The 71,398-nt window shown below is 40.0% G+C and overlaps 4 protein-coding genes across 4 annotated transcripts; all 4 read left to right on the top strand.

Moving 5' to 3' along the window:
• Positions 1 to 22,240: 22,240 nt before the first annotated feature.
• LOC148116269 (vomeronasal type-2 receptor 26-like) lies at positions 22,241 to 25,287 on the top strand. Its single transcript, XM_087883563.1, has 3 exons — positions 22,241 to 22,543; positions 22,782 to 23,642; positions 25,234 to 25,287. The coding sequence occupies exons 1-3, from the start codon at positions 22,241 to 22,243 to the stop codon at positions 25,285 to 25,287; spliced, it is 1,218 nt and encodes a 405-aa protein (XP_087739689.1).
• Positions 25,288 to 29,652: 4,365 nt separating this feature from the next.
• On the top strand, positions 29,653 to 40,261 carry LOC132712098 (extracellular calcium-sensing receptor-like). The gene is made up of 5 exons (XM_087883562.1): positions 29,653 to 29,679; positions 32,468 to 32,707; positions 38,464 to 39,324; positions 39,705 to 39,923; positions 40,100 to 40,261. The coding sequence occupies exons 1-5, from the start codon at positions 29,653 to 29,655 to the stop codon at positions 40,259 to 40,261; spliced, it is 1,509 nt and encodes a 502-aa protein (XP_087739688.1).
• A 567-nt stretch (positions 40,262 to 40,828) lies between these two features.
• Positions 40,829 to 41,740, top strand: LOC148116268 (vomeronasal type-2 receptor 26-like). Its single transcript, XM_087883561.1, has one exon. It carries the CDS (start codon positions 40,829 to 40,831, stop codon positions 41,738 to 41,740), a length of 912 nt encoding a protein of 303 aa, XP_087739687.1.
• Positions 41,741 to 46,114: 4,374 nt separating this feature from the next.
• LOC148116267 (vomeronasal type-2 receptor 116-like) lies at positions 46,115 to 51,287 on the top strand. The gene is made up of 4 exons (XM_087883559.1): positions 46,115 to 46,231; positions 48,809 to 49,027; positions 49,509 to 49,638; positions 50,383 to 51,287. The coding sequence occupies exons 1-4, from the start codon at positions 46,115 to 46,117 to the stop codon at positions 51,285 to 51,287; spliced, it is 1,371 nt and encodes a 456-aa protein (XP_087739685.1).
• The last annotated feature ends 20,111 nt before the right edge of the window (positions 51,288 to 71,398 follow it).

The following is a 71,398-nucleotide window of genomic DNA, read 5'->3' as shown; positions in this document are numbered from 1 at the left end:
AGGTTTTCATCCTGTCAAAATGACAAAAGTGTGATGGGGATAATGTGGACATGGGATTAATCAAACACAAGTAATTCTAATTTCATCTCAGTGGATTTCCACAGATTAATCCACCCTAAACCTAAAGATATTATGGTGAAAACATGTTTATCTCCAAGCTCCGAATACTATAGCTGGGTCCTTTTACAGTTGGAGTTTAGATGAATGTTTACGTGAAGACTGAAAACTCCACTTGAACCTTCTGAAGTCACCAGAGCATCACAGTTCCTACAAGACCCTCCTTTGACTTCCTGTAGGAAAAAAAGTCTCTTTTTGTGGCCAATGATTTCACTCTTAGCATTGCTATGGCTCTTTCCTGCAACTGTCCAGATGGACCTGAGGCCGAATTGCTTCTGGAGGAGACCTTTCCCAGAACAAAAAGACTATTACAAACCTGGAGATCTTACCATCGGTGGAAACCTGCCTCTCTCCCTTAATGTAGTTATACCACTCCCAGATGAGTCACCCGGTGATTGGGATATCCTTTCTGTGTAAGTGTTTCCTTGATTGTCTTTTTTCTTGGGGCAATGTGGAAAGGTCAGACTTAAAGATGGGGCACATTTAAATCCCACCCAGCCTCTGTTGGTGTGGAGCCTTCCGATTTAGGACAAATTTATTCCTTTTGATCAATCAATCTCCCTCTAATCCTTTCTCAAGCCGAAGAGTGGTGAAGATTAGTTTCTCACACTGGATAGGGAGTCAACTTTTTCTCCCTGTTCCTGTAGATAAGGTGCACATTGTGTAGAAGACAATTTGGGCTGAACTTGGGGAAAAATAATGCTAGGGTCCTCTATCTTACTGCTGCATTGAATTCATCTTCCCATCCCATTACTCTGATGATTTGTAACACCATCCTTCATGCTTAAACGTCTGTAGAGATTCTCAGTCATCCAGGTCAGAGTGCTCTCAAAGGTGCTTTTTTTCAGGAAACAACTGGACTTTCTTTGTTTTTGGTTTTGAAGACATTTCGCTTCTCATCCAAGAAGCTTCTTCAGCTCTGACAGGATGGTGGGGAATGGAAGGATTTATACCCCTTGCAGACAGCTGGTCATCTGCATCCTTTCATAGTGTCGTTGAAGTACTTGGAGGGTTTATCTGTGTCCTCAGGGTCACCTCAGCAATGCTCCTGGTTCCTGGAGTCTACAATTTTTTCCAAGTGCTTCAATGACCCTCTAAATAACCAGCTGTCTTCAAGGAGTGTAAATCCTTCCATTCCCCACTTCCTGTCAGAGCCGAAGAGGCTTCTTGGATGAGAAGTGAAACGTTTTCAAAAGAAAAAAGAAGAAAGTCCAGTTGCCTCCTGAAAAAAGCACCTTTGGGATCCTTCATGCTTACATTACATTCCACATAGTGAGGGTCTGTCTTTTGTCCCACCAATCTCTTGTTAAATCTAGCACTTCTAGGTCAGAGGAGTGAGTTTCTTTGGAGAACCCCCAACAGAAAGAGTTCCACCTTCAGAGACACTAAAACTGTTTTTTTCTAACTTGAGCCATTCAGATATACTGGCATCATCATTTCTAGCTAGAAAAGTCAACCTGATCAGACATTCAATTTAATTCAATTTAATATAATTTATTGGATTTAGAAAGCCACCTAATTCAAAAGGACTCAGAGAACATGATAGGGTGCCAGATTGGGGGAAAATGCTTGGGAATATAGGACAGAAGATGTCAGCTTTTAATATTTCTGTGACTGGATATAATAAAATGTGTAGTTTTATCAAGAGGATCAACCCCATTTCTTTAACTGGACTGAAAAGTTCATTTTGGAAAAGTCAATACTGACTTGAATTAAACTCATGCTCTAAATTATAACTCACTTAAATGTACCGCAGAGAGAGGAGAAGGGGATGTGGCATACACTGTTGACAATAAGAACAGGATCAACTGATTGACAGCAGCCCTGTTTTCTGACACGAGTAACATAAATCAACTCATTTGTGTTGATCTGTTCTAGAATCCTGATAATGCTTTGTTAACAAAATAAACACCTCCTTCCTGCTCCTGTCTAATTCTTGTCCTCTAACACTTGCGACAAAGACCTGTTCCCAAGAACTACCAACACATTCTGGCTTTGGCATTTGCCATTCAGGAGATCAACAGAGACTCACAGCTTCTCCCCAACATCACTCTGGGCTTCCGCATCTACGAAGAGAACCATCATACAAGCATGACTCCAGATGTCAGCCTATCTCTGCTCTCCAGCCGGGGAAAAGTGTTCCCTAACTATAAGTGTGACACAGAGGACAACCTTGTCTCTGTCCTTGGTGGCCTCAGCTCCGAAACTTCATACCAGATGGCAACCGTGTTTGCCAATTTCAAGGTTTCTCAGGTACCTGGACATGCAACATGATGAAAGGGGGAATGCTGTAAATTCTGACTCGTGTGGTTACGGCCAACAACTTGCAGAGCCAATTCTGTGAGCAGAAGAAAAGAACAGAATAACAGAGTTGGAAGGGACCTTGGAGGTCTTCTAGTCCAGGGGCCCCCAAAATTTTGGACCTCAGGGACCACCAAGTTCATAATTTTAAATCCAGCGGACCACTAATATGAATCCAGCACACCGCTTGCTGAAGCACCGGGACTCCCAGTGATAGGATCAGGTCCTTCAGGCACTCTCCCTCCTCTCTCTTTCTCTCTCTCTCCTCCTCTCTCTTTCTCTCTCTCTCTCTCCCCTCTCTCTCCCACTCATTCTCTCTCCCACTCTTTCTCTCTGTCTCCCCTTCTCTCTTTCTCTCTCTCTCCTCCACTCTCTCTCTCTCTCATTCTGATTCTCCCTCTCTCTCTGATTCTCTCTTTCATTCTCTGTCTCTTTCTCTTTCTCTCAAAATGGAGATTTTGCAGTATCCTTCCCCTGCCATGCCTACCAAGCCACACCACACCCATGCCCACAGAACCGGTAGTAAAAAAAATTTGGATTTCACCACTCCTTGTCACTCTTCGTCCTTCTTTTCATAAGACTAGACATATCCAATTCCAGCAACTATTCTTTAATATGTTTTTGCATCCAGTCCCCTAATCATCTTTGTTGCTCTATTCTGCACTCTTTCTAGGGACTCCACATCTTTTTTACATCATGGCAACCAAAACTGGATGCCGTATTCCATGAGTGGCCCTACCAAGGAATTATGAAGTGGTATTAACACTTCACGTGATCTTGATTCTATCCCTCTGTTTATGCAGCCTAGAACTGTGTTGGCTTTTTTGGCAGCTGCAGCACATGGCTGGCTCATATTTAAGTGATGGTCCACTAGGACTCCATGATCCCTCTCACAGTCACCGCTATTGAGCAAGGTACCACATATACTATACCTGAGCATTTTGTTTTTCTTGCCTAAATGTAGAGCAATTTCTTGCCTTACTTTTTTCACCATTGAATTTCATTTTGTTAGATAGTGTCCAATGTTCAAGTCTGTCAAAATCCTTCTGTATCTTAAGCCTATCTTCCGGAGTTTTGGCTATTCCTGCTAGCTTGGTGTTATCTGCAAATATGATGAGTTCCCCATTTATGCCCTCATCCAAGTCATTGATGAAGATGTTGAAGAGTACTGGGCCTAAAATAGAGCCTTGGGGTACTCCACTGCATACTTCCCTCTGTGTAAATGCAGTTCCATTGAGGACTACACGTTGCGTGTGGTTGGTCAGCCAGTTACAAATCCATCTGGTGGTGATGCTGTCTAATCCATTTTTTCTATTTTATCAAGTAGTAGGTTATGGTCTACTTTATCAAATGCTTTACTGAAGTCCAAGCAAATTATATCGAAAGTATTCCTCTGGTCCACTAATTTTGTCACTTTGTCAAAGAATGCAATAAAATTATTCGGGCATGATCTCCTTTTAACAAAGCCATGTTGGTTTTTGGTTATCACTTTGTTTGCTTCTAGGTGTTTGCTGATTCGTTGCTTGATTATCTTTTCCAGAATCTTACCTGCTATTGAGGTCAGGCTGATGGGTCTGTTGGTACCTGATTCTATTTTTTTCCCCTATTTTGAATGTGGGAACTACAGCAGCTCTTTTCCAGTCCTTTAGCAGCTGCCTGTTCCTCCAGGATCTTTGAATGATATAGTTCAGTGGGTCTGAGATCTCATCTGCCAGTTCCTTCAGAACCTTGGGGTGTAATCCATCCACTCCTGGTGTTTTGGACTTGTCTAAGGTAGACAGGTGTTCACTTACCATTTTCTTTCATATTTTAACTTGTGTTCCTAATCTGTTTTTTATGGTGCTGTTTTTGATAGGCTGGATTGATTTTTTCCTTTGTGTAAAGACAGATGCAAAAAATGAGTTAAGTAGTTGGGCTTTCTCCCTGTTGCTTGTCACCTTCCTGCCACTTTCTCCCAGCAATGGACCAATTGTTTCCTTGACTTTTTTCTTGTTTTTAACATATTGGAAGAAGCTTTTTTTGGTTATTTTTTACTTTTGTCACAGGCCTTTGTTTGTTGTGAGCCTTAGCTTTCCTCACTTCATCTTTGCAGGCTCGGGCTATTTGCTCATATTCTGCCTTAGTTATGTGCCCCTCTTTCCACTTTTTATACTTGCCCTTTTTGTCTTTCAATTTGTCAGAGAGTTCTTTATGCAACCATGCTGGTTACTTTTGAGATCTGTTATTTTTCTTCTTCATTGGTATTGTGCTAGACTGGGCTTTTATAATCTCACTTTTCAAAATTTCTCAAGTTTCTTCAGTTGTTTTCCCCTTGAGGATTCTCATCCATGGAATCCTTCCCAAGCTCTCTCTAAGTTTATTGAAATTAGCTTTCTTAGGTTTCTGTAGCTTCAACACCTTCTATCATTTTATCTCTGTTAGTGATAATTAAATCCAATATGCTGATCCCTTTGTTCCTTTCTCTACCTTTTGGGAAACAAAGTTGTCTGCTAGGTTTGTCAGGAACCTGCTTGATCTTCTGCTTGGTGCAGTTTGTCTCCCAGTTGATGTCAGGGAATTAAAATCCCCTATTACTATTGTGGTGTGCTTCTTACATACCTTAGTTATCTGACTAACAAAAAGTTCATCACCTGTTCCTCTTCCAGGTTTCTGGTAACATCCGCGCACGATGATCAGCTGGCGTTTTTGCATATGGCAGTGCTGGAAACTGGAATAGCTGGTCTTCCATTTTCCTGCATGAGCATGGGTGCTGGCCAGCTGATCGTCATGAGCACATCCATGCCAGAAACCCGGAAGACTAGCTGGCTAGTGTGCATGCACGTGCCAAAAACCAGAAGTTCATTTTCGGGCACATGCATGTGCCCTGGGAAAGTCCTCTCTGGATTGTGGCCCAGATGTGTGTGCGCCCTTTTCGGCACTCAGTGCTGAAAAGTTTCACCATCCCTGACCTATGGCAATGTCATCCCCCCCCTTTTTTTATATATTTACCCATATGCATTCCAGGCAGTTTGTTTATTTATTTATTTATTTATTTATTTATTTATTTATTTATTTATTTATTTATTTATTCAATTTATATGCCACCCTTCTCCATAGACTCAGGGTGGCTTACAATGCATTATAGCAATAGCTGTCATACTTTTGTATATACCAGCTTATTAGGGCTTTTGGCCCCCTCTAAGTGGTGTTGTTTTTACACAAAGTCAGCTTATTGCCCCCACAATCCGGGTCCTCAATTTACCTACCTTGAAGGATGGAAGGCTGAGTCAACCTTGAGCCTGGTGAGATTTGAACTCACGCTAATTGCAGGCAGCCGGCAGCTAAGTGCTAACATAACAGCACTTTAGACCGCTACACCAGCAAGGCTCTTGGTGGTTTTCATCATTCTTGTGCCTTATGTGGTTACTGCCAACAACTCACAGAGCCAATTCTATGACCAGAAGAAAACATCTTTTTTTTTTATTGAAAAAGTTTTTCAAATACAAATTTTCCCCCCTTTCCCCCCCTCCTCCCTAACCCCCCCTCCCCCTCCCCCTGTGGCTTCTTCAAAGTAAAACCCAAATTCATAACAGATTATATAATACTTCACCATCCCCTTACTCCATCCCCCATATGCTGACCCTTTCTTTCTAATAATATTATTATATCCCCCTTATACTATACATTTCAAAATAACATTCTACTATGACATTATATAATAACTCCTAATTTAGCATAATAATATTATTATATCCCCCAGTTTAGCAATTTCTACTCATAATCTACTCTTTTTCTCCTCCCCCATACATATATCTCTTAAATCAAATCTTTTTTATATATTAATATGACATTTCAAAGCAACCTTCCACTATAAAACTATATAATAAATCCTAATTTAACTTTTATTCAACTCATAGTCTGCCCATTTCCTCCACCCCATAGATATATCTCTTAACTCAAATCTTTTATATATATTCATATCTAAACATAATATCCCTTTTCTTCAACGAAACAATCAATAAGCTAACCTATCTCCACCCACTTTCCTACAGGACTACCATACATAATAATTCTTAATATCTTTATTCTTCTGCCCACACCACTAAAAAGTATTCCCTTATGTAAATAAAATCCTCAAATGATTTTAAGCTTGTAATCCATATAATATCTTCTGTAGTGTCTTTCAGCTGGATTGTTAACTCCATCACCCATATTAGGGTAGCATCACATCCTAATTCGAACAGTATGTTCGGTATCTTCAATTACCATCTGCCCCCATCAACAATAGATGTCTTGATATATAAAAAACAACCACCCGAGTGACTTTATATTTGTATTCCATATAGTGTCTATAGTAGTTTCTTTCATTTGGATTATTAATTCCAACCACCATAATAGGGTAACAACCAGATCTTCTGCGTGCCCCAATCCCATAACTCTCTTACCTTGTAGCTCAGCATAAACGTAATACATTTACCAAAGAATCCAAAATAGATAATTCCAGTCCATTCAGTTTAAGGCCCTTTTCACATCCCAAAAGTACAGCACTGCAGAGGTTTGACACTCTCCTCAGGATAATATAAATCAATACTTTGCCTCAGCTATCTTTTCATATATTCAATCATCTCTTAGATAACTGGCATTACACTATTGTTTAGTTTAAAAGTTTTTGTTTTTGTAAGACCTGCTTCTTCTTTTCTTGGCTTTTTGTGGGTTAGATCTCCATCCTGATTTCCTTTCTATAAATTGTGTATCAACTATTTGGTTTTCATGCTGATCTGTAACTTGATCTTGTTCGTTTTGCTTTTGTGGCTTAAATCTCCACTCTGGTTTCTTTTCTATAAGTTGTATGTCAACTGATTGATTTCTATGCTGGTCTGTAACTTGATAAATCATCACATTAGCATCCAAAGCCGCCTCTCTTGTATTTGTAAATAGTCCAGCTGAGACCTCTAAAGGAGAATCCAGAAGCGGCTCATCTACAAAGACCTCTGTGACTTGTTGTTTTTCCATTACTTCCGTCTCCTTCTGCTTATCCTGAATTTCTATCTCTTGTTGATTTTGCTTTTCTTTATTCCACTCATGTATTATACATGAAGATGTTGAACCCATTTTAAGAACCTTATAGTAAAATTCTTCTGCTTTTTCAACAGTATTTAGTTGGTATCTTTCTCCTTGATATCTCAATATTATGCCAACTGGGACATCCCACCTGAATGAGATGTTTTGTTTCTTTAGCTCAGTCACCAAAAATCCAAATTTCTTTCTGTCTTTTAATATCTTGGGCGGCAACTCTTTATATATCCAAATCTTTCTTCCATACAATTGTAGAGTAGAATTAAAAGATTTTTGCACAATATCATTTCTTATTTCTTTATCTGTAAAATAAATCACCATATCTCTAGGCAATTGCCTTTGCTTTGCAATCCAAGAATTTACTCTATAGGCCTTATCAATCTTACAAGATACCTCCTTTGGATGAACCTTTAAAATCCCGGCCAGAACTTCAGCAGATATTTTTCTTAAATCATCTCTATTATTTTCCTGTAACCCTCTCATTCTAACCGCAAATTCTGTGAGCCTGTATTGCATCATTGTAACTTCTTTTTCAATCCCTTGCTTTATATTTTCTGCATTGTAAGTCTCGTTATCAGCTTCCTTTTTAGACTTTACTTCAGAGCTATTGTCTTGAATATTTATCAAATCATTTTCCATTCTTTGTATTTTATTGTCCAAATTATAAATCTTATCATCAACTTCCTCCATTTTAGACTCTAATAACTTGATATTTGTATCCATCTTTATAACTATTTCTGAAAAAGCATTAGTCACTGTTACAATCTTCCGTTGTAAATTATCATACTTTAGTTGTATGAATTCTTTAATTTCCTGCCTAAATTTTTCAAAATTCTGGTTCACAATCTCGTCATGTCTTGCCATTTCCTTCAAAACAAATTCTTTTAAATTAAAACCATTCTTCTGAGTCTGTAAACTCGAAACTTGTTCACATAATTGTAAATGGGGGAACTCCCCGCCCCGCTGCTTGTTTGTCTGGCTTTGTTAATTTTAATGCCATCCTGCCACACAGACAAACTCTTTTTAAAGAAAGAGGATTTTTCTTTCTTTCTTTTCTCTATTCTTGCCAGCACTGTTTGTTCTGCTCCTTTGTAGCTTGTTACGGAAGGACTATCACTTTGGGCTTTTTTTCTTCTCAAGCCTCAGCGGTCGCCATTTTAAACTTTTTTTTCCTTCACTTAAAAACGCTTATAAGATCATTAAAAGTACTTGCGATTTAGGGTCCCAAGTCCAGATCTCGTCCTCTTTAACTAAACAATCTGTTGTTTTTCGTTGAAAGGTTTGGTCTCGTCACCTGGCTCTGCAAAAGGCAGAGGTCTCCCGAAGCCCGGAGCAGCGGTGAAGGAAATAGGGAGCCTCATCCTGCTTCGTCCCCAAGAGTAAAAGAAAAATTCTGGGGACTTCGCAGAGGGCTCTACCTGCCCTCGCCTGCTCTATCTCACATTTCCTTTAGGAAATGGAGTTTTTTGAGCCGCCTTTCAGCTGTAAAGGTGGCTCTTTACAGGCGATGGGGCTGGCGGTCCCAAGGGACCGTCTGACAGCGACGGAAGTCAAACCAGAAGCCCAGAAGAAAACATCTTATGAAGGTCCAAAGTTGTGAGGATTTGGGTCTAGAATAGGATACCTGCTAGTCTAGATGATCTGAGATTAGTAACAAAAAATACAGGTATCATTTTCCTTCTTTCACTTCTTTTTCCTCCGTCCCTACCATCTCTTCAGCTAGGTTACCGGTTCTCTGACCCTGTTTTGAGGGATAAGAGCCGGTTCCCCACCTTCTACCAGATCGATCCTCAGTATCATTTACAGAATGCAGCCATCATCCAGCTCTTTCTATATTTCCAGTGGAACTGGATTGGGATTGTTGTTCAGAAGTCAGAGAGCAGTGATGATTTCATCCGGATTTTTGACGCCACCCTTGCCCAGAATGACATCTGCATACACTTTGTAAAACAAATCATGCGCCATATCTCAATATTCAATGAATTGACCAGTGCAAAAATCAATATGCTTTGGACAATTTTGAACAGTGATGCTCAGGTTGTGATTATCTCCGGGGTTTCAACTATTCTGCAAAGCCTTTTAATATCCCTCTCCTATTATGAAGAAGAGAACCACACTTCTTCTGGGAAGGTCTGGATCCTGACCACCCAATGGGAATTTTCAGCTATTGGCTATCACTACGAGTGGGGGAAACTAAAATCCTTCCATGGTGCTTTGTCTTTCACAGTCCATACAAACCCGGTGCCAGGATTCAAAGATTATCTCTGGGCTCTGAATCTACATGAACCCCACGGAGACGTCTTTCTCCCCGAATGGTGGGAAGTTGTATTTGACTGTGAGGTTTTGAAGGCAGGTGTGGCCTCACCTGATGGCCGAAGGGTTTGCACAGGGGAGGAGAACCTGGACACTCTCCCGATCTCCGTCTTTGATGGAAAGATGACCGGTTTCAGCTACAGCGTCTACAATGCTGCCTATTCTGTGGCACATGCATTACATGCTGCATATACTTTGGAATCAAAGTGGGCATTGAAGAGGGGCAGAAAGAAGTCAGACTTTCACCTCTCTATGAAGTCCTGGCAGGTAACTCTCATCTTCAGATCTTCCCTTCTGGTCAAGGAAACAGCTTTACACTGTTTTAAGATTCATAAACATTTCCCTGTGATCTTCTACAAATCTTGAAATTTCTATTTTAGATATCACAATGTAGAAAAGTAATGGTTGTGATGATGATTAAGATAAAGATAAAGGGAGAAATAAAAGAATGAAATGAAATAAGATTAAGATTAGGATCCAATCACCTAGTTTTCCTTGGGAATAATTTGTAGTTTCAGTTCTTGAAACTGAATATTTAGGAGCTCCGGAAAAAGAACTTTGCTTCAATCTACAGCTTAGTTGTAACTTTGATATAAAGTCTCTTCATTTTCATGGACTTTGTTTGTTTGGTTGTTTTGCCATTCCAGATGCACACTTTCTTGAGAAAGGTCCTTTTCAACAACACCGCCGGGGAGGAGGTCTCCTTTTCAGAAACTGGGATGAAATATGCCGGATTTGATATCCTCAACTGGGTCATCTTTGCAAATATGACGACTCTTCGACAGAAGGTCAGATGGGCCAATCCGGAGGCTCCTTCAGCTGAAGGTTTCAGCATCAACCCTGACGCCATTGTGTGGGCCAATCAGGTGGGGAGTAGATGTTGTTTCCAGGGTTCAGGAAAGCTGAGAGGAAGGACCAGGTGTTTGTGATGCAAATTCTATTCAGGGGAAGGAAGAGGAGGGGCTGCTTTTATGCAGACCCCAAAGCAAATCTGACCATTTCTAACCACTCCACGTCAAAGCTAATCTCACTCTCCTTTCAGACAAAGCCTTTCTCCCGATGTGTGAAGAGCTGCCTTCCAGGACAAGCCAGGAAAGTTGCAGAGGGGAAGCGTTCTTGTTGCTACGGATGTATTCCTTGCCCAGAAGGGACCATTTCTAATCAAACAGGCAAGTTTGATCAAACAAGCAGGAATGAGGAGGTCTGGCGTGGCTGCCTGGGGAGGAGTGAGAGACAATATGAGGTGTCAAATCAACTGAGCAAATCAACATGAGATTCATTCAGAACTTTTAACTTGAATAGATCCTTTAAGTTGTTAGCAGCAGTTTTTAGCTTTTATGTACTGTTTATATGTTTTAATATTTTATTAATTGTGGGCCAAATTAATTTAATTGGATTTTAATACTCTTTTTAAATTTTGTATTTCTTGTGTTTTATCTTGGCTGTTCACCACCCCGCATCCTTCAGGAGAAGGGCGGTATATAAATATAAAAAAATAAATAAATAAATAAAATAAATATTGAGCACCGCCTAGAGTCCCTCGATATGGAAGATGGGAATTTCAAAATGTAATAATAAAATAAAACAATTCAATTAATTCATTATATAATTACTCCTGAGAAGTTTTGAGCTGCTGATTCTTCTGGATCCTTCTGTGTTGTGTGCAGCAGAAGTAAAGAGATGGGGAGCATGGGGCATTTCAGGTCTTTCATTGGGAAAACAGTTCCCCTCAAGGATAATCCCTAGTTCTCTGTCTAATGTCAGCTGGTGCCTGTTCTTCCAGATGCAGCTCAGTGCATCCCCTGCCCAGAAGACCAACAGCCAAACAAGAACCACGTTCTGTGCATTCCCAAGACCATGAACTTTCTCTCCTATGAGGATACACTCGGCTTCATTTTAGTTTCCCTAGCTCTTTTCTTCTCTTTGATCACAATCCTCGTGTTGGCAGCCTTCATCAAACACTGCAACACACCCATCGTCAAGGCCAACAACCGCAACCTCACCTACCTTCTCCTGGTCTCCCTCCTGCTCTGCTTCCTCTGCTCCTTCCTCTTCATCGGGCGGCCAAGGAACCTCACCTGTCTCCTCCGACAAACCACTTTCGGCATCGTCTTCTCCACTGCCATTTCATCTGTCTTGGCAAAAACTCTGACTGTAGTTCTGGCCTTCATGGCTACTAAGCCAGGAAACAGGGCAAGAAAACTCTTGGGGAAGCAGCTGATCTTAGTCCTGGCCTGTCCCCTCGTGCAAACAGCTCTTTGTGCCTCCTGGCTGGCAATCTCCCCCCCATTTACTAATTTGGACTTTCATTCTGTGAAGGGAGAAATCGTGCTGGAATGCAATGAAGGTTCAACCGCCATGTTTTATGCTGTTCTGAGCTACATGGGTTTCCTGAGTCTCATCAGCTTCATAGTGGCTTTTCTGGCCAGGAAACTACCAGACAGTTTTAATGAAGCCAAGTTCATTACTTTCAGCATGCTGGTCTTTTGCAGTGTCTGGGTCTCCTTTCTCCCCACCTATCTGAGCACCAAAGGGAGGTCCATGGTGGCCGTGGAGATCTTCTCCATCTTGGCCTCTGCAGCTGGTCTGCTGAGTTGTATCTTTCTCCCCAAATGCTACGTTATAGTGCTGAGGCCAGATCTGAACAATAGAACTCAGCTCATGGGGAAAATTAAGTAGGAAAGCAAGAAAACATATAGTCACATCTTTTTTTTAAAAAAAAGTTTTTTATTTTATGTTTAAACAAACAATACATCATTAATTATTCTGTGTGTCATCTGAGTACAAATTTTTTGTCATCATATTCCTCCTTTACCATCATTTTCTTACTACATTTCTATCTTACTTTTACATTTTAATTTAATTTATTACAACATTTTTCCAAATTTCTTGCATTTATATTAATTTTAATTATATCTCATCTCTATCCATTGATAGAATTGCCCCTATATCCTATAATACTCCGATTCTTCCTTTCCTTTAATTGTCAATGTTAGTCTATTCATTTCTGCAAATTACAATATTTTCTTAATTACTTCTTCTATAGGGATTTTTTCTGCTTTCCAATTTTTTATTTTTATTTATTTTATAATTCATATTTCTATGCCGCCTACTTTCCGAGGACTCTGGGCGGCTTACACCAAAGACAGTATACTAAATACCATATTGCCTCCAACAATCTGGGTCCTCATTTTACCCACCTCGGAAGGATGGAAGGCTGAGTCAACCTTGAGCCGGTGAGATTTGATCCGCTGATCTGCTGAACTAGCAGTTAGCTGAAGTTGCTGTAGTACTGTACCCTAACCACTGCACCACCTCGGCTCATTATTTGTATTTGTGTATTTGTATTTGTGCAAATAAAGTCCTCGCTGCAGTTATTACATGTATAATCAGATATATATTTTCTTTACTATATTTCTCTGGGAAGATATCCAATAGGAACAGTTCAGGTTTTAAATCAATACATTGTTGTATCATTTCCTCTAACCATGTTTGAATTTTTACCCAATAGTTTCTCACTTCTGGACATGTCCACCAGATATGATAATACGATCCCTGTATCTGATGACATTTCCAACATTTAGCTGATTTATCTTTAAATATTTTTGCCAATTTTTCCAGTGCCATGTGCCATCTATAAAATATTTTATACTGATTCTCCTTATATGCTATGGACATTGTTAATTTATAATTTCTTTCCCATAATTGCTGCCATTTGTCTTACTCAATTGTATATCCAAAATTTTTGGCCCAGGCTATCATTATTTCTTTTACCTGTTCCTCTTCTAACTTAATACTAAGTAAATAATTATACAGGTTTTTTTAATCATTCTCTCATCTATTCCTATGAGTATCTCATCCAGTTCTGTCTTCTCCAAATAAAAACCATATAGTTTAGCGTCTTTTTCATATCTTGTTTCTATATGCAATTGCGTATACCAATCCAATCCCTTGTTCTTCTATTTCTTGTTTCGTTTTCAATTCCCCCTTTTCTGATAATATATCTTTATATCTAACAATATTTCCCATATTAATAATATTTGGATGTATTAACGCTTCCATTGTTGATAGCCATGTTGGTATTTTCAAATAATATTTATCTCTCACTTTCTCCCACACTAATAATAAAGTGTTTCTTACATAATGTCTTTGAAAATAGCCGTGCATCTTATTTCTACCATACCATAAAAAGGTGTGTCATCCCAATTGTAAATCATGTCCCTCCAAAGTTAATAATCTTGTATTTCTTAATTCGATCCATTCTCTCATCCATAATAATGCTGCTGCCTGATAATGTAGCTCCCAATTTGGTAGTCCAAATCCTCCTCGAAGACTTGCATCTTGTAGCATTTTTATGTTGATTCTCGCTTTTTCCCCTTGCCATATAAATTTCATTACTATTTTATTAAGATGTTCAAAGTATTTCTTATCCACTTTCATCAGTATTGTTTGAAATAAAAACAACAATCTCGGTAATATATTCATCTTAATTATCGCTATCCTTCCCATTAGTGATAATTGCAAAATTTTCCATTTCTCCAAGTCCATCTCAATTTGTTTTTTCAATTTATAATAATTATCCTCTTTAATCATTACACATCTTGCAGTTAGTTGAATTCCTAAATATTTTACCTTCTTAGTAATCTGAATATCTAATTTTTCCATTAAGTCTCTTTTCTGTTTCTCTGTAATGTTTTTCCCCAATATTTTTGTTTTTTCTTTATTTATTTCAACCCTGCCACCTCTCATATTCTTCTAATTGTTCTAAGTTTAAGTCTTAGTTTAAGTCCTGATAGTTGTGGCTCCTCTAAAATAAACACTAAGTCATCTGAAAATGCTTGCAATTTGTATTCTTCTTTTTAAATTTTTCATTCCTTTTATTTCTTCATTTTGTCTTATATTTCTGTTTAATACCTCTAGTGTCAACACAAACAGTAATGGTGTCAGCGTTCCAGAAAAAACCCCAACTCCAAGTAAAAACTCTGAAATAAGCATGAGAAATGGGGATAGAGGACATCCCTGCCTTATTCCTTTTATTATATTTACCTTTTCTCTCATATCTCCATTTATCATCACCTTTGCTGACCTTTTATCATATTTATAAATCTCTCCCCAAAGTCCATAATCTGTAATTGCTTTATCATAAATTATCAATTTACATTATCAAACACTTTCTGAGAATCCAGAAACATCATTGCCATTTGTTTTTCTGAGTGTACCTCATAATATTCCAAAGTGTTCAGGATTGTCCTCATATTATCTCTAATCTGTCTTTTAGGTAAGAAACCATTTTGATCTGTATGTATAAATTCATTTAACAACCTTTTTAATCTATTCGCCATTATTTATGCATATATCTTGTAATCCGTGGTTCAACAAAAAAATCGGTCTGTAATTTTTAACTTGTTGCAAATATGTATCTTCTTTAGGTATAAGAGTGATATATGCCTCCATCCATGAATTTGGTATCTTTGCTTTCACTAGAAGATCATTAAATACCTCCAGCATTACATTACTTATTACATCTTGTAGTGTTTTATATAACTCTGCTGGTAATCGATCTGAGCCCGGTGTTTTCCCATTCTTTTGTTTTTTAATCCCCTCTGTTAGTTCCATCATCGTTATTCTTTCCTCCAAAGCCTCCTTATATTTTAAAGATATTTTAGGTAATTCAGATTTTTTTAAACTATTCTTTTATCTTCTCTCCAGATATTGTCTCTGGATTACAGAATCTCTCATAGTAATGTTGAATTATTTTTTCTTTTCTTCATTTCTATAACATATAGTTCCTTTCTCATCCATTAATTGATTAATTAATTTTTCCCCTCTCTTTTTTCATTTTATATGCCAACCATCTGCCTGGCTTGTTTTTATTTTCAAAAAAGTTCTGTTTAGAGTCCTTTATTTTGCCTGCCAAGTCCTCTTTTTCAATTAAGTTCATTTCATGTTTTTTTCAGTTCCATTTGTTTTTTAATCCTTTTATTTTGTGTATCTTTTTGTAACTTCTTATACTCCTCTTCCAGCTTTTTTTGCATTTGCCTTTTCTTTTTGTTCTTTTTACCCAGATATGTCATTGCCAGCCCTCTAATATATGCTTTTGCTGTGTCCCATATGTTTTGAAGTGAAGTGTCTTCTTTTTTATTTTCCTTTTTAAAAAAAGACCAACTCCTTCTCCATGAATTGTTGAAATTCTTTTTTGTTTAATATTGTTTGATTCAAAGTCCATCTCCATCTTTTTCTTTGTTCTTTCCATATAATTGTGATCAGATTGTGATCTGCCCATATACTTGCTTCAATATTTACTTCTTGTACATTGATTAATAAGTCTGTTGACATAGATATCGTATTTATTCTAGACCATGACATGTGCCTATCCGAATAAAAAGTGTATTGCTTTTTCTTCGAGTGTCCTCTCCGCCAAGTATCTTGTATGCTTAGTTCCTCTACCATTGTAAAAAAGGTTTTTGGAAGAGTTTTCCTAGGTTTCTTGTTTATCTTTGTTGCTTTGTAATCCAAGTCAGCATCTGTTACCGCATTAAAGTCACCCATTATACAAATATTTTCATTTTCAAGTTCTATTATTTTTCTGTGCAATTTTCCAAAAAAATTCTTCTTGATTATCATTTGGTGCATATATCGCTACCAAAAGTATTTGTTTATAATTCATTGATACTTCCACCATAAGGATCCTCCCTTCTTCATCAACAAATATTTGCTTGGGGTGTAATGTTTTTTTTTAACATATAACGCTACTCCTTTCTTACTTTGATGTGTCAACGAAGTAAATGGTTCTCCCAATTTAGAGTACTCCAATAGTTTTTTGTGTTGTTTTCTAATATGAACTTCTTGTAAACATATAATGTCCATTTTTAGTTTATATAATTAATTGAAAGTTCTATTCCTTTTTATCACCAAATTTAATTCGTTTATGGTTATTGATATTGCTTTTATTTCTTCTTCCATGATTTACTTATTGCTGGTTTTTGTCAATCTTATCGCTCTTATCTCTCTTTGTTCTTTTGCATATTTTGACCTTGCGCCTTCTCTTATTGCTCTTTCTTCTTGTTCTTTTGTCCTCTCTCTTGGTTTTTTTTTTTTTTTCTTTTCCTTTTACGGCTTCTTCTTGGTATCTGGTTTCTCTTGCCTCTCCCAATCTTCCATCATCTTCTGGTCCCCAGAATTGCTCATAGAATAATTTTGCTTTCTCTATAGAATCTAGTCTATGTCTTTGTTCTTTCCAACTCACCAATATTCCTTCTGGTATTAACCACCTGAAACTCACTCCTTTTTTGATTAAACACTTGGTCAAAAATTGATAATTTTTCCTCAGGTCTCTTACTCTTCTGGGTATTTGTTTCAGTACTACTATCTCTTTATCTTTATATTTTATTGGGGTGTTTCTTGTTATCTGTAAAATCTCTATTTTTATTGCTTTCTTTGTGAATTTTACATGCACCTCTCTCAACAATTATTTTCTCATTGTATATCTTGTGTGCACTCTGAATATTTCATCGATTCCATTTAATATCTTCTCTTTGGATTCCTCCATCACTTCTGCCAGCAACTCTGCCATGACTTCTGCCAAGTTTTCCCCGTTCTCTTCTTTGTTTTGAAATCTTAAGTAATAATCAGAACGGTTCATCTCTAAGGCAATAATTGTTCTTTCCTGATTTTTGTCAGTTGTTGTCAATCTATCCTCTAGTCCTCCCACTCTTTTTTCTGTCAACTCTGCCTTTTCTTCTACTTTTTGTATTTTTTCATCATTTTTCCCAATCATCCCCTTGACATCTTTTAGTTCCCCATCTACTTTTTCTATTTTCTCATCTAGTTTAGCTATCCTTTCTTTCAGATCATCATGAAGCATCTGTATCACATTTTTTTAATTCCATAGTCTCTGATGTTTTCTGTCTTTCTGCAGTAAAAGGGCTTGCTGTTGGGTGTAGATGTGCCATTAATTTCTTCATTTCTTTAATACTGCTATCCACCCAATTTGTAATCCAAATGTAATTTCAATTTGTAATCCAATATCTAATCCACCCCGTTGGATAGATTAGGAAAAAAACAAAAGCTAAGATTCAAACAACCACCCCAAAAAGAAAGGGAAAAAAAGAAGAAATTGAAGTAAATAAAGCAAAAAGATGAAAAAAAATCTGAGAAAAATGAAAAAAATAAAAAATAGAAGCCATTTATTGCTTTTCAGGCTCTTCTTGCCTTAATCCAATTTTTCTTTAAAATTTAGCCAAACCAAGAATGCCTCTCTATAAAAAAAACACAAAGATATAACAAAAACTAAGAAACCGAAGCCCAAGGGTCTTATCCAATCACTTATTCCAGCCAGCAAGTGGTAAATAAAAAGGTAAAAGCAAAAATACCAAATAATAGCTACCAAAAGAGAAGATAAATAAAAAAGCAACAATTGCTTCAAAAGTAGCAAAAGTCAAAAAAAAAAAAAAACCCTAACAAACAATTCTATTACTTCACTTTGAAAAGTTTTTTTTTTCTTGTACAGATTTTCAAAAGGCTCACTGTTCAGCTAGCCTTAAACACAAGACCCCATATATGCCTCTCTTTCTTAAACACCTGTTTCTTATCAGTCCAGCCAACATTGTCAAGGTCAGGCTTATTCTTGTTTAAGTGTTTCAGTTCAATATCTTTTCTCTAATACCGCCAGATGGCGCTACAGTTTATTTTCAATCAGCAAAGCCGAAAAAGTTTAAAACTAATTTCCTTCCATCATTTCTATTTAATTCTATTCCAATTCATTTAATGAGTTCATTTAATGATAATAAAAATACTCAATCAGGTTTTCTATCTTCTCTTATTTCCAGTAGTTCTTTTAATTCATTCAATTTTCCCCTCTCCTTGGACCTCCTCGCTTTCTTTGCCGCTATGATATGAGAAGTGGAGAGACACCACAAGCCCGCTATCCCCTCCTCTCTTTGTGCCACTTTTTTCACTTTGTACTGATTCCAGGCTGATATGAAAGGAAACGTATATATAAAATGCCAATTTCTCACCCAGGTGATCCACTCTGTCTTTTGCTTTCCCACTTCAATTATGGCTGCCACAGCTTCATAGCGGCACAATATGGCCGCTTTCTCAGTCATCCGGTATGAAAGGCGTCTTCTGACTAGCCAGGGAATATGCGACTTCTCTGTGTTAGCCAGTCCATACCTCTCTTGTTCACCATCCCTACAGGATGGTTTTGGTCAATAAAGACCCCCAAATGGCTGCAAAATCAACAGTTCCCTGGGAGCTTCCGGGGCACATGTTGTCTCACCGCGACGTTGGCCATGCCCCACATATAGTCACATTTGTGCAGGTTAATATAGACATTTCCACTCCGACTATTGTCATAGTTCTGAGTAATGAACTCCGGGAAGTCAGGACACATTGTTCAGGTTCAAGAAACCCTTTAATGAGTACATCATGTTTGCACTTAGAAAGGTGAAACTAGCTCTAAATTGTTTCTGTGCATAGAGATAATTAAAAGAATAGAATTTCCCCATCCCCTAGGTCTCTCAAGTCATAAGGGCCAACAAGTCCAGTTGTAGGTTCCCGCCCAGCTCTGACAGGTATCCATTGACATGACCATGGTTCACATGCCTGCTGGTAGATGTTACGACTATCCAGCTGAGGCACCACATTCCTAAGGTTCCCCCCTCCCCCACCCTTGAATGGCAACCAAGAAACCAAGCAGAAGGAAGCATGGCTTCAGTTGAAGTTGTTTTGCAGGTTGACAACTATGTCCAGACACAACAAGCACATTCACCTACTTAGAAAGATCTGTAAGGAGCCTTTCAATTTTATTCAAAAATACAAATATTTTAACCAGAAAGAACTTTGTTTAGCCTTATACTTCCCTCCCTTTTATCCTGTAAAGATCAACCTTTAATTATTGTGCTTTGTAATGTTGAAAAACATCTCCATTGTCCAGTGAGGGAAACACCAGTAAGATCAAAGCCATGGTGAGTTATTCCAGGAAGTCCCAGGGAGTTTCTTTATCTGGAAAGAGTTTGGTGGTAGCTGCAGAGGCAGTCAATTCCAAAGAGATCTCAGAGATTTAAAAGAGTTTGCATCATGTGTGTCCTACATTAAGGGGATCGGATAATTTCTCATCCAATTCTAAAGCTCCATCACTGTCCAAACACAGTTGCCCAATTGACAGACTGAGAGGCACAATTGTGGTTTCAAAAATAGATTTTCCTCCTGTCAAAATGACAAAATTACTCCAGTGTGATGGGGATAATGTGGACATTTCCTTCTCCTGGGATTCATCAAACACGAGTAATCTTACTTCATCTCAGTGGATTTCCACAGATTAATCCACCCTAAACCTAAAGAGGTTGCAGTGAAAACATGTTTATCTACAAGCTCTGAATACTATAGCTGCGTCCTTTTAGAGGTGGCATTTAGATGAATACTTATCATGAAGATTGAAAACTCCTCTTGAAGTCACAAGACCATCACAGTTCATGCAAGATCCCCCTTTGACTTGCTGTAGGAAAAAAAACTCTCTTTTTGTGGCCAATGATTTCACTCTTAGCATTGCTATGGCTCTTGCCTGCAGCTGTCCAGATGGACCTGAGGCCAAACTGCTTCTGGAGGAGACCTTTCCAAGTACAAAAAGACTATTACAGACCTGGAGATCTAACCATCGGTGGAAACCTGCCTCTCTCATTTACTATAGTTCTACAGCTCCCAGATGAGCCTCCTGGTGATTGGGATAGCCTTTCTCTGTAAGTGTTTCCTTGATTGTCTTTTTTCTCGGGGCGATGTGGAAAGGGCAGTCTTGAACATGGGGCAGATTTAAATCCCACCCACCCTATGTTGATGTGGAGCCCTCCTATTTAGGAGAAATTGATTCCCTTTGATCAATCAATCTCCCTCTAATCCCTTCTCAAGCCCTCTGACTCCTCAGTGGTGAAGATTAGCTTGTCACACAAGGGAGTCAAGTTTTTCTCCATGTTCCTGTAGGTAAGGTGCACTTTGCATAGAAGACAATTTGGGCTGAACTTGGGGAGAAATAATGCTAGGGTCCTCTATCTTATTGCTGCATTGAATTCATCTTCCCATCTCATTAGTCTGATGATTTGAAACACCATCCTTAATGCTGCAAAGTCTGTAGAGATTTTCTGTCATCCAGGTCAGGGTTGTCCCAAAAATATTTTTTTCAGGAGGTGACTGGACTTCCTTCTTTTTTCTTTTGAAGACGTTTCATTTGTCATCCAAAAAGCTTCTTCAGCTGTGACAGGATAGTGGAGAATGGAAGGGTTTATAGTCCTTGCAGACAGCTGGTCATTTGCATCCTTTTTAGAGGGTCGTTGAAGCACTTGGAGGGTTTATCTGTGTCCTCAGGGTCACCTCAGCAGTGTTCCTGTTTCCTGTAATCTGCAATTTTTTCCAACTGCTTCAACGACCTTTCAAAAGGAAGCAAATGACCAGCTGTCTTCAAGGAGTATAAATCCTTCCATTCCCCACTATCCTGTCAGAGCTGAAGAGGCTTCTTGGATGAGAAGTGAAACATCTTCAAAAGAAAAAGAAGAAAGTCCAGTTGCCTCCTGAAAAAAAGCACCTTTGGGATCCTTCATGCTCACATTACATTTCACGTAGTCAGGGTCTGTCTTTTGTCCCACCAATCTCTTGTTAATCCTTCGCACTTCTAAGTCAATGGAGTGAGCTTCTTTGGAGAACCCTCAACAGAAAGAGTTCCACCTTCAGAGACACTAAAACTGTTTTTTTCTAACTCGAGCTATATCTAGATATAGCAATAGTTTTAGCACTTAGACTTCATAGTGCTTTTACAGCCCTCTCTAAGCAGTTTACAGAATCAGCATATTGCCCCCAACAGTCTGGGTCCACCGCAGAAGGATGGAAGGCTGAGTCAACATTCCAATATATATATCATAATATATTAGTATCATCATTTCTAGCCAGAAAAGTCAACCTGATCAGACATTCAATTTAATTCAATTTAATATGATTTATTTGATTTAGAAAGCCACCTAATTCTAAAGGACTCTTAGAACATGATAGGGTGCCAGGTTGGGGGAAAGTGCTTGGGAACATAGGACAAAAGATGTCAGCTTTTAATATTTTCATGATTGGTTATAATAAAATGTGTAGTTTTATCAAGAGGATCATCCAGATTTCCTTGACCGGACTGAAAAGTTCATTTTGGAAAAGTCAATACTGACTTGAATTGAGCTCAGGCTGTAAATTATAACTCACTTAAATGTCCTGCGGAGAGAGGGAGAAGAGGATTTGCCATACACTGTTAACAATAAGAACAGGATCAACTGATTGACAGCAACCCTGTTTTCTGACCCCAGTAACATAAATCAACTAATTTGTTGTGATCTGTTCTATGATTAACTCCTAGAATCCTGATAATGCTTTCTTAACAAAATAAACACCACCTTCCTGCCCTTGTCTAATTTTTGTCCTCTAACACATGCAACAAAGACCTGTTCCCAAGAACTACCAACACTTTCTGGCTTTGGCATTTGCCATTCAGGAGATCAACAGAGACCGACATCTTCTCCCCAACATCACTCTGGGATTCCGCATCTACGAAGAGAACCATTATGCAAGCATGACTCCAGATGTCAGCCTGTCTCTGCTCTCTAGCCGGGGAAAATTGTTTCCTAACTATAAATGTGACACAGAGGACAACCTTGTCTCTGTCCTTGGAGGTCTCAGCTCCAGAACTTCATACCAGATGGCATCCATGTTTGGCAATTTCAAGGTTTCTCAGGTACTTGGATACGCAACATGATGAATGGATGAATGCTGTAAATTCTGTCTTGATTTCTGCCAAAATCTCGCAGAGCCAATTCAGAAGAAAACATTTTATGAAGATGCAAAATTGTGGGGATTTGGGTCTAGAATAGAATACCTGCTACTCTAGATAGTTTGTGGTTAGTAATAAAAAATAAGATACCATTTTCTTTGCTTAACTTCTTCTTTTTCCTCCATCTCCACCCTCCATTCAGCTAGGTTATTGCTTCTCTGACCCTGTTCTGAGGGATAAGACCCAGTTCCCCACCTTCTACCAGATCGATCCCCAGTATCACCTACAGAATGCAGCCATTGTCCGGCTCTTTCTATATTTCCGATGGAACTGGATTGGGATCGTTGTTCAGAAGTCAGAGAGCAGTGATCATTTCATCCAGATTTTTGAGGCCACCCTCGCCCAGAATGACATCTGCATACAATTTGTAAAACAGATCGTGCCCCAAATCTCAATAGTAAATGAACTGAACAGCAAACAAATAGATGTGCTTTGGACAATTTTGAACAGTGATGCTCAGGTTGTGATTATCTCTGGGGTTCCAAGTGCTCTGCAAAGCCTTTTAATATCCCTCTCCTATTATGAAGAAGAGAACCACACTTCTTCTGGGAAGGTCTGGATCCTGACCACCCAATGGGAATTTTCAGCTATTGGCTATCACTACAATTGGGTGAAACTTAAATCCTTCCATGGTGCTTTGTCTTTGACCGTCCATACGAATCCGGTGCCAGGATTCAAAGATTATCTCTGGGCTCTGAATCCACATGAACCCCACGGAGACGTCTTTCTCCCCAAATGGTGGGAAGTTGTATTTGACTGTCAGGTTTTGAAGGCAGGTGTGGCCTCACCTGATGGCCAAAGGGTTTGCACAGGGGAGGAGGACCTGGACACCCTCCCAGCTTCCGTCTTTGATGGAAAAGTGACCGGTTTTAGTTACAGCATCTACAATGCTGCCTATTCTGTGGCACACGCATTACATGCTGCATATTCGTTGGAATCAAAGTGGGCATTGAAGAGGGGCAGAAAGAAGCCACACCTTCACCTCTCGGTGAAGCCCTGGCAGGTAACTCTCATCTTCAGATCTTCCCTTCTGGTCAAGGAAACAGCTGTACACTGCTTTAAGATTCACAGCTTTTTCCCCGGTGATCTCCACTGTCTTGCCTTTTCCCTAATATTTTCCTCCTTTATTTAAATCCTATATAAAACTTGAAATTTTTAATGCCATTTCTATTTTAGCAATCATAGCTGGAAGAGCAAAGAAAGAGTCTTATATTGTTTTCCCCTAATTATGCCAGTTGATGGGGAACCGACTGAGTTTTCTATTGAATTTCTATTGTTGTACTTGGATAGTTCAATTCACACTGTATAGCCAATTTAGAATAGAATAGAATAACAGAGTTGGAAGGGATCTTGGAGGTCTTCTAGTCCTACTCCCTGGTTAGGCAGGAAACCCTACACTACTTCAGACAAATGGAGGTTATCCAACCTCTTCTTAAAAACTTCCAATGTTGGAGCATTCAAAACGTCTGGTGGCAAGTCGTTCCACTGGTTAATTTTTCTCACTGTCAGGAAGTTTCTCCTTCATTCCAGGTTGTTTCTCTCCTTGATGAGTTTCCATCTGTTGCTTCTTGTCCTAACCTCAGGTGCTTTGGAAAATAGCTTGACTCCCTCTTCTTTGTAGCAGCCCCGAGATATTGCAAAACTGCTATCATGTCTCCCCTAGTCCTTCTTTTCATCAGACTTTATATGTTTTAGCCTCCAGTCCCCTAATCATCTTTGTTGCCCTTTTCTGCAATCTTTCTAGAGTCTCCACATCTTTTTTACATGGTGGTGACCAAAACTGAATGCAGTATTCCAAGTGTGGCCTTACCAAGGCATTATAAAGTGGTATTAACACTTCACATGATCTTGATTCTATCCCTCTGTTTATGCAGCCTACAACTATGTTGGCTTTTTTGGCAGCTGTAGCACACGGCTGGCTCATATTTAAGTGATTGTCCACTAGGACTCCAAGATCCCTCTCACAGTTACTACTATTGAGCAAGGTACCACCTATACTGTACCTGTGCATTTTGCTTTTCTTGCCTAAATGTAGAACCTTACTTTTTTCCACATTGAATTTCATTTTATTAGATAGCGCTCAATGTTCAAGTCTGTCAAGATCCTCCTTTATCTTAAGCCTACATTCTGGAGTGTTAGCTATTCCTACCAGCTAGGTGTCATCAACAAATGATATGTTCTGGAATATAAAATCATAGGGCTGGAAGAGACCTCGGATGTCTTCTAGTCCAACCCCTTTCTCAAAGAAGACTGTCAGGGTTCCAAGTAATAGTCCCATTGCAAGCAAGAACTCTGAGGCAGGTAGATTCCTCAAAGAATCGCTTCATTGGAAATATCAAATTGGAACATATCTGGTGAAAACCAACTCTGAGGGGCCCCTTGGTTTTCACCTAATTAAAAGTAAAAAAAATTCCCTCAACCCCAAACAATCAATCCCTTGGCCCAATCAATGCAACATCTGCTGGTCTGGTGACATCACTCCTCCTTCCTCCAGCCAGGTGTGAGAATGTCCTTGGTTCCCAAGAGAAAGTATTTTATTTTAACTACACATCCCCAGCTATCTCTAATCCCCCTCTTCCTATCCCTCACTCCAGTGTGGCAACACTGAAGCTCCAAGATGGCTTCAGCCAGGCCAGCTTCAAGGTTGACAAAACACCTTATATCATCCCATCTTTTAATTTTCATTTTTAGTTGTTCGGGGCTGCTCTTTTACCATTTACCCTTCTTTATTTTGCCACCTTTTCTTCTTCTCCTCCCCTTCTTTTCCTTCCTCTATCTCTTCCTACTTTCTTCGTTCTTCCTCTCCTTCTCTTTCCCACTTCAAAGACCTTATATCATCTCAGACAAATGGTTGCCCCGTCCACTTTTGAAAACTTCCAATATTTCAGTACTTTCTATTCCACTTAACATTTGCAACTAGAATCATGCAAAGAGAGACCCTGAAGACACTTGGAAGTGAGAGTGAACTTCAGAAGCAGCATTAGTCAAAGACTGTAGCTATCTGATATGAGACTTTCACTGGCTGCAAGGCACTCAAAGATTATAACAAATTAACAGAGTTGGAAGGGACCTTGTCGCCCTTCTCGTCCAATCCCCCACCCAAGCAGGAGACGTTACACCATTTCTGACGAATGCCAGTCCAGTCTCTTCTTGAAAGCTTCCAGTGATGAAACTCCCAGAACTTCTTTTTTTATATATAAAAGGTTTTTTTTACACAAACAAACAAACAATGCATTTTTTCTGAACAGAGTATTGGCCGAGTCACAACTTTGTACAATGGGAATTGAGAAACAGAATTATAAATGAATTGAAGTAAGATTTATGAATATAGATAAGTTTAATATATGAGATTGAAATATTTGGAATATTTTTAATTCTAACAATGGAATTCAGCTAAAGCATTGGAAATTATATTGTATTGTGAAAATTATTTTGGTTTATTGTTTAATAAGAAGAGATTAAGATACCGTTGACACATAATTGAAATTAACTTTTAAGAGGGGGAAATATTAATTATGAAGAGGTATAGGAAATATATATATTTGAAAAGCAATGAACAATGGGAACTGTGAAAAATAAACTAATGATTGCAATGCTATATATTTAAATGAATTGCAGTAAGATATTTGATTGTAATAGTTGGACAAATTGACAAAGAAAAATATTTGTGATTGGAATAATGGGATTTAGGGAAAACATAATTGTGAACAGGGAGCAATGGGGTAATATTTGAATAGGATGACTTAGAGTTAAGGTTAACTATTAGAAAAATGATGGATTTCAAATTAAAGGGTTTTAATTTGGAGAAAGTAAGGGGAAAAATTGATTAAGATTAGAGATTGGGGCGACTGAACATGCAATATCAGTGAATCTCATTCATTACTTCAGTTAACCATTTTTTTTTTAATTTTTTTTTGCAGAGAAGTCATTTGAAACCAGAGTTTGACTCATTTATATTTCCAAGCACCTAGTTTTCCTTGGGAATAATTTGTAGTTTCAGTCCTTGAAGCTGAATATCTAGCAGCTCCAGAAATAGAACTTTGCCTCAATCTACAGTTTAGTTGTTACTTTGATATACTGTAAAGTCTCTTTACTTTCATGGACTTTGTTTGTTTGGTTGTTTTCCAATTCCAGATGCACGTCTTCTTGAGAAAGGCCCTTTTCAACAATACCGCTGGGGAGGAAGTCTCCTTTTCAGAAACTGGGATGAAATATGCAGGATTTTATATCCTCAACTGGGTCGTCTTTGCAAATATGACGATCCTTCGAGAGAAAGTCGGATGGGTTGATCCGGAGGCTCCTTCAGCTGAAGGTTTCAGCATCAACCCTGACGCCATTGTGTGGGCCAATCAGGTGGGGAGTAGATGTTGTTTCCAGGGTTCAGGAAGGCTGAGAGGAAGGACCAGGTTGTTGTGATGCAAATTCTTTTCAGGGGAAGGAAGAGGAGGGGCTGCTTTTATGCAGACCCCAAAGCCAATCTGACCATTTCTAACCTCTCCATCTCAAAGCTAATCTCACTCTCCTTTCAGACAAAGCCTTTCTCCCGATGTGTGAAGAGCTGCCTTCCAGGACAAGCCAGGAAAGTTGCAGAGGGGAAGCGTTCTTGTTGCTACGGATGTATTCCTTGCCCAGAAGGGACCATTTCTAATCAAACAGGCAAGTTGCGTGAGGAGACCCTCAAGCACGAATGAGGAGGTCTGGTGTGGCTGCCTGGGGAGGAGTGAGAGACAATATAAGGTGGCAAATCAACTGAGCAAATCAACATGAAAGTCATTCAAAACTTTTAACTTGAATGGATCCTTTAAGTTGTTAGCAGCAGCTTCAGCTTTTATGTGCTGTTTATATGTTTTAATATTTTATTGAACACTGCCCAGGGTCCCTCGATATGGAAGATGGGAATTTCAAAATGTAATAATAAAATAAAACAATTCAATTCATTCATTATATAATTACTCCTGAGAAGTTTTTAGCTGCTGATTCTTCTGGATCCTTCTGTGTTGTGTGCAGCAGAAGTAAAGAGATGGGGAGCATGGGGCATTTCAGTTCTTTCATTGGGAAAACAGTTCCTCTCAAGGATAATTCCAGGTTCTCTGTCTAATATCAGCTGGCACCTATTCTTCCAGATGCGGCTCAGTGCACCCCCTGCCCAGAAGACCAACAGCCAAACAAGAACCACGTCCTGTGCATTCCCAAGACCATGAACTTCCTCTCCTATGAGGATACACTCGGCTTCATTTTAGTTTGTCTAGTTCTTGTCTTCTCTTTGATCACAATCCTCGTGTTGGCAGCCTTCATCAAACACTGCAACACACCCATCGTCAAGGCCAACAACCGCGACCTCACCTACCTTCTCCTGGTCTCCCTCCTGCTCTGCTTCCTCTGCTCCTTCCTCTTCATCGGGCAGCCAAGGAACCTCACCTGTCTCCTCCGACAAACCACTTTCAGCATCGTCTTCTCCACTGCTATTTCATCCGTGTTGGCAAAAACTCTGACTGTAGTTCTGGCCTTCATGGCTACTAAACCAGGAAACAGGGCAAGAAAACTCTTGGGGAAGCAGCTAATCTTAGTCCTGGCCTGTCCCCTCGTGCAAACAGCTCTTTGTGCCTCCTGGCTGGCAATCTCCCCCCCATTTACTAATTTGGACTTTCATTCTGTGAAGGGAGAAATCGTGTTGGAATGCAATGAAGGTTCAACCGCCATGTTTTATACTGTTCTGAGCTACATGGGTTTCCTGAGTCTCATCAGCTTCATAGTAGCTTTTCTGGCCAGGAAACTACCGGACAGTTTTAATGAAGCCAAGTTCATTACTTTCAGCATGCTGGTCTTTTGCAGTGTCTGGGTCTCCTTTCTCCCCAGCTATCTGAGCACCAAAGGGAAGTCCATGGTGGCCGTGGAGATCTTCTCCATCTTGGCCTCTGCGGCTGGTCTACTGAGTTGTATCTTTCTCCCCAAATGCTACGTTATAGTGCTGAGGCCAGATCTGAACAATAGAAGTCACCTCATGAGGAAAATTAAGTAGGAAAGCAAGAAAACATATAGTCACATCTGTGCAGGTTAATATAGAGGTTTCCACTCCAACTATTGTCATAGTTCCGAGTAATGAACTCCGGGAAGTCAGGACTCTGACACATTGTTCAGGTTAAAAAACCCTTTAATGAGTACATCATATTGACACTTAGAAAGGTGAAACTAGCTCTAAATTATTTCCCCACCCCCTAGGTCTCTCAGGTCACAAGGGCCAACAAGACCAGTCGTAGGTTCCCGCCTGGCTTTGACAGATGTCCATTGACATGACCATGGTTCACATGCCGGCTGGTAGATGTTATGACTCGCCAGCTGAGGCACCACATTCCTAAGTTCCCCCCCCCACGAATGGCAACCAAGAAACCAAGCAGAAGTAAGCATGGCTTCAGTTGAAGTCATTTCGCAGGTTGACAATTATGTCCAGACACAACAAGCACATACTCATTTTGACAGCATATGTGTACTCATGGAGTCTTGGGGCATTGCAGAATTCTCTACTAATTTTTTCATTCAAGTATTTCTCATTGTATATTTTCAATGCAAAACATTAAATTGCATAGAGTGTTCTCTTCATTATGACTAGATAAACATGCTTCGTTAATGAACAAGACTATGTGAAGTGGATATTAAGGGATCTTCTCCTGATATATTTTTATGCTCTCAGATTATCATTGGGATGGATTGATGGGATGTTAATTAATAGAATAGTTAAATATTTGTTTGATCTTGGGCAGAGAGGAAGGAAGACAGTTGTGTGATAGTCTTAGATGTTTCCTGAAAATACAAAAATACTTTGTGTTAGAGAGTGAGAGGTAGAGAGAGCTGACCCCGAAGCATCCAACATAGCAGAACCCCCTGGGCTGACCTCTCACATTCAAACAACACTGACTGAAACTGTCCTTGAGTGGAACCAGAGCACAGCCAGGTCTCCAATCTTGAACCTAGCTAGGTGGTCCAGCTGGATACCCTGCTTAATGGCATCAGACCACATGGATGAGGAGGAGGAGGAGGAGGAGGTACAATGGGGCATCTATCATCTCTCTGGGGCACTGCAAATGCAGGATTTGTCTCATAGGGTGATGGTTTGGTATTATGCTTTTGACTCAAGGAAAGGTAACTCCAGTTCAATCCTGGTTCAAACCACAAAGGATGTGGACTGAAAAATGGAGTAGAGCAGAATGGTGCACCTGAGAGAAGCTCTGGATCGCGTCCTCAGGAAATCCTCCATCAGGTAGAATGATTGGTCTTGAAATACTTGTTTAAAATATTAATGACCCATTTGACTGACAGGGAGATTGGGCAGAATTCATCTAAGTCATAAAGAAAAGAAGAAAGCTGGTGATTATTAAAAACCATCCAGATACTTTATAGCTGAAAAACATCTCCATTGGCCAGTGAGGGAAGCAACAGTAAGATAAAGGCCATGGTGAGTTATTCCAGGAAGTCCCAGGGAGTTTCTTTATCTGGAAAGAGTTTGGTGGAAGCTGCAGAGACAGTCAATCCCAAAGAGATCTCAGAGATTTAAAAGCGTTTGCATAATGTGTGTCCTACATTAAGGGGATGGGATAAATTCTCGTCCAATTCTAAAGCTCCATCACTGTCCAAACACAGTTGCCCAATTGACAGACTGAGAGGCACAACTATAGTTTCAGAAATAGGTTTTCATCCTGTCAAAATGACAAAATTACTCCAGTGTGTTGGGAATAATGTGGACATTTCCCTCTCCTGGGATTCATCAAACACGAGTAATTCTAATTTCGTCTCAGTGGATTTCCACAGATTAATTCACCCTAAACCTAAAGATACTATGGTAAAAACATGTTTATCTCCAAGCTCCGAATACTATAGCTGGGTCCTTTTACAGTTGGAGCTTAGATGAATGTTACGTGAAGATTGAAAACTCCACTTGAACCTTCTGAAGTCACCAGAGCATCACAGTTCCTGCAATATCCTCCTTTGACTTCCTGTAGGAGAAAAAGTCTCTTTTTGTGGCCAATGATTTCACTCTTAGCGTTGCTATGGCTCTTGCCTGCAACTGTCCAGATGGACCTGAGGCCGAATTGCTTCTGGAGGAGACCTTTCCCAGAACAAAAAGACTATTACAAACCTGGAGATCTTACCATCGGTGGAAACCTGCCTCTCTCCCTTAATGTAGTTATACCACTCCCAGATGAGTCACCCGGTGATTGGGATATCCTTTCTGTGTAAGTGTTTCCTTGATTGTCTTTTTTCTTGGGGCAATGTGGAAAGGTCAGACTTAAAGATGGGGCACATTTAAATCCCACCCAGGCTCTGTTGATGTGGAGCCTTCCTGTTTAGGACAAATTGATTCCCTTTGATCAATCAATCTCCCTCTAATCCTTTCTCAAGCCGAAGAGTGGTGAAGATTAGTTTCTCACACTGGATAGGGAGTCAACTTTTTCTCCCTGTTCCTGTAGATAAGGTGCACATTGTGTAGAAGACAATTTGGGCTGAACTTGGGGAAAAATAATGCTAGGGTCCTCTATCTTACTGCTGCATTGAATTCATCTTCCCATCCCATTACTCTGATGATTTGTAACACCATCCTTCATGCTTAAACGTCTGTAGAGATTCTCAGTCATCCAGGTCAGAGTGCTCTCAAAGGTGCTTTTTTCAGGAAACAACTGGACTTTCTTTGTTTTTGGTTTTGAAGACATTTCGCTTCTCATCCAAGAAGCTTCTTCAGCTCTGACAGGATGGTGGGGAATGGAAGGATTTATACCCCTTGCAGACAGCTGGTCATCTGCATCCTTTCATAGTATCGTTGAAGTACTTGGAGGGTTTATCTGTGTCCTCAGGGTCACCTCAGCAATGCTCCTGGTTCCTGGAGTCTACAATTTTTTCCAAGTGCTTCAATGACCCTCTAAATAACCAGCTGTCTTCAAGGAGTGTAAATCCTTCCATTCCCCACTTCCTGTCAGAGCCGAAGAGGCTTCTTGGATGAGAAGCGAAACGTTTTCAAAAGAAAAAAGAAGAAAGTCCAGTTGCCTCCTGAAAAAAGCACCTTTGGGATCCTTCATGCTTACATTACATTCCACATAGTGAGGGTCTGTCTTTTGTCCCACCAATCTCTTGTTAAATCTAGCACTTCTAGGTCAGAGGAGTGAGTTTCTTTGGAGAACCCCCAACAGAAAGAGTTCCACCTTCAGAGACACTAAAACTGTTTTTTTCTAACTTGAGCCATTCAGATATACTGGCATCATCATTTCTAGCTAGAAAAAGTCAACCTGATCAGACATTCAATTTAATTCAATTTAATATAATTTATTGGATTTAGAAAGCCACCTAATTCAAAAGGACTCAGAGAACATGATAGGGTGCCAGATTGGGGGAAAATGCTTGGGAACATAGGACAGAAGATGTCAGCTTTTAATATTTCTGTGACTGGATATAATAAAATGTGTAGTTTTATCAAGAGGATCAACCCCATTTCTTTAACTGGACTGAAAAGTTCATTTTGGAAAAGTCAATACTGACTTGAATTGAGCTCATGCTCTAACTTATAACTCACTTAAATGTACCGCAGAGAGAGGAGAAGGGGATGTGGCATACACTGTTGACAATAAGAACAGGATCAACTGATTGACAGCAGCCCTGTTTTCTGACACGAGTAACATAAATCAACTCATTTGTATTGATCTGTTCTAGAATCCTGATAATGCTTTGTTAACAAAATAAACACCTCCTTCCTGCTCCTGTCTAATTCTTGTCCTCTAACACTTGCAACAAAGACCTGTTCCCAAGAACTACCAACACATTCTGGCTTTGGCATTTGCCATTCAGGAGATCCACAGAGACTCACAGCTTCTCCCCAACATCACTCTGGGCTTCCGCATCTACGAAGAGAACCATCATACAAGCATGACTCCAGATGTCAGCCTATCTCTGCTCTCCAGCCGGGGAAAAGTGTTCCCTAACTATAAGTGTGACACAAAGGACAACCTTGTCTCTGTCCTTGGTGGCCTCAGCTCCGAAACTTCATACCAGATGGCAACCGTGTTTGGCAATTTCAAGGTTTCTCAGGTACCTGGACATGCAACATGATGAAAGGGGGAATGCTGTAAATTCTGACTTGTGTGGTTACGGCCAACAACTTGCAGAGCCAGTTCTGTGACCAGAAGAAAAGAACAGAATAACAGTGTTGGAAGGGACCTTGGAGGTCTTCTAGTCCAGGGGCCCCCAAAATTTTGGACTTCGGGGACCACCAAGTTCATAATTTTAAATTCCGCGGACCACTAATATGAATCCAGGATACCGCTTGCTGAAGCGCTGGGACTCCAAGTGATAGGATTGGGTCCTTCAGGCACTCTCCCTCCTCTCTCTTTCTCTCTCTTTCCCCTTCTCTCTTTCTCTCTCTCATTCTGATTCTCTCTCTCTCTCTGATTCTCTCTTTCATTCTGTCTCTCTCTCTCTTTCATTTTCTGTCTCTTTCTCTTTCTCTCAAAATGGAGATTTTGCAGTATCCTTCCCCTGCCATGCCTACCAATCCACACCACACCCACCAAGCCATGCCCACAGAACCGGTACTAAAAATGCTGTATTCCATGTGTGGCCCTACCAAGGAATTATGAAGTGGTATTAACACTTCACGTGATCTTGATTCTATCCCTCTGTTTATGCAGCCTAGAACTGTGTTGGCTTTTTTGGCAGCTGCAGCACATGGCTGGCTCATATTTAAGTGATGGTCCACTAGGACTCCATGATCCCTCTCACAGTCACCGCTATTGAGCAAGGTACCACATATACTATACCTGAGCATTTTGTTTTTCTTGCCTAAATGTAGAACCTTACTTTTTTCACCATTGAATTTCATTTTGTTAGATAGTGTCCAATGTTCAAGTCTGTCAAAATCCTTCTGTATCTTAAGCCTATCTTCCGGAGTTTTGGCTATTCCTGCTAGCTTGGTGTTATCTGCAAATATGATGAGTTCCCCATTTATGCCCTCATCCAAGTCATTGATGAAGATGTTGAAGAGTACTGGGCCTAAAATAGAGCCTTGGGGTACTCCACTGCATACTTCCCTCTGTGTAAATGCAGTTCCATTGAGGACTACACGTTGCGTGTGGTTGGTCAGCCAGTTACGAATCCATCTGGTGGTGATGCTGTCTAATCCATTTTTTCTATTTTATCAAGTAGTAGGTTATGGTCTACTTTATCAAATGCTTTACTGAAGTCCAAGCAAATTATATCGAAAGTATTCCTCTGGTCCACTAATTTTGTCACTTTGTCAAAGAATGCAATAAAATTATTCGGGCATGATCTCCTTTTAACAAAGCCATGTTGGTTTTTGGTTATCACTTTGTTTGCTTCTAGGTGTTTGCTGATTCGTTGCTTGATTATCTTTTCCAGAATCTTACCTGCTATTGAGGTCAGGCTGATGGGTCTGTTGGTACCTCGTTCTATTTTTTTTCCCCTATTTTGAATGTGGGAACTACAGCAGCTCTTTTCCAGTCCTTTAGCAGCTGCCTGTTCCTCCAGGATCTTTGAATGATATAGTTCAGTGGGTCTGAGATCTCATCTGCCAGTTCCTTCAGAACCTTGGGGTGTAATCCATCCAGTCCTGGTGATTTGAACTTGTCTAGGGTAGACAGGTGTTCACTTACCATTTTCTTTCATATTTTAACTTGTGCTCCTAATCTGTTTTTTATGGTGCTGTTTTTGATAGGTTGGACTGATTTTTTCCTTTCTGTAAAGACAGATGCAAAAAAATGAGTTAAGTAGTTGGGCTTTCTCCCTGTTGCTTGTCACCTTCTTTCCACTTTCTCCCAGCAATGGACCAATTGTTTCCTTGACTTTTTTCTTGTTTTTAACATATTGGAAGAAACTTTTGGGGGGTATTTTTTACTTTTGTCACAAGCCTTTGTTTGTTGTGAGCCTTAGCTTTCCTCACTTCATCTTTGCAGGCTCGGGCTATTTGCTCATATTCTGCCTTAGTTATGTGCCCCTCTTTCCACTTTTTATACTTGCCCTTTTTGTCTTTCAATTTGTCAGAGAGTTCTTTATGCAACCATGCTGGTTACTTTTGAGATCTGTTATTTTTCTTCTTCATTGGTATTGTGCTAGACTGGGCTTTTATAATCTCACTTTTCAAAATTTCTCAAGTTTCTTGAGTTGTTTTCCCCTTGAGGATTCTCATCCATGGAATCCTTCCCAAGCTCTCTCTAAGTTTATTGAAATTAGCTCTCTTAGGTTTCTGTAGCTTCAACACCTTCTATCATTTTATCTCTGTTAGTGATAATTAAATCCAATATGCTGATCCCTTTGTTCCCTTCTCTACCTTTTGGGAAACAAAGTTGTCTGCTAGGTTTGTCAGGAACCTGCTTGATCTTCTGCTTGGTGCAGTTTGTCTCCAAGTTGATGTCAGGGAATTAAAATCCCCTATTACTATTGTGGTGTGCTTCTTACATACCTTAGTTATCTGACTAACAAAAAGTTCATCACCTGTTCCTCTTCCAGGTTTCTGGTAACATCCGCGCACGATGATCAGCTGGCGTTTTTGCATATGGCAGTGCTGGAAACTGGAATAGCTGGTCTTCCATTTTCCTGCATGAGCATGGGTGCGGGCCAGCTGATCGTCATGAGCACATCCATGCCAGAAACCCGGAAGACTAGCTGGCTAGTGTGCATGCACGTGCCAAAAACCAGAAGTTCATTTTCGGGCACATGCATGTGCCCTGGGAAAGTCCTCTCTGGATTGTGGCCCAGATGTGTGTGCGCCCTTTTCAGCACTCAGTGCTGAAAAGGTTCACCATCCCTGACCTATGGCAATATCATCCCCCCCCCTTTTTTTTTACATTTACCCATATGCATTCCAGGCAGTTTATTTATTTATTTATTTATTTATTTATTTATTTATTTATTTATTTATTTATTTGTTCAATTTATATGCCGCCCTACCCCATAGACTCAGGGTGGCTTACAATGCATTATAGCAATAACTGTCATACTTTTGTATATACCAGCTTATTAGGGCTTTCGGCCCCCTCTAAGTGGTGTTGTTTTTACACAAAGTCAGCTTATTGCCCCCACAATCCGGGTCCTCAATTTACCTACCTCGAAGGATGGAAGGCTGAGTCAACCTTGAGCCTGGTGAGATTTGAACTCACACTAATTGCAGGCAGCCGGCAGCTAAGTGCTAACATAACAGCACTTTAGACCGCTACACCAGCAAGGCTCTTGGTGGTTTTCATCATTCTTGTGCCTTATGTGGTTACTGCCAACAACTCACAGAGCCAATTCTATGACCAGAAGAAAACATCTTTTTTTTTATTGAAAAAGTTTTTCAAATACAAATTTTCCCCCCTTTCCCCCCCTCCTCCCTAACGCCCCCTCCCCCTCCCCCTGTGGCTTCTTCAAAGTAAAACCCAAATTCATAACAGATTATATAATACTTCACCATCCCCTTACTCCATCCCCCATATGCTGACCCTTTCTTTCTAATAATATTATTATATCCCCCTTATACTATACATTTCAAAATAACATTCTACTATGACATTATATAATAACTCCTAATTTAGCATAATAATATTATTATATCCCCCAGTTTAGCAATTTCTACTCATAATCTACTCTTTTTCTCCTCCCCCATACATATATCTCTTAAATCAAATCTTTTTTATATATTAATATGACATTTCAAAGCAACCTTCCACTATAAAACTATATAATAAATCCTAATTTAACTTTTATTCAACTCATAGTCTGCCCATTTCCTCCACCCCATAGATATATCTCTTAATTCAAATCTTTTATATATATTCATATCTAAACATAATATCCCTTTTCTTCAACGAAACAATCAATAAGCTAACCTATCTCCACCCACTTTCCTACAGGACTACCATACATAATAATTCTTAATATCTTTATTCTTCTGCCCACACCACTAAAAAGTATTCCCTTATGTAAATAAAATCCTCAAATGATTTTAAGCTTGTAATCCATATAATATCTTCTGTAGTGTCTTTCAGCTGGATTGTTAACTCCATCACCCATATTAGGGTAGCATCACATCCTAATTCGAACAGTATGTTCGGTATCTTCAATTACCATCTGCCCCCATCAACAATAGATGTCTTGATATATAAAAAACAACCACCTGAGTGACTTTATGTTGACTTTTTCAACAGTATTTAGTTGGTATCTTTCTCCTTGATATCTCAATATTATGCCAACTGGGACATCCCACCTGAATGAGATGTTTTGTTTCTTTAGCTCAGTCACCAAAAATCCAAATTCCTTTCTGTCTTTTAATATCTTGGGCGGCAACTCTTTATATATCCAAATCTTTCTTCCATACAATTGTAGAGTAGAATTAAAAGATTTTTGCACAATATCATTTCTTATTTCTTTATCTGTAAAATAAATCACCATATCTCTAGGCAATTGCCTTTGCTTTGCAATCCAAGAATTTACTCTATAGGCCTTATCAATCTTACAAGGTACCTCCTCTGGATGAACCTTTAAAATCCCGGCCAGAACTTCAGCAGATATTTTTCTTAAATCATCTCTATTATTTTCCTGTAACCCTCTCATTCTAACCGCAAATTCTGTGAGCCTGTATTGCATCATTATAACTTCTTTTTCAATCCCTTGCTTTATATTTTCTGCATTGTAAGTCTCGTGATCAGCTTCCTTTTTAGACTTTACTTCAGAGCTATTGTCTTGAATATTTATCAAATCATTTTCCATTCTTTATATTTTATTGTCCAAATTATAAATCTTATCATCAACTTCCTCCATTTTAGACTCTAATAACTTGATATTTGTATCCATCTTTATAACTATTTCTGAAAAAGCATTAGTCACTGTTACAATCTTTCGTTGTAAATTATCATACTTTAGTTGTATGTATTCTTTAATTTCCTGCCTAAATTTTTCAAAATTCTGGTTCACAATCTCGTCATGTCTTGCCATTTCCTTCAAAACAAATTCTTTTAAATTAGAACCATTCTTCTGAGTCTGTAAACTCGAAACTTGTTCACATAATTGTAAATAGGGGAACTCCCCCCCCCCTCCGCTGCTTGTTTGTCTGGCTTTGTTAATTTTAACACCATCCTGCCACACAGACAAACTCTTTTTAAAGAAAGAGGATTTTTCTTTCTTTCTTTTCTCTATTCTTGCCAGCACTGTTTGTTCCGCTACTTTGTAGCTTGTTACGGAAGGACTTTCACTTTTGGCTTTTTTTCTTCTCAAGCCTCAGCGGTCGCCATTTTAAACTTTTTTTTTCCTTCACTTAAAAACGCTTATAAGATCATTAAAAATACTTGCGATTTAGGGTCCCAAGTCCAGATCTCATCCTCTTTAACTAAACAATCTGTTGTTTTTCGTTGAAAGGTTTGGTCTCGTCGCCTGGCTCTGCAGAAGGCAGAGGTCTCCCGAAGCCCGGAGCAGCGGTGAAGGAAATAGGGAGCCTCATCCTGCTTCGTCCCCAAGAGTAAAAGAAAAATTCTGGGGACTTCGCAGAGGGCTCTACCTGCCCTCGCCTGCTCTATCTCACATTTCCTTATGGAAATGGAGTTTTTCGAGCCGCCTTTCAGCTGTAAAGGCGGCTCTTTACGGGCGACGGGGGTGGCGGTCCCAAGGGACCGTCTGACAGCAACGGAAGTCAAACCAGAAGCCCAGAAGAAAACATCTTATGAAGGTCCAAAGTTGTGAGGATTTGGTTCTAGAATAGGATACCTGCTAGTCTAGATGATCTGAGATTAGTAACAAAAAATATAGGTATCATTTTCCTTCTTTCACTTCTTTTTCCTCCGTCCCTACCATCTCTTCAGCTAGGTTACCGCTTCTCTGACCCTGTTTTGAGGGATAAGAGCCGGTTCCCCACCTTCTACCAGATCGATCCTCAGTATCATTTACAGAATGCAGCCATCATCCAGCTCTTTCTATATTTCCAGTGGAACTGGATTGGGATCGTTGTTCAGAAGTCAGAGAGCAGTGATGATTTCATCCGGATTTTTGACGCCACCCTTGCCCAGAATGACATCTGCATACACTTTGTAAAACAAATCATGCGCCATATCTCAATATTCAATGAATTGACCAGTGCAAAAATAGATGTGCTTTGGACAATTTTGAACAGTGATGCTCAGGTTGTGATTATCTCCGGGGTTTCAACTATTCTGCAAAGCCTTTTAATATCCCTCTCCTATTATGAAGAAGAGAACCACACTTCTTGTGGGAAGGTCTGGATCCTGACCACCCAATGGGAATTTTCAGCTATTGGCTATCACTACGAGTGGGGGAAACTAAAATCCTTCCATGGTGCTTTGTCTTTCACAGTCCATACAAACCCGGTGCCAGGATTCAAAGATTATCTCTGGGCTCTGAATCTACATGAACCCCACGGAGACGTCTTTCTCCCCGAATGGTGGGAAGTTGTATTTGACTGTGAGGTTTTGAAGGCAGGTGTGGCCTCACCTGATGGCCGAAGGGTTTGCACAGGGGAGGAGAACCTGGACACTCTCCCGATCTCCGTCTTTGATGGAAAGATGACCGGTTTCAGCTACAGCATCTACAATGCTGCCTATTCTGTGGCACATGCATTACATGCTGCATATACTTTGGAATCAAAGTGGGCATTGAAGAGGGGCAGAAAGAAGTCAGACTTTCACCTCTCTATGAAGTCCTGGCAGGTAACTCTCATCTTCAGATCTTCCCTTCTGGTCAAGGAAACAGCTTTACACTGTTTTAAGATTCATAAACATTTCCCTGTGATCTTCTACAAATCTTGAAATTTCTATTTTAGATATCACAATGTAGAAAAGTAATGGTTGTCATGATGATTAAGATTAAGATAAAGGGAGAAATAAAAGAATGAAATGAAATAAGATTAAGATTAGGATCCAATCACCTAGTTTTCTTTGGAAATAATTTGTAGTTTCAGTTCTTGAAACTGAATATTTAGGAGCTCCGGAAAAAGAACTTTGCTTCAATCTACAGCTTAGTTATAACTTTGATATAAAGTCTCTTCATTTTCATACACTTTGTTTTTTTGGTTGTTGTGCCATTCCAGATGCACGCTTTCCTGAGAAAGGTCCTTTTCAACAACACCGCTGGGGAGGAAGTCTCCTTTTCAGAAACTGGGATGAAATATGCAGGATTTGATATCCTCAACTGGGTCATCTTTGCAAATATGACGACTCTTCGACAGAAAGTCGGATGGGCCAATCCGGAGGCTCCTTCAGCTGAAGGTTTCAGCATCAACCCTGACGCCATTGTGTGGGCCAATCAGGTGCGGAGTAGAAGTTGTTTCCAGGGTTCAGGAAGGCTGAGAGGAAGGACCAGGTTGTTGTGACACAAATTCTATTCAGGGGAAGGAAGAAGAGGGGCTGCTTTTATGTAGACCCCAAAGCCAATCTGAACATTTCTAAGCTCTCCATCTCAAAGCTAATCTCACTCTCCTTTCAGACAAAGCCTTTCTCCCGATGTGTGAAGAGCTGCCTTCCAGGACAAGCCAGGAAAGTTGCAGAGGGGAAACGTTCTTGTTGCTACGGATGTATTCCTTGCCCAGAAGGGACCATTTCTAATCAAACAGGCAAGTTGCATGAGGAGACCCTCAAGCAGGAATGAGGAGGTCTGGTGTGGCTGCCTGGGGAGGAGTGAGAGACAATATGAGGTGGCAAATCAGTTGAACAAATCAACATGAAAGTCATTCAGAACTTTTAACTTGAATGGATCCTTTAAGTTGTTAGCAGCAGTTTTAGCTTTTATGTGCTGTTTATATGTTTAAATCTTTTATTAATTGTGGGCCAAATTAATTTAATTGGATTTTAATACTGTTTTTAAATTTTGTATTTCTTCTGTTTTATCTTGGCTGTTCACCGCCCCGCATCCTTCAGGAGAAGGGCGGTATATAAATATAAATAAATAAATAAATAAATAAAATAAGTATTGAGCACAGCCCAGAGTCCCTCGATATGGAAGATGGGAATTTCAAAATGTAATAATAAAATAAAACAATTCAATTCATTCATTATATAATTACTCCTGAGAAGTTTTTAGCTGCTGATTCCACTGGATCCTTGTGTTGTATGCAGCAGAAGTAAAGAGATGGGGAGCATGGGGCATTTCAGTTCTTTCATTGGGAAAACTTTTCCCCTCAAGGATAATCCCTAGTTCTCTGTCTAATATCAGCTGATGCCTGTTCTTCCAGATGCGGCTCAGTGCATCCCCTGCCCAGAAGACCAACAGCCAAACAAGAACCACGTCCTGTGCATTCCGAAGACCATGAACTTTCTCTCCTATGAGGATACACTCGGTTTCATTTTAGTTTCCCTAGCTCTTTTCTTCTCTTTGATCACAATCCTCATGTTGGCAGCCTTCATCAAACACAGCAACACACCCATCGTCAAGGCCAACAACCGCAACCTCACCTACATCCTCCTGGTCTCCCTCCTGCTCTGCTTCCTCTGCTCCTTCCTCTTCATCGGGCAGCCAAGGAACCTCACCTGTCTCCTCCGACAAACCACTTTCGGCATCGTCTTCTCCACTGCCATTTCATCTGTCTTGGCAAAAACTCTGACTGTAGTTCTGGCCTTCATGGCTACTAAGCCAGGAAAGAGGGCAAGAAAACTCTTGGGGAAGCAGCTGATCTTAGTCCTGGCCTGTCCCCTCGTGCAAACAGCTCTTTGTGCCTCCTGGCTGGCAATCTCCCCCCCATTTCCTAATTTGGACTTTCATTCTGTGAAGGGAGAAATTGTGCTGGAATGCAATGAAGGTTCAACCGCCATATTTTATGCTGTTCTGAGCTACATGGGTTTCCTGAGTCTCATCAGCTTCCTAGTGGCTTTTCTGGCCAGGAAACTACCAGACAGTTTTAATGAAGCGAAGTTCATTACTTTTAGCATGCTGGTCTTTTGCAGTGTCTGGGTCTCCTTTCTCCCCAGCTATCTGAGCACCAAAGGGAAGTCCATGGTGGCCGTGGAGATCTTCTCCATCTTGGCCTCTGCGGCTGGTCTACTGAGTTGTATCTTTCTCCCCAAATGCTACGTTATAGTGCTGAGGCCAGATCTGAACAATAGAAGTCACCTCATGGGGAAAATTAAGTAGGAAAGCAAGAAAACATATAGTCACATCTGTGCAGGTTAATATAGACAGGGGTCTGCAACCTTAAACACTCAAAGAGCCATTTGGATCTATGTCCCACAGAAAAGAAAACACCGGGAGCCACAAAATGTGGGTGGGCATAGCCAACTCAACGTCACTCACTCCCATCTAGTCACATGACCCCCACCCATGGCTACCCATGTTTTTTGATTCCCAGTGTTTTCTTTTCTGTGGGGAATTTTTCTCTCTCCCTCTCCTCCCCCCCCTCTTAAATCTTAAAAAAAAATATCCAAGATACAAAAGTGAAAGTTTCTGGACTTTCTGGTTTTTCTTTGAAGACGTTTCGCTTCTCATCCCAGAAGCTTCCTCAGCTCTGATTAGATGGTTCGGAATGGAGTCAAAGCAGAAGAAGCTTCTCGGGTTGAGAAGTGAAACATGTTCAAAGAAAAGCCTAAAAGTCCAGTTGCCTCTTGGAAAAAGGAACAACCATGACCTGGATGACTGAGAATCTCCATAGACACTTCATGGAGCACTTGTGTAACCTTCCATGTTCTAGGAGCACATAGAATTGCCTGCAACTGCCCCATTTTGCACCAGTTGAAACTTTCAAATGCTGTTCAGGGCAGCCCCGCATAGGGGTCATTACAGTAGTCTATTCATGTGGTGAGAAGGCAATGAATAACTATCAGCAGAGCTTACTTTACTTACTATCTGTAAGTAAAGGGACCCCAGGAGGCAGGTGAACTCATGAGCTTGCTCTGTTACTATTAAGATCCCACCGTCTATTATTCTCTTTTCTGCTTTTAGTTCTGCTCGTATAATATCTAATTCTTTTTAATAACTATTATATAAAGGTTTTAAACAATGCTTGTCTTCCTTAGTTGCAGCTTTTACTGCTTTGTTGTATGCTGCCCAGAATGACTTTGCATGGGGTGGTCATATAAATTTGATCAATCAATCAATCTCCTGTCTTGTGGGTATAACTAAACCGGTTATTCCACATTGGCATGATTGCTCACACTTCCTAGGGTACAGCTGACTGCGACTATGCCCCACCAGCACCCATTCTGCCTGAACATACTATGGCACAGGCCAAACTCCATCTTGTGTGCAGGTGTCCACTTTCAGGTAGCTCAAAAGCTCAACTTCAGTTTAACTGTAAACTCTGTCAGTTCTGTGGATTAGCAACAAGGGACACAAACCTGTTTTTCTCCATCTGATGTTCAAACAACATCTGTTGCTGAGTGGGTAGGAGAATTGCTTTCCCCTGCAATTTTCAGAAGAACTAATTCTTAAGGTATTCCCTGTGGATTTCAACCCACACAAATCTTCCAAGGTTAACCCTGGTTTCAAAAATATTGGTTCTCCCAGTGAAGGTTAGATTAGAAAATTAGTATTCTTTATTGGCCAAGTGTGATTGGACACACAAGGAATTTGTCTTTAGTGATGGGGGACCTTGCCTTGTCCACCAAAGAGCCAACTCCAGGGTTTGGTGAGACTCAGCTGGCCTACATGTCAAAGCACAAAGACAGGTAAGAGAAAGCATGATTGGTTTAATTGTAGTTTATTGATTGGTTAATATTGTGACCTTATCATTAAAATAAAATAGAGCACATAGTCTAGTTTCAGAATAAGGAAGATAGGAGGAAATAAAGCAATACAATACAAATGTTTTAATGCAAAGAGACATCAGATAAATGTGCCCTGAGGACATCCAGCTGGCAAGTTAGTCTCAACTATATAAATCTGGTGAGATTTAAGGGGCTGCCTGCAATTCAGCTTCTGCACAAACCTTGATTTCTGATCTAGCAGGGAAGGTGACAAGAATGTCTGGGCTGCCTCTCCTGCTGCTGCTGCTCTGGCTCCTTCCCCCAATTGCTGCTAAGAAGATTCAAAGCATGTGTGCATGGCAAAAAAGCTTAAGCTTGCAGAATCCATGGGAATTTTACAGACCTGGTGATCTGTTTATTGGTGCAAATTTTCCCCTGGCAGTTCTTGTGAACTCCATTGTCCCAGATTTTCACAATTACCCATTAGTGCTGACTGATAAAATATCGTAAGTTTCACCTAGAGGGGAAATATTTATACGATTGTTTTCTTTATTTTGTATTCAGGGCTTCTTTTTTTAAAAAAAAACCGCTTGCTCTAGTGATGTTCAGATCTTTGTCCTTTTCTCCATATAAAGCACAAGAAATGGGCTGGAATTCTCAATTATTTCCAAAAGTTTTCATCGGGATGATTATGCATATAAAAGTGGGGAGGGGCAGCACCTTAGAGACTCAGCTGCCTAGTGAAGAAGTTGACTTATAACAGGGTAGGACAAGAAGCAATGGGTGGAAATGAATCAAGGAGAGAAGCAACTTAGAACTAAGGAGAAATTTCCTGACAGTTAAAACAATTAATCAGTGGAACAACTTGCCTCCAGAAGTTGTGACTGCTCCAACACTGGGAATTTTTAAGAAGAGATTGGATAACCCTTTGTCTGATGTGGTATCGGGTTTCCTGCCTAAGCAGGGGGTTGGACTACAAGACCTCCAAGGTCCCTTCCATCTCTATTATTCTATTCTAATATTAATTTGGATGTAAAATCATGGTGAAAGAAACCCGAAAACTCAGTTCTTTTCCAATGTGAGGAACTGCCAAAATCCCTCAGTGTTGGAATCAGCATTTCTCATGAGTAATGGAGTTCAGTAAATCTGTGCTGTAACCCACCCACTGGAGTCTTGGGGTCAGCAATAGTTACCAGACCTGAAGAAGCTGCTCCAAGAGAAACTCAATTACAATCACTAAAGTAAAGTGAAGAAGGGAGGGTGATAGAATTGTATAAAATGGTCCATGATACGGAGGGAGAGCTTTTCTCCTTTCTCACCAAAACCATAGAAGCTTAATCAAGGAATGTTTATTTTAAAAACTCAATGAAACTTGGGACTTGCTGTTGCAAACTCAACCCAAAATATGGCAACACAAGTTCTACCAGCAGACTCCAACTTCCTTGTCATGTTCCCCAATGTGCCTCCCTCCCCATCTCAGCAACGTCCTACTCTATGTTTGTGCTTTTCACAATAAAAAGCAAAGCTCATAAAATAGTGTCACTTTGTTCGTGAGATGTGAATCTGGTCAACACGTTTTTTTTTCAATAATTTTTATTAACCAGTTTTTTTAAAAAAAACAAACAAACAGATATTTACATCTTCTTCTTTTCAACATCTTTGCATCAGTAATCCATATTGATACATTTTCTCTTTCTTATCTTAATATATCTTTTATACATATATTTCTAGTATCTCATATATATACCGTTATAATATATTCTCTTAATCTAAATATTTTATTTACATTTAACATAAACAGGTACCTACTTTCCTTTCCACAATTTTTATATCTTCCCATTTCTTTCCATATTCCTCCACCTAATTTAACCACTGTTTAGTTTTCTTTTGTCCCCCCCTTTCTCCTTCAATCACTTATACCATTTCTCCCAGACTAAGTAATATTCTGTTTCATCTTTTTCTTGTATCTTCTTTGTGAGCTTATCCATTTCCACACACTCCATAATTTTTCTAATCACCTTGTCTTCTGATGGTAGGTCATTGTTTTTCCTCTTTTGGTCAATACATTTTTAAAAAAATAGGATACAATTCTCAATCTTTTCAGAAGTCAGGAAGATGATAAATCTAAAAAGTGAAGAGGGACAACAGAACAGAAACTGTGCTGGCTTAGGGAAGAAGTTGACTTATCATATTAATTTGGTCAGAAAGTCATGGTGGAAAACTCAAATAAAGGCTCGATCCTTTTCCAGGGTGGCAGATTAAAAAAGTAATAATAATCAGTTTCGGAATCACCAGTGCTCATGAATAATGGCCTTCAGGAAATCTGCGTTGTGACTCCAGCTGAAGTCCTCTGTTCAGCAACTGTCACCAGACCTGAAGAAGCTGATCCAAGACAGAATCAAATTGATGTGGGTTGTAGAAGAGCAACTGGGGAGAATTTTAGTCACTGGAGCAAAGTGTTGAAGTGGGAGGACAATAAATAATGGGTATAAAAAGGTCTGTATGGACAGACAGATTTTTCTTCTTTCTAGCAAAAACATGCAAGTTTTATCATGGGTTTTCCATTAAAAAAAAATCCCATAAAACATGGGACAGGCAAACTTCACCACAGAAGTTGTTCTGAAATGAGCCTCAATGATTTTCTCACTATAGACCCATCCCCAAGAACTACCAGCAGTTCCTGGCCTTGATGTTTGCAGTTAAAAAAGTCAACAAGGATCTGGTTCTCCTCCCCAACATCACCCTTGGCTTCCACATCTACGAAAATCACCAGACTGAGAGGAATAATACTTTATTCAGCCTCTCCTTGGTATCCACACGAGGCCAAATGGTTGCAGGTTATAAATGTGACAGGCGGGACACTCTGCTTTCTGTCATTGGAGGTCTCAACCCCAAATCCTCAAGGCTGATGGCCTCCATCTTCAGCATCTTCAAGGTCCTACAGGTAAGGAGGTTCCATTAGACACACCATGCAGTAGACAAATAACACAACTATAACGGAGGTCAAAGATGAAAGGAAAGGTGTTTACGGGGGAGGGGGAGAAACAAAGCAGAGGTCTATTTTATTTATTATTTATTTTTATTTTATTTTTGGATTTATATACCACCCTACTCCCGAAGGACTCAGGGCAGTGAACAGCCAAAAAGATAAAACACATAAACTACAAAATTTAAAAGACAATATAAAACCAATTAAACAATTTGGCCCGAACCAGGTTAAAACACCCTAATGTTTTAAAAACAAATTTAAAAATTTACAATTAAAAGGGAAAGTTAGGCCAGACCAGCATGTTGAAATAGCAGGATCTTGAGGGCACGGCGGATGGTGCACAAATCCGGGATCCTCTGTATCTCCGGGGGGAGCTCATTCCAGATGGCAGGTGCCCCCACAGAGAAGGCCCTCCCCCTGGGGGCTGCCAGTCGACACTGTTTGGCCGACGGCACCCTGAGGAGCCCCTCTCTATGAGAGCGTACCGGCCAGTGGGAGGCTACTATGATTTAGATAATCCATGATATAATTCAATTGATTTTTATATTTTACATGTCAAGATGCATTTTTATATAACCACAAAGAGATAGTGATATAACTCATGAATGAAGGCAAATATACATATCCCAGGATAATGTTAAAAGATCTAATCACTGGGATCAGAAGTTTTGTCTTCCAAGCTTTCGGATTCCTGCTGTAGCCCATCTTCAGGGAACTTCTCTCTGCGAGAAAATATTGATATAATACTAAAAGAGGAATTACTTCCTGACTTCTATAAAAGTTTATCATCTTTCTACATCTTTCAGTGCAGTTTATTCTGTGTATTCAGATTGATGGCTTCTTTCTTTAACTTTGATCTATCACAACCAGGCAAAATAGTTCCTTGGGAGTTGGGCGGCATAGAAATATGATAAATTAAATTAAATTAAATTAAATTAAATTAAATTAAATTAAATTAAATTAAATTAATTAAATTAAATTAAATTAAATTAAATTAAATTAAATTAAATTAAATTAAATTAAATTAAATTAAATTAAATTAAATTAAATTAAATTAAATTAAATTAAATTAAATTAAATTAAATTAAATTAAATTAATTAAATTAAATTAAATTAAATTAAATTAATTAAATTAAATTTGTAACTGGTGACTCTTCCTAAGAAGGGAGGAAGATGAAGCTGTCTACTCATAATGAGTAAATCTTTCTAGTGGGGTAAGAAACCACACAATGGGAACCCCCTAAAGGTCATAAACAACTTTACTATCTCTTTTAAAGAAGACTCTCACTTTCTCCAGCTCGGTGTTGGCTTTGAGTTCTCTCAGGGAAACAGAAGAGTTTATCCTTCCTTCTTCCGGATTAATCCCAAGGAATCTCCTCAGTATGTGGGTTTAGTCCAGCTGCTCCTGCATTTCCAGTGGAACTGGGTTGGGCTGGTGGCTCCTGAAAATGACAATGGAGAACGTTTCATCTCATCTCTGATGCCAATGCTGAAGGAGAAGGAGATCTGCTTGGCCTTCACTGAAATAATGAAAATTGATTTTTATAATACTCCAGCGGCGAAATTAAACCATATTTTCAATACTTGGTCAAAAGGTGAAGTAATTATTTTGTTTGGAGACTCCAATACTATTGGAAACGTGCAGGCGGTTATGTATTTGTCAGATGTAAATGCCTTATTCCCTAATGTGTAAATAATGTATATATGGGATATCAGGGGTTAACTTATTCTTTGACTCTTAATGTATTCATAATTCACCACTCCCACTCTTGGCTCCACCCTTTGTATATATAAGGAGCCACCTTCACCATTTTCTTTGCTTCTATCTGTGAATATTCAGTGAATATAGAATGCCTATTATAATTAAAGAGAAATATATTTAAACCTCTAACTCTCATTATTATTATTGAGTCTGATCCTAAAAATATTGCAACAGTATTTTTATGAAGCATGGAGAAAAGCACCGTTTCAAAAAGTTTGGATCTTTACATCCAGCTGGAAACTTATTGCAATAAGGTCTGAATATATATTGCAATTTGTAAAGCCCTTCCACGGGGCTTTCCATTTCAGGGACCACACCAGGGAAGTCTCAGAATTCAGCCATTTTCTCATGTCTTTAGACCCTTTGAACCCACGAGGGGATGTCTTTCTCCCTCCATGGTGGGAACAGGTCTTTCACTGCAAGATCTACAAACCAGGCAAGATGTCTCCAAAGAGGCTCCAAGATGCCTCCAAACCATGTACAGGAAAGGAGAATATACGGAATCTGCCAGCTTACTTCTCTGAAACAAGCATGACAGGTGAAAGCTACAATATCTACAATGCCATTTATGCCGTGGCACATGCATTACATGCAATGAATGGATCTGGAGGGCGACTAGCCATCTTAAGACTTGAAAAGAAGATCTCAAATGTCCAGTCATGGCAGGTAATTTCTATGATGATGTTACCCCAGAATGAATAGAAGCCATGATGTCTCATTTGTGGCTTTCAGCCAGTTAGTCCAATTCTTTGACATCTCTTTTCATTCAGCTTCTTTCCTACTTGAGGAATGTCCACTTCAACAATAGTGCAGGAGATGAAGTCTCTTTCTCAGAAAATGGACTGGGATCTAGTCGTTATGATCTTCTCAACTGGGTTTTCCTCACCAATCGATCTTTTTTTCCTGTGAAAGTTGGACAAATAGATCCAGGGGCTCCTCAAGGCCAGGATTTCACTATTAACTCCAATGCAATTGTCTGGGCAAAAAAGGTGAGCTGGAAGGTAAACTAAATTCAGCAAAAGACTCGTTGCCTTCTAGGGATTCAACACATCCTCCTTACTGGAGAACAACTTACTGAATCAAAACCTCATCAACCATTTGACAAAGAACCTGTTTTGATTAGTGACAGCTCAAAAAGCATTGAGATTAGGAAGAAATTCTGCTTGAAATACAAGATGCGCTTAGAACAGCCAACATTGGTTTCTGTGGACCATTCCTGTTCAGTTGGATCTTCATGATTGTTTGTTTTAGAAAAGGTATAGCTCAATTCACAAGGCTTTTTTTTGCATGCCAAGGCCTTATTCCAAATGCCAGCAACACTGGGTAATGTGGGAGTGGCACTGGCCTTAACCCCACTGTAGTTTTTCCTGGTTTCTGATAGACCCTACTTCACCATTTCTTTTGAAGACATTCTGAAGATACAAACAGAAATAATTGGGCCATCTACAGTGTTTCTCTTTTCCCTTTTAGAAGGTGCCCTTTGCCAGGTGTAGCATGAAGAGGTGCCAGGCAGGAGAGAGGAGAAGAGTTCCAGAGGGCGAGCAAGTTTGCTGCTACCAATGTGCCCCTTGTCCAGAAGGAACCATTTCTAATCAGACAGGTAGAGCCTGTTTTAAATGTATCTCTTCCAGGATCAAGGAAGCCATTCAGGAGAAGCAAATATGAACATTTTTGGTACATTGACATTTCTCAAAATATTCAACCTCTGAGTGGATGGATATAAACTGTCCTGTCCACCAACAACCTTTTCTATTCCTCAACAGGTTAATGCAAGGTAGTTTCAGGGAAGAATTCATGTGTTCCATATTAGACTTTATATTCCAAATCTTATATCTGGCTACATCCAGAAAAACCAGCTACCAAATGTTTCGTGAAGAGTGTGAGCGTCAAGCTTTAATTTTCATTATTTAGGGTATTCTTCTTCTATCGGCACTATCAATTTCCCAGGAGATTGATATTTATTTATTTATTTGTTTGTTTGTTTGTTTGTTTGTTTGTTTCAATTTGTATACCGCCCTTCTCCAGCAGGACTCAGGGCAGTGAACAGCCAGAATAAAACAGAATATACAAAATTTAAAAACAGTTTAAAAATGATTAAATATTTTTGGCCGCAATTTAAAACAACCCAATTAAAATCAATTAATTTAACCAAAAACAGTGGGATCAAGCCAGCCCGGCTAGGTGAAATAAATAAGTTTTCAGGCCCGACGAAAAGTCCGGAGGTCTGGTATTGTACGTATCTCTGGGGCCCTGTTGGAGAAAGCGCCTGTAGGAGATGACCATATTGAAGGTTGATTTACCCTTTTTGATAGACCATGAAATGCAAATTGACTTTTGCTTTCAGATGCTGAAAGCTGTAACCCCTGCCCAGAAGACCAATATCCCAACAAGGAGAAGGACCACTGCATTGCCAAGAAGATCCACTTCCTTTCCTATCAAGACACCCTGGGATACACTTTAGCATCTCTTGCTCTTTTCCTCTCTTTGATCACATTGGCAGTCCTAGCAATTTTCTATAAACATCATGACACACCAATCGTCAAGGCCAACAACCGAGATCTCACCTACCTCCTCCTGGTCTCCCTCCTGCTCTGCTTCCTCTGCTCCTTCCTCTTCATTGGTCAACCGAGGAAGCTCACCTGTCTCTTCCGACAAACTGCCTTTGCCATTCTTTTTTCTCTTGCAGTTTCCTCTGTCTTGGCAAAAACTGTCATGGTGGTTCTGGCTTTCATGGCTACCAAGCCGGGGAACAAGACAAGGAAATTCTTAGGAAAATCACTGACCAATTGCATTGTTGTATCCTGTCCTCTTGTCCAAGCGGTTCTTTGTGCTACTTGGCTGATAACCTCTCCCCCGTCTCCTAACTTGGATTTCCACTCCTTGGTAGGAGAGGCCATCTTGGAATGTAATGAAGGCTCAGCTTCCATGTTTTACACTGTCCTGGCCTACCTGGGTTTCCTGGCCCTTGTGAGTTTCACAGTGGCCTTTCTGGCTAGGAAATTGCCTGACAGTTTTAATGAAGCCAAGTTCATTACTTTCAGCATGCTGGTCTTTTGCAGTGTTTGGATCTCATTCCTCCCCACCTATCTGAGCACCAAAGGGAAGTCCATGGTGGCTGTGGAGATCTTCTCCATCTTGGCCTCTGGGGCTGGTCTTTTGGCTTGTATCTTTTCCCCCAAATGCTATATTATCCTATTCAGGCCTGATCTCAATTGCAGAGAGAATATAATGAGACACAAGAATCTCTGATTTATACAGGGTCTGGGAACTTTTTGGTGCATTTTTGTGAATCTGATTTCTTAAAAATAGTGAAATGGGAGAGGTGCTTTTCCGTTAAATATTTGTAAATCAAGCAATAGGATTAAGGACAAAGTAAGGCAACAGTCACTTCCTCCCCCTTTAATGTTTCATTAATTTCAGTTGTTTCTAGTGAGACCCCATATGACCAACTTGGAAATAAACTTTGATATCAATGATGTGGATAATAATTTCGAGTTTATATTTATTTATTTTAATTAAAAGAGTCATTAAAAATGTATCTGTTTGGTTTCATTCTCAGTATTTTAAGCCCTTTTGTTTCTATAGATCCTGTCAGGGTTTCAAGTAACACCCCCAATGAATGAAAACTCCAAGGCTTGAGTTTCCTCAAAGTTCCATTTTATTAGAGATGTCATATTGACACATCTGGGAAAACCCGAATCTGAAAGTTTCCAGGTTTTCCCCACCCAAAGGAAAGTTCAGGTCCCTGCCCAGCACTCACATGTCCATCACATGGTCCAATCAAAGCACCGTCCCAACTGGAGATGCCTCCCAGTTCCAGCCACCCAGGTGTCCTTGACTCTCTGAGAAAGGAATGCTATTATGACTATATAATTATCCTTGCTCCATACAATTCCCCCTCCCAGTTTCCCACAGTAGTAAATGTGGCAGGCCTGAAGGCCAAATGAAAAGGATGGCTTCCAGGCCTGACAGATCCCTGAGGTGTTACTCTTTTATAAAAGTGTTCAATGTATTAAAAAGCTTCTTACTGTTGCAAACTGACCACAAATTGTAATTAGTAGAGACAATGTGTTATGACTTGCTAAAACCTCCCTTGGAGACAGGAACCTATGCCTTGGGCAAGACCACTTTCAGTAAGAAAGGAACATCCGCTCAAGGTGAAAATTAAAAGTAAACATGATAAGATAGTTGTTGTTAGGCAGGAAATGTCAAGATGACTCTTTAAAATGTAAAAGAAGGTGGAGAACGACTTAGGAGAATTTATTTTATTTATTTATTTTATTAAATTTCTATACCACCCTTCTCCCGAAGGACTCAGGGCGGTGAACAGCCACAACACAAAACACATAAATACAAAAATCTAAAATAAATTAAAAATGAATTAAATAATTTGGCTGAATTTAAAATACCAAATAATTTAAAACAAATTAAAATTTACATTTAAAAAGGGGAGAAGATTTAGGCCAGGCCAGCTTGATGAAATAAAAAAGTCTTAAGCGCGCGACGGAAGGTGCGCAGATCCGGGATCCTCCGTATCTCCGGTGGGAGCTCGTTCCAGATCGTAGGTGCCCCCACAGAGAAGGCTCTCCCCCTGGGGGCCGCCAGTCGACATTGTTTGGCCGACGGCACCCGAAGGAGCCCCTCTCTATGGGAGCGTACTGGCCGGTGGGAGGCTATTGGTGGTAGCAGGCGGTCCCGTAGATAACCAGGTCCTAAGCCTAAGAATAAAGGGGAGTTGGGAGGGATTCTTAGGAGTGGTGTGCATTGTGTAGGAATGTAAAATGTGTAGCTTGAAAACTGGTTCTTGCACTCTTTGAACTCAATCCATTTGGGAGGGGTCTAAGAGGTCACGCTCACAACTGCTGTTTATTTTTCTTCATTTTATCTCCAATAAACCTTTGATTTTGTGAACCAGATTTGTTTATGAATTGTGAGGATTAAAATATTTGGGTCTTATATCTCACAATCTGGACATTTCGCTCTCCTGGGATTCATCCAACAATAATAATTCTTACTTCGTCTCAGTGGATTTCCATAGATTAATTCACCCTAAGCCTAAAGAGGTTATGGTGAAAATATGTTTATCTAAAAGCTCCTAATACTATAGCTGGGTCCCTTTACAGTTGGAGATTAGATGAATGCTTATGTGAAGACTGAAAACTCTACTTGAACCCTCTGAAGTCACCAGAGCATCACAGTTCCTGCAAGACCCTCCTTTGACTTTCTGTAGTCTCTTTCTGTGGCCAATGATTTCACTCATAGCATTGCTTTGGCTCTTGCCTGGAGCTGTCCAGATGGACCTGAGGTCAAATTGCTTCTGGAGGAGACCTTTCCAAGTACAAAAAGACTATTACAGACCTGGAGATCTTACCATCGGTGGAAACCTGCCTCTCTCCTTTAATGTAGTTCTACAGCTCCCACATGAGCCTCCTGGTGATTGGGATAGCCTTTCTCTGTAAGTGTTTCTTGATTGTCTTTTTTCTTGGGGCAATGTGGAAAGGTCAGACTTAAAGATGAGGCAGATTTAAATCCCACCCAGCCTATGTTGATGTGGACCCTTCCTATTTAGGAGAAATTGATTCCCTTTGATCAATCAATCTCCCTCTAATCCCTTCTCAAGCCCTCTGACCAGTGGTGGGATTCAAATAATTTAACAACTGGTTCTCTGCCCTAATGATTTCTTTCAACAACCAGTTTACCAAACTGTTCAGAAAGTTAACAACTGGTTCTCCCAAAGTGGTGCAAACCGGCTGAATCCCACCACTGCCTCTGACTCTTCAGTGGTGAAAAAAAGCTTGCCATACAAGGCAGTCAAGCATTTCTCCATGTTCCTGTAGGTAAGGTGCACTTTGCATAGAAGACAATTTGGGCTGAACTTGGGGAGAAATAATGCTAGGGTCCTCTATCTTACTGCTGCATTGAATTCATCTTACCACCTGATTAGTCTGATGATTTGGAACATCATCCTTCATGCTTAAAAGTCTGTAGAGATTCTCAGTCATCCAGGTCAGAGTGCTCTCAAAGGTGCTTTTTTTCAGGAGACAACTGGACTTTCTTTGTTTTTTGTTTTGAAGACGTTTCGCTTCTCATCCAAGAAGCTTCTTCAGCTCTAACAGGATGGTGGGGAATGGAAGGATTTACACTCCTTGCAGACAGCTGGTCATTTGCATCCTTTTAGAACAGTGGTTCTCAACCTGTGGGTCGCGACCCTTTTGGGGGTCGAACGACCCTTTCACAGGGGTCGCCTAAGACCATCGGAAAACACATATTTTCAATGGTTTTAGGAATAATTTTATGGTTGGGGGTCACCACAACATGAGGAACTGTATTAAAGGGTCACGACATTAGGAAGGTTGAGAACCACTGTTTTAGAAGGTTGTTGAAGCACTTGGAGGGTTAATCTGTGTCCTCAGGGTCACTTGAGCACTGTTCCTGATTCCTGTAGTCTGCATTTTTTTCCCAAGTGCTTCAACGACCGTCTAAAAGGATGCAGATGACCAGCCGCCTGCAAGGAACATAAATCCTTCCGTTCCCCACTATCCTGTCAGAGCTGAAGAAGCTTCTTGGATGAGAAGCAAAACGTCTTCAAAAGAAAAAGAAGAAAGTCCAGTCGCCTCCTGAAAAAAGCACCTTTGGGATCCTTCATGCTTACATTACATTTCACGTAGTGAGGGTCTGTCTTTTGTCCCACCAAGTCTGGCTTCCCACCAATCTCTTGTTAATCCTAGCACATCTAAGTCAGAGGAGCAAGTTTCATTGGAGAACCCCCAACAGAAAGAGTTCCATGTTTAGAGGCACTAAAACTGTTTTTTTCTAACTCGAGTCATCCAGATAAAGCAATAGCTTTAGCACTTAGACTGATATACCGCTTCATAGTGCTTTTACAGCTCTCTCTAAGTGGTTTACAGAATCAACATATTGCCCCCAACAATATGTGGGTCCTCTAGAATCCAGATAATGTTTTATTAACAAAATAAACACCTCCTTCCTGCTCCTGTCTAATTCTTGTCCTCTGACACTTGCGATAAAGACCTGTTCCCAAGAACTACCAACACTTTCTGGCTTTGGCATTTGCCATTCAGGAGATCAACAGAGACCCACAGCTTCTCCCCAACATCACTCTGGGCTTCCGCATCTACGAAGAGAACCATTATGCAAGCATGACTCCAGATGTCAGCCTGTCTCTGCTCTCCAGCCGGGGAAAAGTGTTCCCTAACTATAAGTGTGACACAGAGGACAACCTTCTCTCTGTCCTTGGGGGTCTCAGCTCCAGAACTTCATACCAGATGGCAACCGTGTTTGGCAATTTCAAGGTTTCTCAGGTACTTGGACATGCAACATGATGAATGGGTCCACTAATTTTGTCACTTTGTCAAAGGATGCAATAAGATTAGTTTGGCATGATCTGTTTTTGACAAAGCCATGTTGGCTTTTGGTTATTACTTGGTTTGCTTCTAGTGATTCGTTGCTTGATTATCTTTTCCAGAATCTTCCCTGGTATTGAGGTCAGGCTGATGGGTCTGTAGGTTCCTGGTTCTATTTTTTTTTTTTCCTTTTTTGAAGGTGGGAACTATAGCAGCTCTTTTCCGGTATGCTAGTAGCTGCCCGATGCTCCAGGATCTTTGAAAGATATAGTTCAGTGGTTCTGAGATCTCATCTGCCAGTTCCTTCAGAACCTTGGGGTGTAATCCATCTAGTCCTGGTGATTTGGACTTGTCTAGGGTAGACAGGTGTTCACTTACCATTTTCTTCCCTATTTTAACTTGCGTTCCTAATCTGTTTTTTGTGTGCTATTTTTAATAGGTTGGATGTTTTTTCTTTTGTGTAAAGACAGATGCAAAAAACAAGTTAAGTAGTTCTGCTTTCTCCCTGTTGCTTGTCACCTTCTTGCCACTTTCTCCCAGCAATAGACCATTTTTTTCTTTGACTTTTTTCTTGTTTTTAACATATTGGAAGAAGCTTTTTTTTTTTTTTGTTATATTTTACTTTTGTCACAAGCCTTTGTTTTTTGTGAGCCTTAGCTTTCCTCACTTCATCTTTGCAGGCTCGGGCTATTTGCTGATATTCTGCCTTAGTAATGTGCCCCTCTTTCCACTTTTTATACTTGCCCTTTTTGTCTTTCAATTTGTCAGAGAGTTCTTTATGCAACCATGCTGCTTTCTTTTGAGACCTGTTATTTTTCTTCTTTATTGGTATTGTGCTAGACTAGGCTTTTATAACCTCACTTTTCAAAATTTCCCAAACTTCTTGAGTTATTTTCCTCTTGAGGATTCTTATCTATGGAATCCTTCTCAAGTTTATTGAAATTAGCTCTGTTGAAGTCTAAGACTCTAGTTTAATTTTGTTCTATTGCTTGTGCTTGCATAACGTTGAATTCCAATATTGCATGATCACTCCCCCCAAGGTTCCTGTAGCTTCAACACCTTCTATCATTTCATCTCTGTTAGTGAGTATTAAGACCAATATGGCTGATCTCCTTGTTCCCTTCTCTACTTTTTGGGAAACAAAGTTGTCTGCTAGGTTTGTCAGGAATCTGTTTGATCTTCCACTTGGTGCAGAGTTTGTCTCACAGTTGATGTCAGGGTAATTAAAATCCCCCATTACTATTGTGATCTGCTTCCTACATACCTTAGTTATCTGACTAGCAAAAAGTTCATCTATTTCCTCTGTTTGGTTGGGTGTACACCTATGGCAGTGATGGTGAACCTATGGCACGCGTGCCTGAAGTGGCTCACGGAGCTATGTCACCTGGCACACGCAGCATCGCCTGTCCCTCTTGTCGATTTCTGGCATCATGCGCACACAATGTTCAGCTGGGCTTTTTGCATGTGGCAGTGCAAGAAACTGGAATAGCTGGTCTTTCATTTTCCTGCATGAGCATTGGTGCCGGCCAGCTGATCATCATGAGTGCATCCGTGCCAGAAACCCAGAAGATTAGCTGGCCAGTGTGCATGCAAGTGCCAGAAACTGGAAGTTCAATTTCAGGCACACACATCTGCCCTGGGCAACTCTTCTTCCGGGTTGTGACCCACTGATCTATGGCAATGTCATTTTTCCCCCTTTTACATTGACCCAAATGCATTGCAGGCCGTTTTCATAATTGTTGTGTCTTATGTGGTTATTGCCAACAACTTGCAGAGCCAATTCTGTGACCAGAAGAAAATATCTTATGTAGGTGTAAAGTTGTGAGGATTTGGGTCTAGAATAGGATAACCTATTAGTCTAGATCAGTGTTTCCCAAAGTGTGGTACGCGGACCCCCAGGGGTACAGGAAGGAGTTTGGTGGGGATCACGTGGGAATATCCACTGCACTGTGCTTAGCTGCGCCCACAGAAACAAGGAAAGAAATAGGCGCGTATCGCAGTTTTTACACGGGAACTGGGGCCATCGTACATCGTATCGCAACGCATTATAGCGGGAACCTCTGCGCATCCTTCACGCAGCTCGGGTTCGGCCATTTTTAAACTGCGGGAACATTAACAGTTGACGTTGAGCCACGGAGCTCTTTAAACGCCGGAGAATTACAGTGTTATCTAATTGTTTCCCAAAGTGTGGTACGCGTACCCCCAGGGGTACCATATGTTTTTTATGAGGGGTACTCAGCGTTACGAAAATTATAGAAGGGGTACACATATGTCAAAAGTTTGGGAAACATTGGTCTAGATGATCTGAGGTTCATAACAAAAAATACAGGTTCCATTTTCCTTGTTTCACTTCTTCTTTTTCTTCCAACTCCACACTCTCTTCAGCTAGGTTACTGCTTCTCTGACCCTGTTTTGAGGGATAAGACCCAGTTCCCCACCTTCTACCAGATCGATCCTCAGTATCACCTACAGAATGCAGCCATTGTCCAGCTCTTTCTGTATTTCCGATGGAACTGGATTGGGATCGTTGTTCAGAAGTCAGAGAGCAGTGATCATTTCATCCGGATTTTTGATGCCACCCTCGCCCAGAATGACATATGCATACAATTTGTAAAACAGATCGTGCCCCAAATCACATTAGTAAATGAATTGACCAGGAAACAAATAGATGTGCTTTGGACAATTTTGAATAGTGATTGTCAAGTTGTGATTATCTCCGGGGTTTCAAGTGCTCTGCAAAGCCTTTTAATATCCCTGTCCTATTATGAAGAAGAGAACCACACTTCTTCTGGGAAGGTCTGGATCCTGACCACCCAATGGGAATTTTCAGCTATTGGCTATCACTACAATTGGGGGAAACTAAAATCCTTCCATGGTGCTTTGTCTTTGACCGTCCATACGAACCCGGTGCCAGGATTCAAAGATTATCTCTGGGCTCTGAATCCACATGAACCCCATGGAGACGTCTTTCTCCCCGAATGGTGGGACGTTGTATTTGATTGTGAGGTTTTGAAGGCAGGTCTGTCCTCACCTGATGGCCGAAGGGTTTGCACAGGGGAGGAGAACCTGGAAACCCTCCCGGCCTCCGTCTTTGATGGAAAGATGACCGGTTTCAGCTACAGTGTCTACAATGCTGCCTATTCTGTGGCACATGCATTACATGCTGCATATACTTTGGAATCAAAGTGGGCATTGAAGAGGGGCAGAAAGAAGTCAAACTTTCACCTCTCTGTGGAGTCCTGGCAGGTAACTCTCATCTTCAGATCTTCCCTTCTGGTCAAGGAAACAGCTTTACACTGTTTTAAGATTCATAAACATTTCCCTGTGATCTTCTACAAATCTTGAAATTTCTATTTTAGATATCACAATGTAGAAAAGTAATGGTTGTGATGATGATTAAGATTAAGATAAAGGGAGAAATAAAAGAATGAAATGAAATAAGATTAAGATTAGGATCCAATCACCTAGTTTTCCTTGGGAATAATTTGTAGTTTCAGTTCTTGAAACTGAATATTTAGGAGCTCTGGAAAAAGAACCTTGCTTCAATCTACAGCTTAGTTGTAACTTTGATATAAAGTCTCTTCATTTTCATACACTTTGTTTTTTTGGTTGTTGTGCCATTCCAGATGCACGCTTTCTTGAGAAAGGTGCTTTTCAACAACACCGCTGGGGAGGAAGTCTCCTTTTCAGAAACTGGGATGAAATATGCAGGATTTGATATCCTCAACTGGGTCGTCTTTGCAAATATGCCGACTCTTCGACAGAAAGTTGGATGGGCCAATCCGGAGGCTCCTTCAGCTGAAGGTTTCAGCATCAACCCTGACGCCATTGTATGGGCCAACCAGGTGGGGAGTAGATGTTGTTTCCAGGGTTCAGGAAGACTGAGAGGAAGGACCAGGTTGTTGTGACGCAAATTCTATTCAGGGGAAGGAAGAGGAGGGGCTGCATTTATGCACACGTCGAAGCCAAGCTGAACATTTCTAAGCTCTTCATCTCAAAGCTAATCTCACTCTCCTTTCAGACAAAGCCTTTCTCCCGATGTGTGAAGAGCTGCCTTCCAGGACAAGCCAGGAAAGTTGCAGAGGGGAAGCGTTCTTGTTGCTATGGATGTATTTCTTGCCCAGAACGGACCATTTCTAATCAAACAGGCAAGTTGCTTGAGGAGACCCACAAGCAGGAATGAGGAGGTCTGGTGTGGCTGCCTGGGGAGGAGTGAGAGACAATATGAGGTGGCAAATCAACTGAGCAAATCAACATGAGTGTCATTCAGAACTTTTAACTTGAATGGATCCTTTAAGTTGTTAGCAGCAGTTTTAGCTTTTATGTACTGTTTATATGTTTTAATATTTTATTGAACGCTGCCCAGAGTCCCTCGATATGGAAGATGGGAATTTCAAAATGTAATAATAAAATAAAACAATTCAATTAATTCATTATATAATTACTCCTGAGAAGTTTTTAGCTGCTGATTCCACTGGATCCTTGTGTTGTATGCAGCAGAAGTAAAGAGATGGGGAGCATGGGGCATTTCAGTTCTTTCATTGGGAAAACAGTTCCCCTCAAGGATAATCCCTGGTTCTCTGTCTAATATCAGCTGGTGCCTGTTCTTCCAGATGCGGCTCAATGCATCCCCTGCCCAGAAGACCAACAGCCCAACAAGAACCACGTCCTGTGCATTCCGAAGACCATGAACTTTCTCTCCTATGAGGATACACTCGGTTTCATTTTAGTTTCCCTAGCTCTTTTCTTCTCTTTGATCACAATCCTTGTGTTGGCAGCCTTCATCAAACACTGCAACACACCCATCGTCAAGGCCAACAACCGCAACCTCACCTACCTTCTCCTGGTCTCCCTCCTGCTCTGCTTCCTCTGCTCCTTCCTCTTCATCGGGCAGCCAAGGAACCTCACCTGTCTCCTCCGACAAACCACTTTCGGCATCGTCTTCTCCACTGCCATTTCATCTGTCTTGGCAAAAACTCTGACTGTAGTTCTGGCCTTCATGGCTACTAAGCCAGGAAACAGGGCAAGAAAACTCTTGGGGAAGCAGCTGGTCTTAGTCCTGGCCTGTCCCCTCGTGCAAACAGCTCTTTGTGCCTCCTGGCTGGCAATCTGCCCCCCATTTACTAATTTGGACTTTCATTCTGTGAAGGGAGAAATCGTGTTGGAATGCAATGAAGGTTCAACCGCCATGTTTTATGCTGTTCTGGGCTACATGGGTTTCCTGAGTCTCATCAGCTTCATAGTGGCTTTTCTGGCTAGGAAACTACCAGACAGTTTTAATGAAGCCAAGTTCATTACTTTTAGCATGCTGGTCTTTTGCAGTGTCTGGGTCTCCTTTCTCCCCAGCTATCTGAGCACCAAAGGGAAGTCCATGGTGGCCGTGGAGATCTTTTCCATCTTGGCCTCTGCGGCTGGTCTGCTGAGTTGTATCTTTCTCCCCAAATGCTACGTTATAGTGCTGAGGCCAGATCTGAATAATAGAAGTCACCTCATGAGGAAAATTAAGTAGGAAATCATGAAAACATATATTCACATCTGTGCAGGTTAATATAGAGGTTTCTATTCCAACTATTGTCATAGTTCCGAGTAATTTACTCCGGGAAGTTAGGACTCTGACACATTGTTCAGGTTCAAAAATCCTTTAATGAGTACTTCAGATTGGCACTTAGAAAGGTGAAACTAGCTCTAAATTATTTCCCCACCCCCTAGGTCTCTCAGGTCACAAGGGCCAACCAGTCCAGTCGTAGGTTCCCACCCGGCTTTGACAGGTGTCCATTGACATGACTATGGTTCACACGCCTGCTGGTAGATGTTATGACTTGCCTTGCTGAGGCACCACATTCCTAAGGTTCCCCCCTCCCTCCCCCTTGAATGGCAACCAAGAAACCAAGCAGAAGTAAGCATGGCTTTAATTGAAGTCATTTTGCAGGTTGACAACTATGTCCAGACACAACAAGCACATACTCATTTTGACAGCATATGTTGACAGCACATGGAGTCTTGGGGCATTGCAGAATTCTCTACTAATTTTTTCATTCAAGTATTTCTCATTGTATATTTTGAATGCAAAACATTAAATTGCATAGACTATTCTCTTCATTATGACTAGATAAACATGCTTCGTTAATGAACAAGACCATGTGAAGTGGATATTAAGGAATCTTCTCCTGATATATTTTTCTGCTCTCAGATTATCATTGGGATGGATTGATGGGATGTTAATTAATAGAATAGTTAAATATTTGTTGGTTCTTGGGCAGAGATGAAGGAAGACAATGTTGTGTGATAGTCTTAGATGTTTCCTGAACTTACAAAAATGCTTTGGGGTAGAGAGGGAGAGGGAGAGACAGCTGACCCTGAAGCATCCAACATAGCAGAACCGCCTGGGCTGACCTCTCACCTTCAAGCAACACTGATTGAAACTGTCCTTGAGTGGAACCCCAGGTCTCTAATCTTGAAACTTGCTAGGTGGTCCAGCTGGATATCCTGCTTGATGGCATCTAGACCACATGGATGGTGATGATGATGATGATGATGAGGAGGAGGAGGAGGAGGAGGAGGAGGAGGAGGAGGAGGAGGAGGAGGGGGAGGAGGAGGAGAATGTACAATCGGGCATCTATTATCTCTCTGGGACACTGCAAATGCAGGATTTTTCTCATAGGGTGATGGTTCGGTATTATGCTTTTCACTCAAGGAAACGTAACCCTGGTTCAATCCTGGTTCAAACCACAAAGGATGTGGACTGAAAAATGGTGTAGAGAAGAATGGTGCACCTGAGAGAAGCTCTGGATCGCATCCTCAGGAAACCCTCCATCAGGCAGAGTGATTGGTCTTGAAATACTTGTTTAAAATATTAATGACCCACTTGAGTGACAGGGAGATTGGGCAGAATGCATCTAAGTCATAAAGAAAAGAAGAAAGCTTGTGATTATTAAAAACCATCCAGATACTTTATAGCTGAAAAACATCTCCATTGGCCAGTGAGGGCAGCAACTGTAAGATAAAGGCCATGGTAAGTTATTCCAGGAAGTCCCAGGGAGTTTCATTATCTGGAAAGTGTTTGGTGGTAGCTGCAGAGACAGTCAATTCCAAAGAGATCTCAGAGATTTAAAAGTATTTGCATCATGTGTGTCCTACATTAAGGGATGGGACAAATTCTCGTCCAATTCTATTTTTTTTTTAATACAATTTTTATTGATTTTTTTTTACACAAATAAAATATAATAACAATTCTGTTTAACATCGGATTCGCAGTGTTTGTACATATATACATGAATAAGTGTCTGGTGTCATTTGTACTATACATTTCTAAAATTCTTGTCCAATTCTAAAGCTCCATCACTGTCCAAACACAGTTGCCCAATTGACAGACTGAGAGGCACAACTATAGTTTCAGAAATAGGTTTTCATTCTGTCAAAATGACAAAATTACTCCAGTGTGATGGGGATAATGTGGACATTTCCCTCTCCTGGGATTCATCAAACACGAGTAATTCTAATTTTGTCTCAGTGGATTTCCACAGATTAATCCACCCTAAACCTAAAGATATTATGGTGAAAACATGTTTATCTCCAAGCTCCGAATACTATAGCTGGGTCCTTTTACAGTTGGAGCTTAGATGAATGTTTATGTGAAGATTGAAAACTCCACTTGAACCTTCTGAAGTCACCAGAGCATTACAGTTCCTGCAAGACCCTCCTTTGACTTCCTGTAGGAGAAAAAGTTTCTTTTTGTGGCCAATGATTTCACTCTTAGCATTGCTATGGCTCTTGCCTGCAAATGTCCAGATGGACCTGAGGCCGAATTGCTTCTGGAGGAGACCTTTCCCAGAACAAAAGGACTATTACAAACCTGGAGATCTTACCATCGGTGGAAACCTGCCTCTCTCCCTTAATGTAGTTATACAGCTCCCAGATGAGTCACCCGGTGATTGGGATAGCCTTTCTGTGTAAGTGTTTCCTTGATTGTCTTTTTTCTCGGGGCAATGTGGAAAGGTCAGACTTAAAGATGGGGCACATTTAAATCCCACCCAGGCTCTGTTGATGTGGAGCCCTCCTATTTAGGACAAATTGATTCCCTTTGATCAATCAATCTCCTTCTAATCCCTCCTCAAGCCCTCTGACTCTTCAGTGGTGAAGATTAGTTTCTCACACTGGATAGGGAGTCAACTTTTTCTCCATGTTCCTGTAGATCAGGTGCACATTGTGTAGAAGACAATCTGGGCTGAATTTGGGGAGAAATAATGCTAGAGTCCTCGATCTTATTGCTGCATTGAATTCATCTTCCCATCCCATTAATCTGATGATTTGTAACATCCTTTTTTTTTTATTGAAAAGTTTTATGAAAAATACAAACATTTTCACCCCCCCACCCTTCCCCCCTCAACCCCCCCTCCCCTTCCCACCCTCCCTTCCCCTCCCTCCCCCCATCCCCCTCCCTAGACTTCCCAGAACGAGCACAGGGTATAGCATTCACAAACCAAGAACTAAAATGTGCTAACAAATTATTACATTTCATATTCTCCCTAGGTCCTTAACTCCTTATAACTCATAAAAAAACAAACATAAACTACTTAATATTATTTCATTCATAAGCTATATGAATCTTCTTATTCGGATACTTCTTCTGTATGTAATCAATCCATTTTCTCCATTCCGATATATATCTCTCATTTGAATGGTCTTTAAGGTATGATGAAATTTTTGCCATTTCCGCCAGATGCACAACTTTTAATGTCCATTCCTCAATAGTAGGTGGATCTTCCTTCTTCCAGTACTGTGCCACCAGTAATCTGGCAGCTGTTATTAAGTTCAAAACCAGCTTAGTCTCTATTACAGTACAATCCGTAACTATTCCCAACAGAAAAAACTGTGGTGTAAATTTAGTTTTTTTCTTCAAAATATTTTGAATAATCCACCATATTTTTATCCAAAAAGCCTTAATCTTTTTACATGTCCACCATATATGAAAATATGTAGCATCTTCACACTCACATCGCCAACACTTGGGTTGTAAATTTGGATACATACAAGCTAGTTTTTTTGGGTCTAAATGCCATCTATAAAACATTTTGTAAAAATTCTCCCTTAAATTTTGTGCTTGTGTAAATCTTACATTTCTAACCCATATCTTTTCCCATGTTTCCATCATTATTGGTTCACCTACATTTTGTGCCCATTTTATCATACAATCCTTGACTAAGTCTGTTTCTGAATCTATTTCCAATAATGCATTGTACAACCTTTTTATGTGCATTTGACCTTCATCTCTTATTTGCTTTATCAAATTCTCATCCTGCTGCAAAATACCAATTTTTTGATCTTCTCTCCATCTGGCCAGCAGCTGTCCATATTGAAACCAAGTCTTAATAATCCCTTCTTCTTTTAATTGTTCCATGGATTTTAACTGTAGTCTGACTCCTTCCTTATAAAGGAGTTCCTTATATGTAATCTTATCTTGCTTTTGCTCTAAATTTATATTCTCTATCGCGTGTCTGGGTACTGTCCATATTGGTAACCTATCATTTAGTTTATATTTATACTTTTTCCAGACATGCAATAGAGCATTTCTTAATATATGACTTTTAAAAGTCTTATCTACTTTCTTATCATACACTAAGTAAGCATGCCAGCCATAAACCAAACCATATCCTTCAATATTCAATATCTTTTCCTCCGTTAAGTTTATCCAATCTGTGATTGCTGAGAGGGCAGCAGCTTCATAATACAATCTTAAATTGGGCATCTTAAGACCACCTCTTTCTCTGGTATCTTGCAATATCTTTTGTTTGACTCGTGGTTTCTTCCCTGCCCACACAAACTTATTTATGCCCTTCTGCCATTCCTTCAAATTCTCATCTTTTTTAAGTATTGGTATCATTTGAAAAAGAAATAGAAATTTTGGTAAAATATTCATTTTTACAGCAGCTATCCTTCCCAGCAAAGACAGTTGTAGTTTTTTCCAGTTGTCCAACTCTTTCTGTATTTTGTGCCATAATGGTTCATAGTTATACTGATATAATTTCGTATTTGCAGTCATAATATAGACCCCCAGATATTTAACCTTCTTAACTACTTCAAATCCTGTTAACCTTTCTATCTCTTCTTTTTGGCACCTAACCATATTTTTAGCTATTATTTTTGTTTTAGCTGCATTTATTTTAAAACCAGATACTTGTCCGTATAAGCAGGTTATATCCATCAAGGCTGTAATCGATTGTACCGGTTGGGTTAAGGTAACAACCAGGTCATCCACAAATGCTCGTACCTTGTATTCATGCTGTCTAATTTTAATTCCCTTAATTGTATTCATCTCGCGTATCTTGTTTAATAAAATTTCCAGCGTCAAAATAAACAATAACGGGGACAAGGGACAGCCTTGCCTTGTTCCTTTTTCTATATTAAAAACATCTGTTAAACCACCATTAACTATTATTTGCGCTATTTGTTTTTGATATATTGCCTTAATAGATTGTACAAATTGTTCTCCAAATTGCATCCTTTCTATTAGTTTAAGTAAAAATTGCCAATTCAATCTATCAAAGGCTTTCTCAGCATCCAAGAACACAAGCACTGCGGGGACCTGGTTGTTCCTTCCCAAATACTCTAATAAGTTAACAATTTGCCTTACATTACCCTTCATTTGTCTACCATTTATAAAACCAGTTTGATCATGGTGAATCATTTGCTGCATGACTGTCATTAATCTATTTGCCAAAATTTTTGCAAATATCTTACAGTCTGTATTTAATAATGAAATTGGCCTATAATTTTTAGGATCTGTATCGTCATGCCCTTCTTTTGGGATCAACGAAATAAATGCTGTCTTCCAAGTTGGAGGTACCTCTCCTCCCTGTTGTATATTGTTAAATAATTCTTTCAGCGGTTCTATCATTTCCTCCTGTAAGGTTTTATAGTAAATAGCCGTCAGACCGTCCGTCCCAGGGGCTTTACCCACTTTCAACTGCTTAATTGCTAACGCAATTTCCTCAGAAGTTATTGATTTAAACTATCCCTCTGCTCATTTGAAATTGTATAAATATTCTCTTTCTGCAAATATCTATCTATATCTATATCTTTAATTTTATCACCAGTATACAGCCTCGAATAAAACTCTAAAAAAGATTTTTTAATCAATTGTTGCTCATAAACCTCTTTACCCTTGTATTTTATTCTCTCTATTGTCCTTGATTTTTGCTTTTTCCTTAACAAATATGCTAACCACCTGCCTGGTTTATTGGCATTGTAAAAAGTATTATGTTTTGCATATCTTAAATTAGTTGCCACTTGATCTGCTATTAACATATTAAATTGACCTTTCAATAAATTGATTGCCTCTTTAATTTTCTTATCTGTTGGATTAGCTACTAAAGCCCGTTCCTGTTTACTAATCTCATCTTCTAATTCTTTTCTTTTTGTCCCCTGTTTCTTTCTATATTTATTATTCAAATATATCAAAATTCCTCGCATATATGCCTTACTTGCATCCCATACCATTTCCATCGATGTGCCCTTTTGCATATTCATAACAAAAAATTCTTTCATAAATTTTTTACACCATTTTACATTTTCTTCATACCTAAACAAATTATCATTTAACCTCCAGGACCTCCTAGGCCCTTTCTCATACTCCAATTCCAGCCAAACTGGACTATGGTCTGTCAATGTTCTTGAGCAAATCTTCGTATTTTTCACCCTAGATAAAAGATCATTAGTAATTAATATAAAATCAATCCTTGAAAAGGATTGATGTCTATCTGAAAAAAAAGTAAAATCTTTTTCTTCCAGGTTTCTTTCACGCCAGATATCTCTCAACTCCCAGTCATCCATCATTTCCCAAAACGCTTTGGGCAATTTTGCTCTTGTTGACACATTTTGTTTAGGTCCCATCTTGTCTTTTTTAACATCCAAAACACCATTCCAATCGCCTAACAGGATACAAGTTTTATATGCCCAGTGTGTCAATTTTGAGTGTAGTAAATTATAAAAGTTTTCTTCTTGTTGATTCGGGGCATAAACTCCGATTACAAGTATTTTTTCTCCCTTTACTAAAAGTTCTATCGCTAAAAATCTTCCTTGATCGTCTGCTTCAATTAATTTAGCAACTAAGTCTCTTTTCAAATATATAACTATACCATTTTTCTTTTCTGGTGCTGCTGCTACGTAAGATGTACCAAGTCTTGCATTAATCAGATATATTTGATCTTGTATTCTTATATGAGTCTCTTGTAAGCAAATTACTTCATTCTTAAATTGCGTAAGATAGTGAAATATTTTTCTTCTTTTCTGTGGAGAATTCAAGCCATTAACGTTCCAAGTCAAAAATCTAGTTCCCATCTCTGGGCCTTTGGAGCCTCTAAAGCAAGTCCTGATGCTCTGATCTCATTTGAGTTTTAGGTCTTGCTCCCCCCACTGCTCCTGTTCTAGTAGTATCTTGAATCATTTCTTGAGTTGCCATCTGGGATTGTTGCTGTCTTAATTCTTCCTTGAGTCTAGCTGTCACCGATCTGGTCTGTCTTTGATCCTTTGGTAACTGCGAGAAATCAATCAGCGCCAACTCTTGAGTAGCCATTTGAATTTGTAATATTTCCTCTTGATCAGCCAAAGCTCCCCCCTGAACTACTGTCAAGAGCTCTTCTGTCTCAGCTTCCATTACTTCTTTCTTTCTTTTGCCTTCTGGTGATTTAGTTGATTTGGGTGTGCCAGCCTTTAATACATTAGTATGAAAATCTCTTGTTTCCAAATTGTATTAAGCCGATATCTCTCTCCTGAATAAATCACCACAAGTCCAGTTGGCACCTCCCATCTGTACTGTATCTGACGTTTTCTCAGTTCATCCACCAGAAAGGCATACTCCCTTCTAGCTCTCAAGATCTTAGGGGGGATTTCTTTCATTGTCATTACTTCCTGGCCTTCCACCCGAAGCTTGTTTTTAAAAGTAGCCTGTAAAATTTCGTTGCGTACTCTCCTTGTAGTAAAATATATCACAATGTCTCTTGGTAGATGTTTCTGTCTAGCAATCCAGGAATTAACACGGTACAGCTTGTCCATCTGCCAGCCCAGATCATTTTTGGACTCCCCCACCAGCGGTGCCAATGCCTCAGACATCATTTCTCTCAAATTCTCTTGTTTATTCTCCTTCACCCCTCTGAATCTTAAAGCAAATTCCATATCTCTGTATTGTACCATTATTACATCGTCTTCAGCCCTTTGAATTCTGTTTTGAGCTTCTCCTATTTTACTATCCAAAATTTCAGAAGATTGTTTAATTTCCTCAACTCTGTCATCCACCATCTCAATATTGCCTGCCAGACACTTAAATGCCATTAATATATCATCCCTAATCCCCTGATTGCGAATTGCAATCTCATCTGACACAGCCTGTATCTTTTCATTAGTTTCCTTAATTTTTTCATTAGTTTCCTTAATTTTTTCATCAATCACATCAACAATTTTATTTTGGGTGATTTGGAGAGCTTGTTGCAACATTTCCAACGTTAAAGTCTGTGGATCCGCTGGAGGAGCAGAAACTTGTGATCTAGGAATATGAGCTGGGGAGCTACCAGCACTCCCAGTTCCTTTAGTAGGAACAGTTTTTACAGACTTTGAGGCCATTTCCAGTTTGAAATTAGTCTTTATATTTAATCAGAGTCAAAAAGAAGAGTTCCTCAAAAGATTTCCCAATGTTAATTAACATTTAAAATCCTCCTTCTGTCAGCACAAAAGCTTTTTTTTTTCCCAAGCGAAGGGCTGCCAGCAAAACGAAACTTTTCCTGTAACTTTCCATTTCCCCCGCCCTTTCAAGCTTCAATCGTCATATTGTTGCAAAGTACTAAGTGATTACTTCCGAAGGAGGCTCTAGGCATTGGAGTTAGGTAAAAAATACTTGCAGTCTGATTTCTCCTTGCTCGTTCCACCTGCTGTTAGTTCAAGATGTTAATTCCCTCATTTCCATTCAGCAAGATTGGTCGCGGCTTCTAATTCCACTAATTAGCTAATTAGCGGAGACGTCCCTGGTCTGGAGCGGCTTGACAGGCTTTTAGGGAGCGTGCGCCCTTCGCGCCACAGGATTTTTCCTAGGGCGTTCGGGGGGGTTCTACCTCCACCTGCCTGCTCTTCTCTCTCCCCTTTGCCCGGGGAGAGAATTTCAAGCCTCCAGACAGCGTTTGTCGGCTGTTCTGGGGCTTTAACGGAGCCAGGGAGCAGACGCTCTCAAAAGAATGTCTTTCGAGGCTCGCGGAGCCAGCAGAAGTCAGCTCTGATGGTATTTCAAATACTCCCTGCCATTCAGCTTCTGCCCAAATCTTGATTTCTGATCTAGGAGGGAAGGTGAGAAGAATGACTGGGCTGCCTCTCCTGCTGCTGCTGCTCTTCTGTCTCCTGCCTCCAGTTACCGCTAAGAAGATTCAAACCGTATGTCCATTGCAGAAACATGTAAAGTTTCGAAATCAGTGGGAATTTTACAGGCCTGGTGATCTGATCATTGGAGGGAATTTGCCCCTGGAAACTTTTGTGGAGTCCAAATCACCAGATTTTCAAAGGGACCCATTGGGGCTTACTCATAAATTCGCGTAAGTTTCACCTGGAGGGAAAAAATGTAGGTGATTGTTTCCTTTTCTTTGGATTCAGAGCCTCTTTTAAGAAATTCTAGGGATCCTCAGATCTTTGTCCCTTTCTCAATAAAGAGGAAAGCTCAGGAAATAATCTAGAATTCCTTGTCTTTTCAGAAATGATCCTGAGGACAGAGAACAACAATAGTATATACCCAAAGTATATGCAGGGGGCAGGACCTGCTTTTCCAGATGTTTTCATCAGGATGATTATCAACCATATAAAAGTTGAGAGAGGAAAAATCTTGGAAACCTTGCTGGTTTAGTGAAGAAGTTGACTTATAATATTAATTTGGACATAGTCATATTAAAAAAAAACCTCTTTTTTTTTTTATCTTTTTCCAATGTGGATATTGTCAAAACAAACAAACAAACATCCTTCTCAGCTTTGGAATCAGCAGAGCTCTTGAATAATGGCCCTTAGCAAATCTGGGCTGTGGCCCCCACTGGAGTCTTCTCCTCAGACCTGTAGAAGCTGCTTCAAGGATGAAACAAACTGAGTAGGGAGGAAGAGGAGCAATTGGGGAGTAGTTCAGCCACTGGAGGAAAAGTGAAGAAAGGAGGGAGGATAGAGGGGTATAAAATGATGTGGGAAATGGACGGCCTGGCTTTTCTCCTTTCTCAGAAATCCATCCAAATGCAATCAAGGAACATCCTTAAAAAAGGCAAAATAACCCAATGAAACTTGTCACTTAATGCTGCAAGAACACACAAGAAAGACCAGGCCAACTCCGCCGACACACAAGATCTTTCCTATAATGTTCCCCAATCTTTTTCTCACTATAGATCCCTAGTCAAAGAGTACCATCAGTTCCTGGCCTTGATGTTTGCTGTCAGGGAGGTGAATAAGAATCTAGTTCTCCTCCCCAACATCACCCTTGGCTTCTGCATCTATGAAAATAAGAAGATGGAGAGGAAGATTTTCTTAAACAGCCTCTTCCTGCTCTCCACACGGCACCAAATGGTTCCAGGTTACAAATGTGACAGGCAGGAGACTCTGCTCTCTGTCATTGGAGGTCACAACTCCAAATCCTCAAGGCAGATGGCCTCCATCTTCAGCATCCCCAAAGTCCCACAGGTAAGGGGGCTGCACTGGATGCAGTATGGATCACACAAACAACCAAAGCACACACAGAAGCCAAGGATGTAAGCAAAGTTATTGGGGGGTGGGGGACACACCAGGGGTATATAACTTGGATAATTCACCCTAAAATTGGATTGATTTTTCTATGTGTGGGAAGTTAGCACCCACCCCTCTTCTAGAAGAATGAAATATTCTGGGGAATATTAAAAAGGCAGAATATTATATTTCCCTCGATGAGAAAAGGAGAAACATGTTTTTAAAAAGAAAGCAGCTTCCTGCGACTCCATGCCCCCAACCCTTCAG

This window comes from Pantherophis guttatus, chromosome 1 (genome assembly GCF_059756535.1).
Source record: "Pantherophis guttatus breed Tessera chromosome 1, ASM5975653v1, whole genome shotgun sequence".
Taxonomy (NCBI): Eukaryota; Metazoa; Chordata; class Lepidosauria; order Squamata; family Colubridae; genus Pantherophis; species Pantherophis guttatus.
This window is presented reverse-complemented; position numbering and strand designations above follow the sequence as displayed.

What these genes read in the sequence shown, in the direction of transcription:
- LOC148116269 (XM_087883563.1), top strand. Translation starts at nt 22,241, where the DNA reads ATGCAACAAAGACCTGTTCCCAAGAACTACCAACACTTTCTGGCTTTG. An exon ending in GCAATTTCAAGGTTTCTCAG is followed by an intron (nt 22,544 to 22,781) that starts GTACTTGGATAC and finishes CCCTCCATTCAG; the next exon opens with CTAGGTTATTGCTTCTCTGA. An exon ending in TCTCGGTGAAGCCCTGGCAG is followed by an intron (nt 23,643 to 25,233) that starts GTAACTCTCATC and finishes CCCTCACTCCAG; the next exon opens with TGTGGCAACACTGAAGCTCC.
- LOC132712098 (XM_087883562.1), top strand. Translation starts at nt 29,653, where the DNA reads ATGGATGAGGAGGAGGAGGAGGAGGAG. An exon ending in AGGAGGAGGAGGAGGAGGAG is followed by an intron (nt 29,680 to 32,467) that starts GTACAATGGGGC and finishes TTTGCCATTCAG; the next exon opens with GAGATCCACAGAGACTCACA. An exon ending in TCTCTATGAAGTCCTGGCAG is followed by an intron (nt 39,325 to 39,704) that starts GTAACTCTCATC and finishes GTGCCATTCCAG; the next exon opens with ATGCACGCTTTCCTGAGAAA.
- LOC148116268 (XM_087883561.1), top strand. Translation starts at nt 40,829, where the DNA reads ATGCCTGTTCTTCCAGATGCGGCTCAGTGCATCCCCTGCCCAGAAGAC.
- LOC148116267 (XM_087883559.1), top strand. Translation starts at nt 46,115, where the DNA reads ATGGTTGCAGGTTATAAATGTGACAGGCGGGACACTCTGCTTTCTGTC. An exon ending in GCATCTTCAAGGTCCTACAG is followed by an intron (nt 46,232 to 48,808) that starts GTAAGGAGGTTC and finishes CTTTTCATTCAG; the next exon opens with CTTCTTTCCTACTTGAGGAA. An exon ending in CAATTGTCTGGGCAAAAAAG is followed by an intron (nt 49,028 to 49,508) that starts GTGAGCTGGAAG and finishes TTTCCCTTTTAG; the next exon opens with AAGGTGCCCTTTGCCAGGTG.